Raw genomic sequence first — 71,617 nt, forward strand, 5'->3', positions numbered from 1 at the left:
ATTTATATTATTTTTTTTTTCCCCTTACAATTAGAAAATGTATTTCCATATTTAATTCTGCAAAGCTGCTTTGTGACAACAACCATTAGCGATATAGAAATTTAATTTAATTTAACTAAATTTAATAATGTGGCCATACATTTTGTGCATCAGGAGAGAATGGACAAACTGGACCTTGAAGGAATATGCCAGTCTTTTTTTTAAAGACCTTTGGATTCTTTGCTGAAAAAATAATTCAGTGCCCTCCAAAACTGCCTCCAAGACTATGTCCAAGCACTTGGTGAATGTTTAAGTAGCCAGCTGCTCCTGCATCACCACTGCATCCACCCTTGTTCATTGTCACTGCCATCCTAACTTTTTTAGCTTTATTTTGGCTTTACTTTAGTTTTGTATGCATACTACTTAAGTAGAAGGCTAGCTGTCATGAACTTGAGGGAATGGTTAAATAATATTACACCCAAGCATCCTGTCTGTGGAATAGTTAATATTTTCCTATTAACTTACTAATAAAAAAAAATTAGAATTGTTACAATTGTAACAAGATTATGATTGTTAATAGTACAAGTGTTACTTACTGAAACAGCTGAAGCACAGAATTCTTGATGGTCACAGATAGTCTGTTTGTACAAATATCCCCTAATTATGCATATTTTTATGACTTAATATAATTTTAATTGATGAGTTAAATAAATATTCACCCCTGTCCGTTTGGGAAATGTAGCTTTGGAGACCAAAACTTTTTTTTTTTTTTTTATACCAGGCTGTTAACCAGGCTGAGTGTTCATTGCTCATATAAAGTTAAGCTTTTTAGTGCTCTATGGGGACTGATTCACTTTTGGAGCCCAGTGGACATTCAAGGAACTGCATGTCCTGGCACTTCCTCATTGGCTTAATTTTTCATAAATGAAACCAGCTCCTTGGTCATGACAAGCACCTTAGCACATACGTTTTGTGTGTAAATCCTTAAACGTCAACCTTCAAAAGTCAGAGTTTGTGCTAAAACTGCAGGGAGTGGAAAAGTTCATAGCAGTTATTTAATTTTTCAAGAGAAGTCAAAGTTTGAGGTTGCTTCTTGATGAGAATATTTGTCCACAACATAGCTGTGCATGACTTTTTTGTCATTAATAAGTTTATGTTGTCCTACTGTTATTCTTAGCTTTACATGAGCCACTTCAACAGCTTGGTCTTTGTCCTCTGATCTTCTTATAAATAAGTGTGTGTTTATTGATACTTTTGCAAAAGGACCAGTATCATACAGAAAATATTTGAAGCAGAGAGAGAGATGCTTTTTATTTTTTCTGTCATTACAATTTATAAACACTCCATTTCACACCTTTCTATAATATACACTTTGTACATAAAAAAATATGTCTTTACCTTATCCTGGCATGTGCATCTATATTCAGCTTGTGCCTATTCTACTGTATCTTGCTCTTGTCTTGTAGACATTATTCTTCTACATCCAACAACTTCTACACTTACTGAAATGGCAAATTAATTCTAATATATTGGACTAATACAACCAGGCACTGGGTTTAAAGGGGTCATACAGGCCTACATGCACTTTTTTAAGCTGTTTGGACTGAACTGAACGTCCCCGCCGATTTACCTAAATGCGTTCATGTTTGCGATAATCATTTTTCACCAGACTGCTTTATAAATGCGGGTCAATATAAAGCAGGTTTTACTAGGAAGCTGCTCCTAAAAAATGGATCTGTACTAACGCTTCGTGTTCCTGCTTCATCTTCACCAGGCTCAGTGAGTAATTTTTTTTTCTATGACTCTTTGCAGATAGCCTTTTCTAATAATCACGATGAATGCAGAGCGTAAGTTAACTTATACTCTCATAGAACATGGTTATGGCTTCTTCTCTGTGTACATCCGTCTCTATATAATCCCTTGTGGGCGTTGTGGGCAATGCTTTGTGGGTAATGCAGTCCAAAGCATTGCCCGCACTGGACTACACTCCCGTGGCTATACCCCACGTGTTTTGTGAAGACACGCCCACAGAACCGGGGGGGGCGGGCTCATCAGAGATCATACTGAAATAGGTTGCTGAGAACAGAGCTAGTTTTTACCAGTTAAAAGTAGTGTTTTTTTTACACAACCATTAAGAATTTTTAATTAAATATATTACAAACTTTTCATTAGGACCCTAAAGATCATATTAACATTTACTGAAACATGTTTCTGGATGTTCCCTTTAAAAGCACCATAGGGTATCAGCCTTATCGCTTAAAGAAGCACAACACTTCACAGTTTAATATTATGTTTAAAATGGAATTTCAAGATGATTTTATTTGAACCAGAATGCAAATAAATCTTCTTCTTTGTCTTTCGAATGTTCTCCTTCAGGGGTCGCCAGAGCGAATCATTTGCTTCCAGCTAACCCTATCCTCTGTCCTCACTCACTGCATCCATAAATCTCCTCCTTGGTCTTCCTCTAGACCTCCTGCCTGGCAGTTCCAACCTCAGCATCCTTTTACTGATATACTGTATTCTGAACATGTCCAAACCACCTCAATTTGGCCTCTCTGACTTGTTAAACAAACTAGTCAGAAACCCTACTGCCACCTCTCCTAAGCACTTCCACACCACCACAGGTACTGTATGTCATCAGGACCAACAGCCTTCCCACTCTTCATCCTCTTCAACACCCTTCTCACCCTTACTTTTACTAATATTTGCTACTTCCTGCTTCATAACAGTCACCTCTTCTACTCTTTGTTCTCTTTCGTTTTTTCTCATTCATCAACTCTTTAAAGTATTCCTTCCATCTTCCCATCACCCTCCTGGCATCTGTCATTTCCATCTCTATATTTAATTACTCTAACATGCTGCACACCTTCCCATCTCTATCTCTCTGCCTCGTCAACCTGTACGTATCCACCTTTCCCTCCTTACTGTCCAGCCTAACATACAAGTCCTTATATGCTCTTTGTTTGGCCTTTGATACCTCTACCTTCACCTTATGCTGCATCTCCCTGTACTCCGGTCTACTCTCTTTAGTCCCCTCAGTGTCCCACTTCTTCTTAGCTAGCCTCTTTCCCTGTATACACTCCTTGACTTCCTCGTTTCACCACCAAGTCTCCTTGTCCACTTTTCCCCTTACCTGATGCTACACCAAGTATCCTCCTACCTGTCTCCCTGATCACATTGGCACTAGTCCAGTCAACTGAAAGCACCTCCTGACCACCCAGAGCCTGTCTCAACTCCTTCCTGAAAACTGCACAACATTCTTCCTTTTTCAACTTCCACCACTTTATCCTCTGCTCTGCTTTTGTCCTCTTCACCTTCCTCACCACCAGGGTCATTTTACACATTACTATCCTGTGTTGTCTGGCTACACCGTCCCCTACCAACACTGCAGTCACTGATCTCTTTCAGATTACAACGTCAACACAAGATGCAGTCCACTGGAGCTTCTGCCTCCACTCTTATATGTCACCCTATGTTCCTGCCTCTTCTAGAAGAAAGTATTTACACTGCCATTTCCATCCTCTTTGCAAAGTCCACCACTATCTGTCCTTTTACATTCCTGTCCTGAAGAGCCAAGCCTGCCCATCACATTTTTATCACCCCTGTTCCCTTCCCCAACATGTCCATTGAAGTCTGCACCAATCACCACTCTCTCACCTCTGGGGATGCTCTGCATCATTTCATCTAACTTACTTTAAAATTTCCCCTTCTCTTCTAACTCACATCCTATGCCTGTGGGGCATAACTACTAACAGCATTAAACATCACCCCTTCAACTTCCAGCTTCAGACTCATCACCCTATCTGATACTCTCTTCACCTCTAGAACATTCCTTACAAACTCCTCTTTCAGAATAACTACTACTCCATTTCTTTTCCTATCCACACCATGGTAAAAAAAATTTAACCCTGCTCCTAAGTTTAGCTACCCTTACACCTGGTCTCCTGGCTGTACAGTGTATTCCCCTTTCTTCTCTGCATCATATCAACCAACTCTCTTGTCTTCTCTGTCATAGTCTCAACATTTAAAGTTGCTACTATCACTCCTAAACTCTTGCCTTTCCTTTTCTCTCTCTGCTTTCAAACACATCTTCCTCCTCTCCTTTTTCGACCAACAGTAGCCCAATTTCCACTGGCACCCTGTAGGTCAACAGCACCGGTGGCGGTCCTTGTTAAACCGAGCCGCGACCGATCCGGTATGAAAGTGATATTTGTGATTCGCGTCATTGATTTGGCAAATGTTTTACTTCTGATGCCCTTCCTGACACAACCCTCTGCATTTATCCAGACTTGGGACTGGCACAAGAAGACACTGGTTCAGTCAGAAAGAGTTGATTGTTTTTTTAAAACTACAGCTCTGTGTGCCTAAGGAATATCTGGACCTCAAGGAGGTATTTAACAAGGCCTGGGGCACATTTCTTCCACCTCACTAGATTGAGTTTTATTGCGCAATTAGCCAGCTGCCTGGAACCATACCTCCAAATGGACTCCCTTTTTTTGTCTGGTGAAGGACACTATGTATTTCTGTACAGCCACCTTCTCTGGCCTAGAAAATGAGACTATGAAGAAATACATCAGGGAGGCCTTGGCTGCAAGCATCATTCAACATTCCTCGTTTCTGTCTGCTTACTTTTTTAAGGAAAAAAGAGAAAAAATACCACCCTTCACTCCTGCATTGATTACCTGGGTGGACCATGTATACATTTCTCTTTCCATGCTGCACGGAGTCAAGAAAATATCAAAAAACTGTTGGCTCTATGGAAACCCACCTGAGGTGATTTCAGACTGGCGAACTCAGTTCACAAGTTTTGGGCTGAGATCTGTAGACTTCTGGGTATAACCTTTATCCTCTCCTCTTGTTTTCACTCAAAAACAAATGGGCAGACAGAGATACTGGATCAAGAATTGGATGTCGCTGCCTCTGCTCCCAAAATCCCTTCTCTTTGGTTAAAGAATCTGGTATTGATATAATATGTTCACAGCAATTTACCTTATTGTGCCACTGGCCTGGAATGCTATGGAATGCACAGTCTCTTCCCAACCACAGTCTTCTTGTACCGCTTACACCACCATGGATTTTGTCAAATAAATGCTCATATTCTTAGTCACTTTAACAAGCCTTTTGCCTTCATATTGCTATTGCTTTCCCCTGTTTTTTTCCTCTTATTTTTGATGTTGCTGTTTGCCCAACCTGTGCTACTTTGTCTCTTTTTATGCCTGTTGTGATCACATGCTTTCTTACTTTTTGTGGATTATTACTTTAAGTAGATCAGCCTCTTTTCTGGCATGCATACTGTTTGTTTGTTTGTTTGTTTGTTTGTTTGTTTGTTTGTTTGTTTGTTTTGGATAGATGTCACACATTAACAATCTGTAATCTAGATTAATCAATCATGGTCTTTTAGACATAATTTGTACTCTAATTGCTTTTTATTTGATTCATTTGGATTTACTTTCAGTTTCCATTTCCTTAAAAGGCTATGTAATCTTTGGCAAACTTTCAGTAGGTGTGGCTGCAGTTGTTTTCTGTGTTAGAAGAGTGGATAAAAGAGTGGTGCAGTAGGAGGAGACTTGGAAAGCTCATCCTATAAAAATGGGATAACTGGAAGAGGTACTGATGCTGAAGGTGCACAGCAACAAATTGTAAGTACATCTATTTTATAGATTAATTATATCAGTTTTTGCATGCATGCTTTATAAATATTTTGTTATCTTATTTCATTTAGTGTTTCTATTCCTATAGCAGTTTACCACATTCTTGGGTAAATTAAGATACTTCATTAAAAAATAGCTGAGCCATCTATTATGTGGGGAAGAGTAAAAAAAGTACAAAATGTTCTTTCACAATAGAACAAATATTTCTCTCATATGTAAGATATTTACTAGTTGCAAGTTTAAACACTAAAAATTTTTTACAAGGTAAAGGACGGATTTTGTTCTGTGACATACATTTTTATCACACTTGTGCTGTGCTTTTCTTTACCAAATATCCTACCCTCACTGCAAGATCAGCATGCCAATGTCCCCTGTATCTCCTCTTTATATATATTTTAAACATTCAGATCATTTAAAAAATGTTTCCGCGGGAGAAAATGAAAGTGTACCCATATGAATAATGTGTGTTGTGACATATTGTATGTAGGCTGATAATGCTAATGATATAGGCATGATGATTGATTATGTACAGCACATCTCATTTTAATGAACGCAAGACACACAGTCACCAACAAACATTGCCACTTAAAACTGCTATTCTCTGGCAATATCTAATTCTCCACAGTTCTAATCACACACACACACACACACCTCTTCCCAATCACAGTCTTTTTGAACCACTCACACCATGGTTTTTGCTAAATAAATACTTATATTCTTAACCACTTTGACAAGCCGTTTGTCTTCATATTGCTTTTGTTTTCCACTGGTTTTGTTGTCATTTTGGATTTTGCCCAGCCTGTGCTATTTTGTCTTTTTTGTATGACTGTTTTGATCACATTCTTGCTTACTTTTTGTGGATTATTACCTTTAATTTGGATTTACTTTCAGTTTCCATTTCCTCAAAACGCTACGTAATCCCTTGGTAAACTTCCAGTAGGTGGGGCTGCAGTTGTTTACTGTGTTAGAAGAGTTAGAGAGAGAGAGTGCTGCAGGAGGAGGAGACTTGGAAAGCTCATCCTATAAAAATGTAATAACTGAAAGAGGCGCTGAGGCTGAAGGTGCATAGCCACAAATTGTGAGTACATTCAGTTTATATGTTAATTATAGCAGTTTTTGCATGCATCCTTTATAAATATTTTGTCATCTGATTTCATTTTGCTGTATCTATTTCTATAGAAGTTTACTTACTTTCTTGAATAAATTAAGATACTTTATTGAAAAATAGCTGATCCATTCTATTATGTGGGGGAGATGTCACAAGAGTTTAAAAAAGACACAGACACTGTTCTTTCACAATAGAACTGTCACGACCCGCCAAGCTCCAGCCCCGACATGATCTCCTGTGCACTCCGCATCCATGATCCACCCCACTCCTTTCCTCCGTTCTTCATTCTGGACACCTCACCAGTAATCACTTCTCTTCCCAATTTAAGCCATGCACTAACAACCTTTCAAAGCCCAATTTTCTCGCAAGGCTTGCATTCTGTGCTTCTGCATTCCTGCCAGGCTCACGCTGTATACAGAGGTCCCGTGCCGGCTCCTTGCATTCCAGCACAGATCTCTTCACACTCACTCCTTCTCGACACAGAGCAGCAAGCGTCCAAGCACCAAGCGCATTAACAAGAACACCACCGCTGCCAAACCCATTTTAAGCTTCACTTCAACCAATATACAGTGCATCCGGAAAGTATTCACAGTGCATACGTGGGGTGTGCACCGATGTGACACATCAATAGGAGTCCTGGGGAAAACCTGAGCCACCTGTCAATAAAATAGGTCTTACATATTTATGAAAAGCCAGGGATTATTTAGTGAACCAGAAGCTCTGCTGAAAGAAAGTTAGGCACATCAGTCACTTTACCCCAAATAAAAGGTCTTTCTGAGTGTTATAATTTAGTTGTTTTGCTATGGACACACAAGACTTTCATCAGCTTAGTTCTGTGTTTAAAACAACCTGTGAGGTTTATTTATTCTCCATTTTCACAGTTTTTCTGCTCGAGTTTGAAAATTGTATTTTCATGTGTACTTTGACATAAGTTGCACATGAATTTAACATATTTACATCAGCCACATTATGAAAGCCCATGTAAATAAGTGATATTTGATAAAGATTCAAAATTTACACAAATTTAAGAAGAGGTCTGAAGCACCGCAGTTCTATGGAAAGGCCTAAAACCTCAGAGGGTTAACACTAATCCTCGTCCCAAGACAAAATCCATAGATTTTCATCCTGAAATATGTGTCCTTTGTCCTTCAGGTTAAGGTATACCACTGATTCCGGACCTGAGCTGTTGCTCCTTCTGTGTTGATACATCCTTGTATAAAGGGGTTGTTTTGTCTCCCTAATGTGGAGTTTTGAACACTCTTCACTGCATTAAACTGCATACAGTATATGATATTAATTTATTTATATTTTGGAGTGCATTTTATTTATATACTCTGGGGTGGATAAGTCTCTTTTGTAAGACATTATTTTTGATTTATTCTAATTTTCTATTAGAATATTTTGATTTATTCTATTTTTCTATATTTAAAGTTTGATGTCTTTAAATGTTACAATTTTTTAAATAATAACAATAAACAAACACAAACAGAGATAGGCTAAACAACAGTTCATTTACAAATAAAATTGTCAGCTAGTACACTTAATTGTCTGTCTAAACAACATTTAACCAATGTTTTTCATTTTTTTTTTACTCATTATTCTTGTACAGTTAATGTCAATAGCTCTGGGACTGGTTTTTCATGTTTGTTGTATAAGGTACATTACCATCAGTGTAGTAATTATTTTGATACAACATATTATGACTTTTTACGACTTAAGCTCTACCTAATTGCCGCCACCCGGCGGTCATTTCACGAATGACTTCGGAATGCTACTGATTTGTTTTGGCCGCTGTTGTTTTGCCAAGGCGGTATAAGGCATTCTGGTTGACTATCTACTGTATGAAATAACCAAATAGTCCATAAGTACATTTTATTTTATGTATGCTATTGATATTTAATTTAATTATTGGAAATTCATTGCTATGCCAAGTTAACCATGGGTGCTTGCAGAAAATATTTTAAAAATTCTATCTATAAAGAGACATGAGATTACCACTGAGCTCATTATGCTTGTACATATTAATTAATTATGCTTGTGACTTTAATTAATTATGTTTATGCAGTAAATGCTTAATATTTTGTTTTGGCTTACTTTTTAAATGTAATATTCTGAACTGATAAAACAAATATATTTGCTAATACTGAATACTATATTCTTATAATATAAGATGTGATAACCTGGTCACTACATCTAGGTATCTAGGTTTGCCTTAGAGCTCCAACATGCCTTACCTATTTTTGTGTTATTTGTGTAGCAAAGAATCCGTTAGTGCTGTTATGTAATCTCACATTTTACTGTTATATTTAATGGGTAAAGTACATATACTGTGGCACAACAACCACAAGTAATCTTTCTGTTTGTCCCACCTGCAATGGAAGTATTTGTTAGGCAAATAACACAGATAAACATTAGCATATAACTTTTTTTTCACTGTGCAATTATTCCTTTAACAAAAAGTGCTCCTTTTATTCATTAAAAAAAAAAACATGCTGCTTTCACAGGATTTAAGACGGTAAGTTGCCGCCAGGTAGTGCTAATCATCAATTTTTGCTGGTCTGGAAAAAAACTCATTACCTCACAGAACTGAAATGATGTATTAAAGAGGAATGTGCCAAACCTCCTTAAAAATTATATGAGAGAATAATAAAGTCATACAGGAAATGATAAATTATTGCTGCTAAAGACAGATCTATAACCTATTGAACTGTAGGAGTAAATTTAAATTCAAATCAAATTTAATTTAATTTGTCACATACACAGTCATACATAGTACGATTTGCAGTGAAATGCTTAGACAACTGCTTGTAACCTTAAAATAAAAGACTATGAATAGGAAATAAAAAAGGTAATAAAAACAAAAGGTAACTTTAACTAAGAAAGAATAAAATTGAATATTAAATTAAAATAAAATAACTGTACAGTACAAAAAACACAATATAAGAAAATATATGAAAAAATATAGAACAATAAGAAAAACAGCTGTACAAAGTAGAAATTTTGGATTTTTTTTTTGGGGGGGGGGGGGGGGGGCGGGGGATTTTTGTGTGGAAGTTGTATATAAAAGGAAATAAAAATGGAAATGTCCAGGGGCTGTACAATCCACATATTTAAAGTGTCTTGTGCATCAGGGTAACAGAACATCCAGGGGGTGGCCAAATATACTCGAGAGTAATTATTTAAAGTGACTTGATTTAACTAATAACCACAATAGTGCAGTTGTGCAGTGGCCACTAGTGTAAATGAATGTCCAGAATGTTCAGAATGAGTGCAAAAACCACATGTGTGGATGTGCAAAATGGATCAGTACTGTGTGTTGTACTGATAAAGAGACGGGAAGAAGCTCCTCCTCTGTCTCTCTGTGTTAGTCTTCAGAGAGCGGAATTGCTTTCTTGACCTCAACAGAGAGAACAGTCTATTGCTCAACAGAGAGAACAGTACATTGCTGGGGTGGCTGAGGTCCTTCACAATCTTCCTGGCCTTGGTCCAGCACCGCTTGCTGTAGATCGAGTGCAGGTCAGGGAACTTGATGCGGATGGTGCGCTCAGCTGATCGCACCACCCTCTGTAGAGCTCGTCTGTCCTGCATGGTCCTGTTTCCCAAACCAGGTTGAGATGTTTCCCAACAGGTTGCTCTCTATGGTACAGGGGTAAAAGTTCCTGAGCACCTTAGAGGGCAGTCTGAAGTCTCTCAAGCATCTGAGGTGGTAGAGACTTTGTTGGGCCTTTTTCACCACGGTGTTAATGTGACAGGACCATGACAGGTCCTGCGTGAACACCAAGGTATTTGAAGCTGTCCACTCTCTCCACTGCGCTCTCGTTGATGACCGGGGTCTGGTAGTTCCTCTTCTGCTTAGTGCTGAAGTCCACTATCAACTCCTTTGTCTTACGATGTTTAGAAGGAGGTTGTTCCTCTGGCACCAGTTCTCCAGATTTTTTATCTCCTTCAGGTAGCTTCAAACAGCTGAACAACTTCACTTTTCCATTTATTTTGCTGTATTTTGTTTGTTTATATTTAGAATTTTCATAACAGTACAAGAAGATAACAGTTTGGTCTGTGCAGTTAGTGCCCTTGTAGAGAATAAATAAATGAGTAACACCTTCCAACCCCCTCTCAAGAGAGTCCATTGTTAGTTTTAATGATTTGGCTAAAACTAATTCTATACCTGTAACAGAAAATGTATATATATATATATATATACACACAAACTTTTCAAATAGCTATTACTTGACCCTGAAGTTTAGTTTATCACACAAAAAACAGAAAAGTCCTTTCTGGTAAATCAACTGCATATGTAGTTTCTTTTCAGTAATTGATTAAAAAAAAGGAATATACATTGTACAGTACAAGGTAAACACGAGAAAGATTACAAAATGAAAAAAAAACAGTGTCTACTTTATAAACAGGTCAGTATACTGTGCGTCGAGGTGCTGAAATCCCTTGCATGTTGCCCCTTCGCCTCGCATTTTTTGTGCTTCCATTTCAAGTGGAGAGATATTTGACCGACAGCCTAGAACAAAAGCCTAGGTGTGATCAAAACCCCCTCCTAAGAACCGTGCCATGAATCATCTGGTCTGACCACCTCAGAAGAGGTTGTAAAACACAGCCATGGGCCTGCGCCGGGTGCCTCCCTTTACTAAATACAGCCGCGTCATTCGATCCATAACATCAATGCCAACTTTAGTGCTGTTGTAGTAGGAAATTGTTTCAGGCAGTTTCTTTACGCCATTATCAGTTGAAACTGCCTGATGCATTGTGTTCAGAACACATACATTTTTCTTTAGTTTTGCCTGGTAAATCGTGAGCGTTATATATCTTTCTTTCCCCAGGAAAGGCTCCACAATACGCATTACAACAGTGTCTGATAACTGCTGACCAGCAGCCCTACTGTTGTCTTTCCGTAGATAGAAAATTGCGTTCAACATGTATTTTGTTTCAACATCAGCGGCCACCCAAAATTTGATACCAACCTTGGTATCATGTCACTTCATTGATCATTAGCCATCATTCATGACTGGATGGACTTTTCTTTTGACATGTTTTATTTTATGAGGAAATTTGATTTAGTTAAATAAGAAAATAAACTTGGGAGTTTCAAACCCTGCATCCATTTATTTTTCTGCGTGGTTGTAATGCTTAGTACACCTATCTCATCTATGCAGTTTGACTCGCTGTGAGATGCGGTTTTATACCCCTATCTCACCTACACGGTTTCACGCGGTGGCCGTAAGTAGGGTTCATCATTATTTACCACGGGTTTTTGCGCTGTGATTACATTTCCATCTTTCCGTAAGAAAAAATAAAAATTTTAATTAAACATGACAAAAACTCGTGCTGAATCATGATGAATCATACTTACGGCCCCTGCGCGAAACTGCGTAGATGAGATAGGGGTATTAAACCTCTACTCTGGCATCTCATCGTATTCATTCCACAAGTGCGCTATACAACCCCAACCACTGGCATGCTTCATATTGTTTCTGAAGCTGGCGAAGAGTGTTGTTAGCTGTTTGTCAATCAACTATAATTGTATACCTGGTTCGTTTTACCGCCACCACAGGTTACATGAAAATATTAGAGATAGTTGGTGATTTCATTTATTGCAATGTTTAATTCGCATAGAAAGTGCCGTCTTTCTTAACGCTGTTATGCAAAAGGAGTCAAAAATCGATTCCTGAGCAACCAATGTTAGCTAATTCAGGTTACTGTAGACAGCACCTGCTTTCACCAGGTCCTTCACTGTAGACAGCACCTTGTAACGTCGGACGTAAGAGGCGATGACTTAAGAAGACTCCTAAGAGACAGTTCGAGGAATATATCTTACGTAAATTATCACTTTACGTAAGATATATCTTAAGAGTCTTTGTAGCGCGCAAAGAGTGTGCGTTATCAAGAAACTGGCCCCAAACTGTTATCTTCTTGTACTGTTATAAAAATTCAAAATATAAACAGACAAACAAAATACAGCTTTTTTCCTCAGAGGTAAATAGAAAAGTAAAGTTGTTCAGCTGTTTAGTGTCACTATACAGATGTTACACCCAGTGTAGTTATCGAAATCTTTGGTTTAGTTTTTATTGAGTGGCCACACATTACTTCCACATTTCCCTCGCTTTTCTTACATGATTCTTATGTGCGCATAAACAGTGAAACATTCCGCAGGTTTATAATACACTGCGGCCAGTGCACCACGCTCCCACCAATTAGGCGCGTGGTCCGTTGCCTAGCAACGCTGTACTAAACAAGGCATAATCGTTGTGTTTGCTTCGGTTATGACTTAGCATAGTTTATTATCTGCTGTGGTAGATCAAATTAATTAAAACCCAATTATAAAGCTTTATATCCTCAGGAGGGGTCATTACATTGTTTTAGCGATTGTAAAGCGAGTTCAGAACTACTGCTCCTGCTCCATCTAAAGCACTGTCACACTAAAAAAACATCCGAAAAGTTCAGAAGCTTCAAATAGAATGAACGAACTAATGAATTTTCTCAAAACGTTATAAAATTAAGTAGAGCTTTCGTTTTTTGTTATAGTACGAAGCCCCTAGATGGACAAAGGAGGAGAAAAAAACGTCAGAAACGAGTCATGTTTTGCGTTATAACCCCAAACTTTTGTGTTATAACCCAAAAAGCAAAAGTTTTGGGTTATTGCGCAAAAGATTTGGGTTATATCACAAAAGTTTGGGGTTATAACACAAAAGATTTGGGTTATATCACAAAAGATTTGAGTTATAATGCAAAACATGATGTTCTCTTTTTTCTCTCTTCCTTTGTCCCCTTAGAGACTCTGTAGTAGGTTTTCTCAATTGAATATGAAAAAAAAATATTGCTGATTATCAACGTGGGAATGAATGGCGCATTGCCCAAGTGCAAGTTGATCTTGTAGCTAAACTATTTGCTTTGGGTAAAAGCGCCATCAAGCGATCGTTGTGTGTCAGCGACAGCTTCCCATTCAAAACAATAGGCAGTCATATGACCAGTGAATTGCTTTAAAAGGAGGTGACACTGGCGTGGCGCTTCTAGTGATAAATTATCTATTTCTTTTATACTGTATGGTGCCACAGTGGCTGTTGCCTTGCACCTCCTGTGTTCGATTGCCAAATTGGATCTGTGTGCATGCAGTTTGCATGTTCTCCCTGTGCTTGGTGGGTTTCCTCTGAGTTCTTTAGTTTTTTCCCACAGTCCAAAAACATACAGATTAGCCTAATTGGTCTTTCCAAATTGTTCGTAGTTTGTGAATATGCATGTGAGGGTTGACTGAAGGGCCTACCACGAAAATACAATGGTTACCATTGGCCTTCAGTGGTCACCATTGGCCACATGATCCCTTGTTGGACTACAGAGGTTTCTCGGTGGATGGATGCATTATATTGTATATAATGTTACAACTTACTGTAGCAGACCAAACAGATGCTAGGGTAAACTTGTCAAATTTTTTCGCTTGTTTGTATGGTCAATATGCATATATCTAATAAATTTACTTGAAAATAAAAAAGGAAATCTTTTTTATTGAATGTTATTATGTGACTAAAATCTGTTATTACCATGACAATGGTATGCCCCTGGGAGGGAAGCAGGTCTGTGATAATGTCTATGCATAAGTGTGACCATGGTCTCTGGGGTATGGGTAGAGGTAAAAGTCTGCCTGCTCGATGGAATGAGGTATCTTGGCACCATAAAGCACAGACACGAGACGAGGTCTTACAGGAAAAAGGGTAATTTATTAAGAAATAACTGGGGAAGGAAAGGGTTAAAGGAGGAAGAATGCCAGCGAAAGAAAGGGAAGGAATGATTGTGCACATGCAGGTCTGGTGAGCAGTGCTCTGCTGACATGCGGTGGGCAGCGACAGAGTGGCAGCATGGGCCCACGTGGACAGCAGCTCCTGCCTCAGTCCACTTGCGCAGACTCTCCTCTCGGGGGATGGCCGGATCTGCCCCTCCCAGCTCTCTCTGTGGGCGCCGTCTTAGACAGGAGTCTGACGTCCGGCAGCTGGGCGGCTTTCCCCAGCTGAAAACAGCGGCTGTAATGTGTACCTCCTTGCAGCCTTTTCTTCCTTGGTGGTAGGATCACGATAATCCGGCTTCTTGTGAAAGTTAAAAAGCTCTGGGAGCTCCGGCACTGAGCTCACAGCTGACCTCATCACGGAAATCAAAGGCGTACTCACCTCTTTGAAGTCACTATGGCTTGTTCCATTGTCCCGCTTGCTTGCTGGGATCATTAACGGAAATAGATCACCAGCTGTGCCTAAAAGGGGAGGGCCATCTAGCTAGTGGGCTTCGGCATGAACAAGGAGCAATATTAGATTTGGGCGCACACCCATCACAGGCGCACACTGTGACACTGCCCCTCCCTTAGCTACGAGCTCACGGTCAATGCTGGCACTGCCCCATAGCCGCATTCTTCACCAGTGTAACTGGTACAACCCTTTATGCATGGGTGGCACCACAGACACACGAGGCGAGGTCTTACGGGAAAAAGGGTAAATTTTATTTGGAAAAATGGGGTAGAAAAAAAGGGGAAGGAAAAGACTGGCTGTCGAAATCTGGCAAAAATCTAGAATTTTTGGAACGAAGGCGGGCTCTACTCGGAAGTGAAGGTGCTGTGGGAGCTCGAGCAATTTGTTTACACGCTGTCCTCTCCTGTAGATCAAAGGGTGGCATTCCGGTCTTCATTTAAAAGTCTCTGGAACACTTAACATAGCCTCGCTCGCGTTGGGAGCCCACGGAGTGAGCAAGGAGCGATAACAGATTAACAATTTCAGGCATGTCCAGTGGCCTATGATGAATGAGGCTAGGTAATCAGTTTGTTACGCATATGGGGGAACAAACTTTATTCCTGCAGGACATTGTTTCTGGATAGCTGAAAAGTTTTCTGTCTACTTCCCCAAGTATTTCTCCCATGATTTGGTGTCTGGGTATGATGTAGTCCATCTTGTTCTCCTAGGGTGGAGTTTCATGTACATGAGATTAAGCAATGGCTTTAGTGTTTTGGGATTCTGGGTGATATAACAGAATTAAATTAAATCTTGTAAATAATAGTGCCCATCTTACTTGTCTGCTGTTTTTTTCGTTTGGTTGATTTAATGTACTTGAGGTTCTTGTGATCAATGTAGTGTTCCACCCCCTCCAGTGACACCATTCCTCAAGTGCTGTAGTTTCATGGTTTAAGCTTTTTGCATGTATCTTTCTGATAATAGAAACCCCACCCCTGCCTCAGAGACCATGTGATAGGGTTAGGATGCTTCAGGATGAAAGCAAATATAAAGGCTTCCTCCACCCTGGAATATGCTTCATGAATGGCCTTGATAAAATCTCATCTCTTATTTTCTTTAGTTAGGTTGGTAAGTAGTGCTCTGTGTGTGTGTGTGTGTACAGTGGAACCTTGGGTTACGAGCATAATTAGTTTTGGAAACGGACTTGTATTCTAAAACACTCCCATATTTTCCCATAAGAAATAATGGAAACTTAAATTATTCATTCCACAGCCCAAAAGAATAAATGCATAAAAATAATTAACACAAAATATTAAATAAAAAATAAAAAAAATTAACCTGCACTTTACCTTTAAAAAAAAAAAATAATAATAAATCCAGACAAATAAGTGTTTTCGTTTGTGCGGGCAGTAGCTGTGTATGTGTGTGTGTGTGTGTGAATCGAAAGTAAGCCCCCCTCTTCCCCTTCTCGTCCTCCACAGTTACTCTTCCTCCACTTTTCTCACACACGCGCACACACACTGGAAACACTGTTTTATCGAAAAAATAAACAAGAAATCTCTCTAATGACACTCGAGTGAGCGACACACTAATGGAATCACTTCTGTAAAGTAAAAATAAAACAAATTAACCTGCACTTTACCTTTGAAAAGAATCGCGACGAAGCAGTGTTTCTGTGTAGAGCAGAGAGAGAGAGAGAACGTGTGTGTGTAAGGGCAAAAGTAGGAGGTGTGTGTGTGTGTGTGTGTCTATATATACAGTATAACATACAGTATGCTAAGAAGATTGATTGAATGTATTATGTAAAAAAAGACTCGCACGTGCATTGAGATCGAACTTGGGAGACGATTACCCACATATCCACAGCGTGAGATAGAGAAGAATGAAGGGCTCAGTTGTGATTATGTGACGCTCAGTGTCATAACAAGAAGCGCATGCGTGCCAAATTATTCTACATGATGCTCGTCTTGCGGGACACTCGCAAATCGGGTTACTCGCAATCTGAGGTTACACTGAATATTTTCCAATCTGTTAAGGTATAAAAAGTATAAATTATAATGAAAGGTTATTTTAGTTGTTGATCAATTATGAAACAGATACAGTTCTTACTGTAAGACAGTGGATCGTACTGTTGTACTCAGTTACTTATGTTTTTTTCTAAAATTTATCTTAAAACCTTGTTCTGCCCCTAGGGTATGGGAGATAAACAAGATATTTAAGGAGGTATAATCACTACCTGAAAAGTCTTAACAGGACATATGGGAAAATTCATTTAGCTGTTACTTACTTTTGCGTTTTAAACTTATTGCACCAATGTGGGTGTTTTTATGGAAGGTCTCCATCCCCATCCAATTTAGTGAGTGGGTGTGCATGTGTGTCTAATGTCACTTAAATCACTTTCAGTTTATTCACATCTGGGTGCGTGTGTCTGCATATATAGAGAACCACTCGGATCACTTTCAGTTTATTTCCATCCTTTGGGTAATCAGGTTGCTGTACACACTTGGGTAAGTAAAATACCTTTATTTTTATGAAATGTTAAATAAAATGTACTTTAAAAAACGCTAAAGGAAAGATACAATAGTTATACATATATATATATAACTTTTCTTTTCCCCAAGATGATGGACAGTGAGCAAAGCAGTTATGAAGACATTCCTAATGCTGGTGAAAGCAGGTCAGTAAAATTTGATTAAGCAGCCTTGAACTTGTGTGATTTATTTTTAAATGGTAAACTTGATGTGTTTTATTTATTCACAGTAAGCGAACGGAAGGGGTGTTTCACAGTCATTTGGATGAGAAGGTTCGTCCCTTTATTGATCTAATCGACTCTTTGAGGCTGATTGGTATTGAAGAAGATTTAGCTTTGCCAACTATAGTTGTAATTGGAGATCAGAGCTCTGGAAAAAGCTCTGTGTTGGAAGCACTATCTGGAGTAGCATTGCCCCGAGGAAGTGGTGGGTTGTTTTGCTATTTCTCTTAAATAAATTACATTACATATATTATCATTTGTTAAGTTTGATTCATTTGCTTTTCATAGCATTTATCAGTTCTGTGCCCCAGTGTTCTTACTTCTTTGTCTGACTGACTTTAGAAGAAGAAGGAAAACCTGAGGTATAACATACTTTTTTAACTCTAGGTATTGTTACGAGGTGTCCACTGGAGCTAAAGCTGAGGAAGATTAAATGTGGTGTTAAATGGCAAGCTGTAATATCGTACAGAAAAGAGTTTATTGAGTTTGATGACCCATCACTGGTTGAGCGTTACGTGGAGACAGGTTGGTAAAATTCCTGAAAATACCACAATAACCAGATAAAGACAAACACATTAAATCCTTTCTTATGCTTCTAAACGGAGAATATTGGTGCTAGGTTCTAATTTAGAATATTTTTCCAGTGCTAATGTGTATTACCAAAGACTTGTCCATTAGCCAAACATTTTTACCCTAGCAAGTTCTGTGAAGCTCATTATTATAAATAATTTGTGTTTATAAATCATCAACGAGACTATATGTACATTTTTTATATGTTAATCTTTCTAACAGCCCAGAATAAGCTGGCTGGAGAAGGTGTTGGAATTTGTGATGAACTCATCACTTTGGAGATCATGGCTCATGATGTGTGTGACCTTACACTGATCGATCTTCCTGGGATTGCCCGAGTTCCTGTAAAAGGTCAACCAGATGACATTGGATATCAGGTTAGTGTAAATTGTAAATAGTCTCTTTTTTAAACACTTCATCTTTTTTATTGAATTTAATTGCAATATTGCTTGTCTTATTGTTGTCTAGATCAAAAATCTTATACGTAAATATATAGAGAAGGATCAAACTATAAATTTAGTTGTGGTGCCGTGTAATGTTGACATAGCAACAACAGAAGCTCTGAAAATGGCACAGGAAGTGGATCCTGAAGGGAAAAGGACATTGGGTAAAACTAGCTAATTAACAAAAAAAAGCAGCATCATTATTCTTAAACTTTTTTTTTGGTTTAAATTTTTAATATTAATGTATTTTGTTTGTTGGATTGTTTGTTCTAACAGCTATTCTTACAAAGCCAGACCTTATCGACAGGGGAACCGAGAAAAACATCTTGGAAATAGTACGAAATCAAGTGATCCCTTTAAGTAAAGGATACGTCATCGTGAAGTGCCGAGGACAAAAGCAAATTGATGACAAGGTCTCTCTGGCTGAGGCCACTCGAGTAGAGAGGGAATTCTTCAGACGTCATGAATTCTTCAGGTATGAACAACAAATTAATTTGACTTAGTTGTGGTGACTGGAAACTTACTATAATTTTTTGTACTGCCAGTTGCCTGTTAAATGAAGAGAGAGCAACTATTCAGTGCCTTGCCACCAAACTGACTCAAGAACTGGTAGATCACATCAAAGTATGTTTCTACGCTTTTTACACTAAATCATATGATTAGGTTTCAGTATAAGTGAGAACAGTTCAACATTGTGTAAAAAAAATATCAGAAAAACAGTAACGAATCTTTCCTGGAAATGTTGAGTATTTCAGAAGTTTGCTAGATTAATTATATGCATTGAATTTTTCTGTGTGTGTGTTTGTTTTAGAAATCGTTACCTTTGATCTCAGAAGAGATCAAAAAGCAGCTGTGGAGCTTGAGAAAAGAGCTGAGTCAGTGTGAAGCCGGCCCACCACTGGACCCGCAGAAGAAAAAGATATTTTTTATAGATGTGTGTGATATTTCTTAAAATAAACTCTAGAACCGTATACTACTCTCCCTATATCTTGTTCATGATTGCTTGTTCTTTCAGATCTTGACAAAGTTTAATGATAAGATTAACCGCTTGGCATCTGGGGAGGTGGTCAACAACAACAACTTGTTTGTACTGCTTCGTTCTGAGTTCAAAAAATGGAATGATCATCTTGACAGTACAAAGGCATCATGTGAGTACACAGTACATATTCAGAAGCTAAAGCCCCAAAATCTATTATTGAATAAACAAGAGGAACAAGTACAGTGGAACCTTGTATCGCAAGTAACCCTGTTTACAAGTGTTCCTTAAGATAAGCAAAAAATATTTTGACTTGAAAAAAGTGCAAGTCTTGATATATGAGTACCAAGTATCATGTAGCACGCATGCTCCTCCCCTAGTTTTGACGCCAAGCGTCACATGATCACAACTGAGCAAATAGTTATTCTCTCTCTGGCGCGCTGCGGAATTGTGGGTAATTGTCTCCCATGCTACCATGTCTCAGTGTGCATGCCTCACTCGTATAGTCAACATCCGTGTGCACGCGCCACTCGTATAGTCACCATCCATGTGCGCATGTACTGTTTACTATAAAACTGTGACAATGTGTGTGCATGTATAGCACCTTTTATTTTGTGTTTGTACAGTATGTGTGTATGATGACTTCAAACTTGTGTGTGTCTGTATGTGTAAAAGTTTTCCAACATAGCAGCAGCCTTTCCCAACCCCCTTTGTCTGCAAACTAGTGTGTGTGTAAGCGCTTGGTTGGTTGGTGACTCTCTATTGGTAAACTGGTGTGTGTGCACACGGGTGTGTGAGAAAGTTGTGTACTCAGCAGCCTCTTTCCACCCATCCTCCTCTCCTCTCTCTGGTCTCAATCACTACAGCAACAATTCATTTCAAAGGTAAATTTTTAAAAAATTTTTACTTTATATTTTGTATTAATTATTTTATATGAATATTTTTGGGTTGTGGAAGAAATTGTTGGAGCGTCCATTATTTCTTTTGGGGGAAATTCACTTTGATACATGAGTGTTTTAATATACAAGCCCGCTTATGGAACAAATTATGCTCGCAAGTCAAGGTTTCACTGTACTTCTAATGAACTTAACCTGGGCTTGGCCTCAAGCTGTTTGAATAAGCCTTTGGAAACTCTGCAACGGATGCGGAAGTTAAATTTGGTCAAATTTTCAACACAAAACAGTCCACAGCACGGTCCAGGAGGTGGTGAAAGAATATGATCTGAAGCACAGAGGACGAGAGCTCCCTGGTTTCAGTGACTACAAGGTGTTTGAGATGGTGGTGCAGAGGCTTGTAAACCTGCTAACAACACCAGCCACTGACACACTCAGAGTCATTAGAGGTAGGTTTTAACCTTTACAAATTTTATTCATTTTCTAATAGGTTTAGTAGACCTATAGTAAAAACAACTTAATTTATCAGCATTTATCTGAAAGGTACAGGAAACATTGAGAATATCACCAACAAAAAAATTGACTGGCAATTAATTGCCCAAAACAGTCATCATTCTTGGTTTTATTATACAGTATACTGAACTTTGCAGCTTTTTGCAATTTTACAACATGCAAATTTTGCATGGCTTAGGGCACGAGGCAGAGTACACACTGGACAGGGTGCCAATCCATCGTCCACACACACAAACTACAGGCAATTTGTGAATGCCAATTAGCCTAACCTGCATATCATTGGACTGTGGGAGGAAACTCACCAAGCACGGGGAGGATATGCAAACCCCATGCACACAGAGACAGGAATCAAGCCTGGCCAGGGAATCGAGCTCGCACCCTGGCGATGCAAGGCGACAGTGCTAACCACTACACCACCATAATAATAATAAATCAAATAAATAACCAAGTTCATTACCAGAGACAGTCGCTTTTACCAAATGAAGGTTAAGCGTAGAAGGTGTTTGGCTCATCTGCCAGAGACACATCCACATTTGTCAATCCGGTTGTTGGTGTTTTATTATATGTTACGGTCCTCAGTCCCTGGCAGTAGCTGTGACCTTAATTTTCTCCCATATCGCTGCTCTAGTTCCATCACCGCTTTGTAAATGTTGTATGATGCAGCCTTGTACAAGTCCATGTTCCTTGAGACAAATCCTGTGTTATAGATCAGCCACAGAACAGACAAATCAGTCATAACATTAAAACCAGACAGGTGAAGTGAAAAACACTGATTATCTCATTACAATGGCACCCGCCATTGGGGTGGGATACATTAGGCACCAAGTGAATAGTCAATTCTCATGTCTTTGTGTTGGACGCATGAAAGATGGGCAAGAATAGGGATCTGAGTGACTTTGTCAGTGGCCAACTTTTGGGGTATTTCCAGAATGCAGTGGTTAGCTCCTACTTAAAGTGGTCCAAGGAAGAACATCAGTTAAACCAACAAGGGTGCACAATGCTCAATAATGCATGTGGGAAAACAAAGTCTAGGCTGTCAGGCCACCTAGAACATAAGAGCTGTTGCAGCACAAATAAAACAAACAAAAAAAATAATTAATATAAAAAAATTGTGGCTGCTGTAATAGAAACCGTCAGAATGTCCATGCTGACCCCTGGTGGCACAAGGGGGACCTTCACAATATTAGCCATGTGGCTTTAATGTGATGTCCTTCTGAACATTTGTGTGGCAAGATGACGTCAATGTGTGGCAAGATGACATCAGATCAATCAGATTTATTTATAGACATTTACCATAACTGTACAATTTATACAGGAAAAAATAACGAGGAAGTGTTATTGTTGGAAAATGGCAAACATTGTAAGATGTGGCCAAATGCAAACAAAGCTTCTCGTGCCACCACCAAAAATTAAAAGACTTCAATAACAGCATAAGCAAAAGTGTTTGGTTACTATATCACAGCAGTTTCTCTCACCAGCATCTCTTTGTTTTCTTCAATTAAAAATGCAGCATGGTGTGAAATGCCTTTTTAAAAATTATAGAAATACAAAGCATTGGTTAATGCAGTAATTCTGATATTGTACCTTATATTGTTTAAACTGGTGTGTTTTAGAAACCATTCAGAAACAGTTTCAGGATGTGTCCAAAACCTGTTTCCTCAACTACCCTTACCTCCTGTGTGTTGCTACGGTAAATATATTATCATTAAAAAAAATTAAGATTTAAAGCAATTGTATCCTAAAAGTGTAAACTTTTTCTGAAATAATTAAAGCTCAGTAATCACATTACTTAAAATCCACATTCCAGAACAAGATAGACAACATTCAGTCAAAGCAGGAGGCCAAGGTGGAGCAGAGGATCATGGAGCAGTTTGAGATGGAGCAACTGGTCTACACTCAAGATGGCATCTACTTCAAGACTTTGAATGAGACTAACTCTGCTGAGGGACTAAAAGCTTCAGAAGACAACTTTGCTGGGTTTGACAACAGAAACAAATATCCTGAAATGCTGCAGGCTTATTATGAGGTATATTTTAGTAGTTAAGTGGTTAATGAACTCATGAATAAATTTCAAATTCAAATTTTATTTGTCACATACACAGTCATACACAGTACGATAATGCAGTAAAATGCTTGTACGACCGCCAGTGACCTTAAAAAACAAAAGCTTATACATAAGTAATAAATAAAAGAAATACGAAAAAAAATAAATTTAACTAGTAAAATACAGTGGAACCTCGGATTACGAGTAACGCGGTTTACGAGTGTTCCGGGAGACGAGCAAAGATTTTTTAATAACTTTTGATTTAAAAAACGAGCATTGTCGTGGTTTACGAGCTCCGAGTATCATGTATAACGTGTGTGTAATGTGTGTTTTTCTGTCTCTTGAGAGAAAGCGCTGCAGAGTGTGTGCGCATAATTTGAGATCCTGTTCAAACACAAACACAAGCGCTCTCTTTCTCTCTCGCCTTTACTGTGTGTCAGTGTTTGAGTGTGTGTGTGTTTTTCTTTCTCTTGCGCTGCAAAGTGTGTGTGTTATGTGTGTGCGCGCGGGTAATTTGACACTGTGCCGGTTCACTCTCTCTCTCTCTCTCTCTCTCGTAATTTAATGTGTTTGTGTGTGTGTGTGTGTGTAAAACAGAGAGGGGGTGCTTCACTCACACACAACCGGCACGGTGTCAAATTACGCTCACACACACATAAAACACACTCAGCAGCGCAGGAGAGAGAAAAACACACACAGCGCCAGTGCGCATAAATAGAAACACTTATTGGTCTGGATCTATTTTTACTTTTTTTAAGATAACCATGTTAATTTGTTTTATTGCTTTCTATTTTGTGTTAATTATTTTTATGTATTTATTTTTTGGGGGCTGTGGAACAAATAAATAAAATTTTCATTATTTCATATGGGAAAATGTGCTTTGATTTACGAGTGTTTTGAAATACAAGCCCGCTTTCGGAACGAATCATGCTCATAATTAGAGGTTCCACTGTATACTGTAAATATGTAGTGCAAGTGTGTATGAATGTGTCCATAATTGTCCAGTCAATGTTAGATGTTTAAAAAGATGTTATTCGTCCTATGTGGTGGTGTGGTTGAGAGACCTTATCGCCTGCGGGAAGAAGCTCCTCCTCATTCTTATGGCGTTATATTCCTGCCACAATTCTGAGCGCAGGGTTTGACATTTTGAGAGCAGACAAAGCACTCTATGTGCGTGCAATGTCTCCACTGCGCGCTCAACAGCTCGATTCTGCGCATGCAGTTCCTCCCTTGCTCGCTCAACGTGTTCGCTGCGCACTTGCGACTTCTCGATTCTGTGCGTGCTCGACTCTGTCTGCATGCATGTGCAACATTTCTTTTCTGTGCGCTTGATCCTGGCTGTGCGCTCGCTCAACTTTGTCCAGCGTTACAAAACTGCCACAAAACTAGCCAATCACAGACATCCACACACTACTTCTGATTGGCTATTTCTCCTCCAATCAAGTGGCACTACTATTTACCGCTTAACGGAAGCATTGTAAATAAAGGTTTATAAGTAAAGTGACCGATTTCTCCAATTTGAATTTTAGTCGATGTAGTCTAACAATGAGCTATATGGATAATTAGATAAGTAAATAAAAACACAGAATGGACAAACGAAACTGGTATATACTAATACTTAATTAACTAAAAATAAATACTATAATATTTGTTTATAATATTTATAAATAAATGCAAATTTATTTACATTGCTTCCCTTATATAATTTCTTTTCATTTGTATATAATTATATATAATAATATAATTTTAATTTCTTATTATTTTCTTTTGACTTTGCTTTGAGACAATGACCCTTTTAAAAGCACATATTGCCAGCTGATAGAGAAGGAACAGCCAATCAGAAGTACTGTTTGGAAGTCTGTGATTGGCTAATTTTGTGGCAGTTTTGTAACGCTGGACAAAGTTGAGCGAGTGTACAGGCAGATTTGAGCGCGCACAGAAAATAAATGTTGCACGCGGAATCGACGGCAGAATCGAGCTGTTGAGCGTGCAGTGGAGACATTGCATGCGCATAGAGTGCTTTGTCTGCTCTCAAAATGTCAAACCACACGCTCAGAATAGTGGCAGGAATATAACGCCATACATTCTCTCTGTATTTCCCTTCAGGGAGCGGAATCGCTTCCCAGACTGCAACAGAGAGAACAGTCTATTGTTGGGATGGCTGAGGTCCTTCACAATCTTCCTGGCTTTGGTCCAGCACCGCTTCCTGTAGATTGAGTGCAGGTCAGGGAGCTCGGTGCGGATGATGCGCTCAGCTGATGGTACCACCCTTTGTAGCGCTCGTCTGTCCTGCATGGTGCTGTTTCCAAACCAGATTGTGATGTTTCCCGTCAGGATGCTCTCTATGGTGCAGGAGTAGAAATTCCTGAGCACCATAGAGGGCAGTCTGAAGTCTCTCAAGCGTCTGAGGTGGTAGAGACGCTGTCTGGCTTTTTTCACCACGAAGTTGATGTGACAGGACCATGACAGGTCCTGCGTGATGTGAATACCAAGGTATCGGAAGCTGTCCACTCTCTCCACTCTGGAGTTCCCTCTGACGTTCAGGAGGAGATTGTTTCTCTGACACCAGTTCTCCAGATTTCCAATCTCCTCTATGTAGGCCGTCTCATTGTTGTTGGTGATCAGGCCCACCACGACAGTGTCGTCAGCAAACTTGATGATGGCGGTGAAGTTGGTAGTGGCCATGCAGTCGTGGGTGTACAAAGAGTACAGCAGGGGGCTCAGAACACAACTCTGGGGAACTCCAGTGTTGAGAGTGAGGGAGGAGATGATGAACGCGTTTCCGGTGTTGGCAGTGTCTTCCTGTCTGCAGCCGTTAATGCTGCTAGCATTAGCATCGCTAGCGTCTTTAGCTGTAGCCATGAAGCGAGCATAGAAATTGTTCAGCTCGTCTGCCAAATTCACGTCCGCGTTCGTCATACTGGATGTTGGTGCTTTATAGTCCGTTATTGTCTTTAGTCCCTGCCACAGGCTCCTAGAGTCAATCTGCATCATTCATTACTCTGTGTCATTCATAATTATTATTATAGATACTGACTGACAAGAATTTGTCATTTTTATTGTTGTTATTTTTGAAAATTTGTCATTTGTAATGTCTAAACCATTTTGGAACTAGGTTTTAAAACGATTAAGATAAATATTTTTAATTATTAAAGCATCTCACAAATGCTTATTGTATTGCTACTTAGTACCAACTGTTATTAGATTTTTTTTAGACTACTGTACTTGCTTCTGCAATTTGAGGTTATGCCATATGGCAGGCAAAATGATTCATTTTTAACAAGATATAAACATAATTACGACATGCATTTAACATATTTACCTTAAAACCTGGAAATTGTTTATTAAAGATTCACTCCCCACTTCCTCTTTTGACAGATTGTGGTGCAGCGCTTGGCTGACCAGGTGCCTATGCTGATCCGATACTTCATGCTAAAGGAATCTGCTCAGCTGCTGTGCAGTGAGATGCTGTGTTTAATGGACGGTGCCAATGTGGCCGAGGCTTTGCGTGAAGAATCTGATGTCAGCAGACATCGTGTTGACATCCAGAACCGCACAAACCGACTTACACTTGCTCAAGAGAAACTCAGCAACTTTGTTTGAAACAAGGGGGACAGTGCATAGCAGGGTTTTATATCAGTAATTTATATTCAGCTATTTACTGTTGACTGAGGTGTGTGATCTCTGTAGATTTGTAGCCCTTCAGAACCAACACCATTGATCTACAATGATTTCTTTTTTTATATATTTTATGGAAAATGCCTCAATATTAAAATTACACATTAATTTAGATGTATTAAAAATAACTTGAAATACCAAAGTACTGATGTATTAACTTCTATTTCAGTTTCTGTCATAGCTGACATTTTTTTTTACATTTTAGATTTAGTAACAGATGCTGTTAGTAATTTATATAGACATTTCTTAAAAACAGTTTCATCAGAACTACAAACACAAGTATCAGACTTTAGTATGTTATTTAGTATGTAGGCAAAGAAGAATAAACCATTGAGGTGGTGGACAGTACTATAAATATTTTACTCTTTATATTTCCACTTATTCAACTTTAGCTCTGTTAACATGTAGGGTTCCAAACCAGAGTTAAAACTCAAATAACTTTAAATGGAAAGCTAGTGCAGCACTAGGGTGTACAATCCCTTGTCCCAGATGAGTAGGGCACTCAATTAGGAGGCTTGAGAAGGATTTGAGATTCAGCCTTATATTAGAACCTAGTTAGCTTTGCAGCTCAATTTGGCTGTAAAAACAGAATTTGGAACTTGGAAGCAATTAACCGAAGTGTTGCTTAAAAGGTCATTATACACATTTTCTTGTAATGAATGTACCTGTGACAGGGTTTGAAATGTTTTGGCATGCAACTGCTCTCACCTTCAGGTTCCTGAATATCCATTCAACATTAAAGTTATTCAAATATTTGTTGGATAGTTTCTTTCTTAACTACAAATTCCTAGGAGCAGTAATAGTTTATCACGATGTAGACTTAAACAGCAAAATTCTGCATTTACAATGTCACTTTTCCGCAGTGGATTCTCTTACATTCAGCGTGACCAAACAGCACGTGTCCTTATGTTTACAATCCATCAGTAGCATGTGAAGCAAGCAAAGAAGGAAACAGAAAGAGGCCAAAGATGTACTGTGATATTTTATTAGTACACAAAACACCAGGAAAAAATTAACGTTTGCCACCAACACGAGGAGCGCTGACTTTCATGGGTTTAGCGATCTTCTGTTTGGGTGCAGCCTTGGCAGGGGCCTATGAGAAAGGAACCAAGTGGTTGCCAGGTTAAATTCACATTTTCCCAAATACCTAAACATGTGACTGTCTATTGTATAGTATACAAACATTAACAGGAATTAAAGCAATTCTACATATTTAACATTTGTAGGGCTATAAAGACACTGAGAACCCATCGCCAGAGGCGGGTACTAGGCGTAAACATAGCCCTTTGTTCTATGCCACCTTATGACACAGAAACGACACAGAGCCGTACTGTAACGCCTCAAGGGGCAACAAAAAAATGCATACTTGTCTACTTCAAATCAGCAAACCATCTTTAATACAAAAGTGATACTTTTTGTTTGCATAAAACCTCCTGATCAAGATAAGAACTTTAGGAAGGTTTAATCCTATACAAAATAGGAAAGTTTCCGCCTCTTACCTTGGAACTCTGGGTGGTTGGTTTCTTGGTTGCCTGCTTTGCCTTCTTGGCCTCCTTGGCAGCCCTAAGGAATAAACAAAAGATTAATATAAGCAGATAAGAACACCTTCAGGCCTGGCTTGACAGTGAAGTTCAAAGAGCTTAACATGATAAACTCATCATTACAACCATCTAATTCCAGTTCATGCTGTCGAGAACACAGCCTAAGTAACCCCCAACTAATCAATAACTAGATGAAAATGTTAATTAACCAGGAAAATGTCAGACACACTGCCCTTTATCTGACCGTTTCCAAATAAGAAAAAAAACTAACCCATTAAGCTCTCAAAATGAATGAAGTATATGAACAAGTAACTAATAATGTCAGAATAATTACAGTAGAGCACGGTGACAAAGGTTTTAATTTTCATATACACCACACAGTCACATTTTAATGGACATGAACTGATGCCTGCAGTAGTAATAGAAAACTCAGGTCAGGTCTTTTTCTTGGATAATTTAACCCTTAGCCCTAAAATAAACTCCTGTACACCTTGTTTATTATTTTTTTTTTGTTTTTAGTGAACTGGGAGCTGTAACAATCCAATTTCCTTTGGGTAATGTTAAAGCACTCCCAACTGCTATCCATCTAGACCACAACTCTGACAGTCAATCTGTTTAGGATTGTTCATAGCTTATTAAAAATGAGTATTAAATGACCTTAATGTAAAAGACCTTGTTGCTTCCAACATAGAAATTGACCCATGTCTCAGTGAAAACGGATGTTATACGATGCCGTGTTTTCCCACAAATTAATTAAAAATTAAAAAAGTCCTGCTTATGTAAAATGTTTATCAAAAAAAAAATAAATAAAATAAAATAAAACTGTACGCATGAGTTGTCTCCACTTTGGCACCCAAAAGTTTACAGTAAAATCTTTTCTTGCACACATTTAATAAAACTATCATGTACTGACCTGATAGCCTGCTCTCTCTGGGCCTTGCGCACTTCAGGCTTCTGGTTCCTCTTGGCCAGGATCTCAGCGAGAGAGGCACCAGTGATGGCCCTCTGGAACTTTACAGCACGGCGAGTGCGTTTTTTTGTAACCTCTTCCTGTTAGAGCAAATCACAAGAAGACATCAGTAAGTTTGCCAATTACTCAAGACCACGTACAATAAGGCAGTTATAACACACCGGCCATGCACTTTTGCCATGGCAATGATGCATCGTCAGTGTAGTACCATTGGTGTAGTGTTCAAACTAAAGCAACTCCAATCTGAAACTTAAGACAAACTGTATGTCTTTATGAAAGCTAGTTTTAGACGGCACTTCAGATTATTACTTACTACACTGAGATAAGGTCAACAAAATCTTGGCAAAATTCCATAATGTTATTTACTAGGAAGCAAAACAGCCAGGTCAGCTTAGCAATGTCTCATGGAAGTCACCTTAAAATGTCTATAAGAGGGATCTTTAACTCCAGCACAGTATGTAATCTACCTGATAACACCTTTGCACACCCACAAAACCTGGCATTAACAGATTGGTTGAATCAGATGTGTTTAATCAAAAGAATCAAATTGTGACGAACACTGACCCGCCAGAATCGGGAGTCAAGAAAATCCCTGGTCTATAAGCACGATACAGAGTAAAAAAGTCAGGTAAAATGAGAAGAGTGAGCTCTATAGATGATGCAACTTACAGAACGCCAATTAGACAGGAAGCATGTTAAGAACTGTGTGAAAGTTTGTGGATAAAGTGTAAACGTTTGTGGATAAAGCAGACGAAGATCAAGACATAGAACAAGACAAAACCAAGAATGGCAGACTTTTTTTCCCTTTTAAGGAAGGCTAGACTGGGAAATTCAGCTTCAAGAGGTCTGGAATGAGACCTACAATTGGCAGTAATATAACCTACTGGATTCCAACCGCCATTAAACAAAGAAAAAAAAAAAAAAAAAAACTGGAAAAATCACATGCACCCGTTAAATGCGAGAATGAGGACAGGATTCAGACTTACAGATTGGCCCTTCTTGTGTTTGCGCCTGTACAGGACGGTCCAGTTGATCTGCCTGGGGTTCCTTTTGTTCAGGAACGCAGACTCACATTTGGCGTTCAGAAACTGGAACACCTGAAGAAGAAGCAAAAAATGAGCAGAGAAGCTACACTGCCAATGTTCATGACAGATAGGTTTCTTATGCAGAACACCACTGTGTAGCATACATTTACAAACATACAACTTTACAAAGCGAGTACATTAATCACAGAGATACTAATTATTGCATTCCGCAGTTAAGGCAACCCTATGATATAAAACCCAGGAACATACAGCCTTAACTGTTTGAGCCACCACTGCCCTCAAAACCCCACAACACTCCTTTGCTACCAAGTGTACACTCAGATGACTACTTAGCCGCTCAGGCACTTACATGGAGCCAAACATTCTCTACCGACTACACGCAAATAACTGAATTTCGGTAAATTGTTCACGCAGTAATGGAGTCTGGAGGCCTTTAATAACCAGCAGGCCGCTGCTATGCTAACTCTCACCTCAGGAATATAAAATAGTTTACAACGCACTCGGTTAAACACTACCGCATATTAGAACTTTAAATTATCTCTGGACATACTATTAATAAGTATTGTTTATATATATAAATCAATAAGCTGTACTGAAAAGACATTACAAACGTCAAACAGCATTTACCTTTCCGTCGATTCGGGCATATCGCCGGCCATGGCCGGGATAAATTTTATACCCACTGAAACTGCACAACTCAACCCTGCAAGTCAGAAATAACACTCTGTTACTAAAGAAACACAGTTCTAAATTATCCCAAGAGCCCAAATTTAATGGTTTTTAATAGATTTTACATTAGATGGGAATGGATAAGACCGAATACACGTACTTCATGGCGGCGAGTTAGACAGGAAAGAGAAAGTGGAATTGTGGGTATCCGGTTTATAAAGATAGGTGTTTACTGAAAACGCGTTGTTTTTGCTAATGAGAGCTATTTATGAAATCGCGAGTTCAATACAAATTTGGTATAATTGTTGAAAAATTATTTTATTTCGTATTTTATGTGGCCAATTAAATCAGTGGACGGTTGCCGTGGTGACTTAGGCGGGAAATATGGCGGCGACCGAGGACGCTTGCGCTCCTCATCCTGTCTCTGAAAGGGCAGATTTTAAGGGTAGGATTGTGGTATAACTTTCAGATAATTTCTGTCCTGGTTCTTGTATCTATTTATTAAATAGATACAACATGATTCCGTGTACAGTTTTGCGATAAATATCTGCATCAACCCGAATTAGCTATTACTGGCGCTACTTTTTTGATTGAAACAATACAAAATAGAATGCAAAGCACATTAAATACAGCCAGAAAACAAAAAACATTAAAACAAATCAAACACAAAGGACAAAGACTTATAAATATGGCAGTCCAAAGTAAAGGTAAAATACACAACAGAATAGATATGACGTATAAACCGTGCAAAAGATGTAGCAAGAGACACATTACTTCAATTAAAATCATAGTAATGTAGAAGTTTATTATTCTTATTATTAAGTTGAATTAGTTTAAGAGAAGTGAGGTCATTTCCGTTATGAAAAGGGGGAAATACAATTATTCCTTTTTTAAATTCTTTGTTTATGTATAAAGTATTTTGCATTTAAAACAAAATAAGGTTTATTTACTAAATGCTCATAATAAAAAAAAATGTTTTTAATACTAAAGGAGTGAGATACATTGAGATGGTCCAAGAGGTGGCCTTTAAGAGAATTAAGAATCTTTTTGTTTTCTCACACTCTAAGAACAAATGAATCACAAAGGGTTTTTTTTCTAATGTATCATAGAACATTTATTCTCTACCTCCAAATTTATTTATTTAGATAAAACAGAGTTTATAGGGTAAATCTTGTGGAGAATCTTAAAATGAACATCTTTTATTTTGTTAGAGATGCAATATTTATTAGGCATAAGCCAGGATTTATGCCAGTTAATATCTTGAATATGCTAAAAGATCTCCAATAAAATTTCCCTCTCAGAGTAATTCTTCTTTGAGTTAAAAAAAACCCAGAGAATTTGTTTATTATTGCATTTCATATCTGTTATATCAATACCATCTAAAAGTGATTTAGATTGTCTGATCTCTTATGAACAAAATTCTTAATTAGAACAATTAAATTGGGGCGAATAGCTCTTATTAAGTGATTACATTCTTTAGCAGTTACTGGAGGTCCATAAAGAGTCAGAAACTGCTTGTGTGTCAACATATTGCCAGATCTGTAACAGAATTGTAACAGAATTGTAGACAATAAAGTAAGAATGTTACATATGTTATTGTCAAACTATCTGGGAAATTACTAGCGCTACTTGTTTGTTATTGTAAGCATCTGTTATGTCATTAGGGATTACTGTGAGATCTGTTCAATTATTACAAATTATTATATTCACTGGATAAAATCAAGTTTAATTTCGACGTCAAGGTAAGAATTTGAGTTCAGACCTGGTCTGATTAAATGAATATAGGTACTACTTTTTATAGTATCAAAAAGTTTTAAGACTGGATTTGTAACATGGCAACAAGTGGCAGCACAAGGCTGCATGCATAGTCACAGGGAGCACCGACCTTCATAAGTCAGAGTGCCAAAAGACATTGTCTTGTGTACATCAGGAGCTGAGCAACTGGTGCTTTTCTGACCATGTTCTTTACCACGTCCGCTATTTCATCATGGACAAAAGCAAAACGTAGAATTCTGAGTGAACGTGGAATTCTGCATGAAACTGGGTAAATCTGCCACAGAGACGTTTGAGGAGATTCAGCAAGTTTATGGCACAATAATAGAAAATGGCTGTCCTGTAAAGCTGTTCCCATGGTGAATAACCCTAATTTTGGAAAATCCTCAATAACAGCTCTGAGGAAAAAAAGGCGTCTGTTCAAGCGCTTAGTAAACACAATGTAGCATTGTCCTCCCCAGACATCTTCCCAGGTTTTAAAATAAAGTCAGCTAACCCTGCTGCATCACCAAGATTCTTCTTGCGATTTGGAGGCGCAGTCTCGCAAGAGTATAATGGGAACCCAAAACACCAAACATGTGTTTGTTTATTTTATGGTTTATCATTTCATTGTTTATGTGTGTCAAAGGTGTATAAGACTCTTTTGTAAAAAGACTTAGACTTACAAACGAATCTGGCTTACAAACGTGCTCCCGGAACTGAAAATAAAGTACCTAAATTACCTTGTTCATGGTTATTACAAGGCAGCACTGTTGCCTCACACCTCCAGGGTTGGGGATTTAAATCTCTTCCCTCCTGCATGGCTCTGCAGTCTGAGTTTAGGAGAAAAAAGAAAATGTGGAAAAATGTAGAACGGGAAAGCTACTTGGTGCCTATAAAGGCCATTTGACCAAATATTACCTCAACATTTTTTTCTGATCGATTTTTTTGTTTGTCTGTGTGTTTTAGAAATTGTTACTTTTGATCTCAGAAGAGATTGAGAACCATCTGTGAATCTTGAGAAAAGAGCTGAGTCAATGTGAAGCTAGCCCACCACTGGGTCAACGGAAATGGAAGATTTTTTTCATAGATGTGTGTGGCATTCCTAATAAATAAAATCTAGAACCTTATACTACTATGCCTATATGTTTACATCTTAATGATTGCCAGCCACTGACACACTCACCAGAGGTAGGGTTTAACCGTCATAAATTTTATTCATATATATTAAAGTTTCGTAGACCGATATGACACAAAAAAAAAATGTGCTTATTTGCCCAGATTTATCAGAAAGGTACAGGAAACATACAGTATATCAACCACAAAAAAAACTGACAATTAATTGCAAAGTACAGTCATCTTTCCAGGCCATGGTTTATTATACATTGGACTAAGCATTTCAACCTTTTAATGTTACAACCTTCAAATTTTGCACTGTTAAACTTATTACCAAGGACAGTCGCTTTTACCACATTTAGGATTTATCTTACATTGGCTTGCACGCTACATCCTGCAAGTAGAATTAAATGGGAAATGTACTTTTTCTCAATCCAGATTTGTTTGAGATTTTATGGAGTTTCTTTTTCCATTTTGCCTTATATATATATATATATATATATATATATACTGTATAATTTTTTTTATCTATAGGCATGTAAAATGCATTAACTGTTTAAAATTTGGCACACAACATGACCAAAGCTTACAATCAAATCTTTTGTGCACACGATTTATAGAAATTTCCAAGTACTGACCTGATGGCTTGTTTTTTTCTGGGCCTTTCACACTTCACTGTTTTGGTTCACCTTGGCAGAATTAAGCGATTCTTCTTCTCATGAGTCTTCTGGTCCAAATCGTACCGTTCTTTTGTCACGTGACTCCCATAAACACTATGCAGCCTATCTTTTTTTAACAATAAGCACTTTTTTCCCTGCTTCCCCTGCAATCGACCTGGGGTGATGTCCACTAGCTCCCTTCTTCCCCACCTTATACTCCTATGTAAGAGACCTTCTGCTATGTTAACTGTCTCTTCAGAAATATTACACAGTGTGTGTTAAAAAAAAAAAAAAAAATTTCGACACTATAGCAAATTAACAGATTACATTACCTTTGGACATACTATTGCCAAGTGAAGAAAAAATATTAATAGGCCGCACAGAAAAGACTTTAAGAATATCAAACAGCCTTTATCTTTCTGTCAATTTGGGCACATCCGGGATACATTTTATACCCACAGAAACAGCACAACTCAACCCTGCAAGTCAGAAATAACACTCTGTTACTAAAAAAACACACTTCTAATTTATCACACAAGCATTGAACATTTTTATAGATTTTCTTTCTCTTCATTTGGCATTTTATGGCAATTGGCAGACAACATATATGTGCATGAACGGCATGGGTCAAACTATGGCGTATCTTAAATCGACTGCTGGACAGCATTTAATGAAACTTTTGCAGTACAGTGGAACCTTGGATTACGAACATAATTCGTTCCGGAAGCGGGCTCGTATTCCAAAACACTTAGCGTTAGGGTTACAAATAAATACAACAGGCGCTGTGTGTGTGCGTGTGTGTGTGTGTGTGTGTTTTTCTCTCTCTTGCGCTGCGGAGAATTTTTTTGTTCTTTTATCACGTGACTCTCATGGACGATATGCAGTGCATTACACAGGAAACTGAATTGAGCGGTTCTTTTTCTCATGAATCTTCTGGTCCAAATCGTTCCGTTCTTTTGTCACATAACTCTCGTAGACACTAATAGCACAAAGGAACAAACGATTCGGGACAGAAGATATAAGAGGTGAGCTGCTCATTCGTTTTATCTTAATAAAACTTTAGCTGCATTGTCATATTTTCATTACTGAAATTATAGGAAAAATTTGTAGTTGGGGTTCTGTTAGTTGAAAATGTAACATCTTATTTTGTTCTGATCAAAAGAACAAAATGAACTTAATGACCCAAAAAATGAAGCCTCGCTTCGAGGCCCGTGTCGGTTCCCTGAGAGTCACATGACTAATGCCAAACGAAACGTTTTCCGGAATCACGTGACTGACTTACTCGGCGAAAAGGCACGTGCACTCTTGTATTAATTTTCCAAGATTCAGATATGCTGATTATGTGCATAAGCATTTCTTTGAACTGGCGGCTGCATATTAATTGTGCTGCTTGTGATGTAACGATCTAGTTGCTACGCAAGATTTTTCCACTAGATGGCAGTACAATGTGCCTTGACACATAAATCAAGGCTTTCACGGACAATCCTGCGATCCGGAAGTGGAATTGGGGATTTCTGGTTTAGAAAAATACACACGTTTAATGAATACGTAAAATTTTTGCTAAAGAGAAACGTTCCCGGAATCGCGCGTTCAATTTAAATTAGGTAAAATTGTCGAAAAAATATTTTATGTTTTAGTTTATGTAGCCAATCAGATCAGTGGACGGTTGCCTTGGCGGTGACTAAAGCGGGAAAAATGGCGGCGACCGAGGACGTTAGCGGTCCTCATCCTGTCACTGAAATGGCAGAATCTAACGGTAGGCTTGTGGTATTACTTTTAGCCTTTCAGAGGATATTTCATGTGCTGTTTCTTGTAACAATGTGTTTTTTAAAAAAACGTCTTAGTTTTGCAGTTTTGTAGTTTTAAGACGAATATCTACATCACCCCGAGTTAGCCATTACTAACTAGCCTGTGTTACTGTAAACATCTGTTACGTAATTAAGTATGGCTGTGAGATTTTGATGAATTATTGGGACATTTGACGGATTAATATGTCAGGAAAGCGCTGGTCAGAGCAGCTGGGCTATTTCCATTTAAAACATACTGATATCTTTCTCATTGCACTCATTGTACATAACTCTTCCTCTGTATACTGTTTACATGCAAATTCTTTATCATAGTATAAAATATCATCCTATTGAACCCGCTTATTATTCATTTGCTCATTCGCACTCATTATATTTCCTCCCTCACTGTATGATGTTTACAAATGCAAATTATTTATCATGGTATACCACCGATAATCATTTGCTCATTTGCACCCATTGTAATTTATCTACCTCACTATATACTATGCAAATTATTCAATACAGTTCTGGTTGGATGCTAACTATTTTTCATCGTCTTGTACCTACATGTGCAGTGACCATAAAGTTGAATCTAATTAAATTAGGCTTTTTAGCTAAGGTTTGAGTCATCTCGTCAAGTGATCATGTCTAGTCGTTCTATCTTTCGAACAGCCTTTCTGACTCTTATTATTAATATCATCATTAAAGGTCTTGATTTAGTTGACATTTCAAATCAAGGTCTCCACAAGCTGGATCCGAATATCTGTTCACCAAACACACAGACACTCATCTTAGACCAGAACCAGATCATCAAGCTGGAACATCTGGAGAAAAATGCAGCTCTCCAGCAGGTACGTAAGCTCTGTACTCTGAGCATTCTGAACCTGAACCTATTTGACTGGACTGTAGACCTGTAGTTCAGGTATTTGCTTTTGGTGGGATAGAATCAAGTTTCAGTTTTTGAGTTCAGGTCTGATCCGACAAATGGCACAGTGTTGAGGAGCACGTAGTGTAGGTGTTGGCTGTAGAGGTCTGCTTAGGGTGAGATTTGGGTCATCAGACAATATAAAGCTTTGATGTGTATGTGCCAATTTATCAGTTTATCACAAATTTTCTGATACACAGTCTCTAAATAATTGCCTGCTAGTTTGACACACGTGAGCTTACATTTGTGCCTGCATTAAACAAATAAAAAGAGGTATTTTTTGCCAGGTGCATTTGATTTGACAATTTCTAAAACTGGAATTCATAATGCAAAGAAAAGCAGTTCCAGTGTGAAAACTGGATCCAAACGTCCATATGGTTTTTTTTTTTATAGAATCTGATGGGGAAAAAAAACCTTTTTTAAATAAAATACCTTTACAATTGCAATCTCATGTAGTCAAAATTTTTATCAGGATATGATTTACATACAAGACGTTTGAATACAGTTTTTACACCGGAACTGTTTTTCTTCGCATTATGAATTCCAGTTTTAGTAATTGTTTCTTGATGGGGTGTCTTGTATGTAAATAATATCCTGATAAAAATTTTGACTACATACGATTGCAATTGTAGTCTAAACGACTAAAATCTAATTGCTGCATTGTGCATTATATGTAAATCAGCTCACAAAACTAGATGTCTTCGTTTCTGGCCTTGTTTTCTATTTAAAAAAAAAAAGATGCTTATACCGCAGTGTGTGAAAACATAGTAAAATTACCAAATGCGCTAAATAAGGTCAATGTAAGATCTGTAATATCCAGAATACATGTGTACATGGGACTCCTTTAATCATTAAAGGTTTGATCTACCATCAACTAAGTTTGTAATATTAATAGTATAAAGAAGCATAAAACGAACTGTTGTTCATCTCTGGTGATACAGATCTTATGATCTCCCTGGACAACACTCACATTACTCCCTCAGTCACTGCCCGCAACCCTGGGGTCACTGTGAACAATCAACTCCTATTTTCTGCCTCTGTGCATTATTCGTCCTGATTCAGAATGCAGCTGCATGACTGGTATTTAACCTTCCTAAATTGTATCACACTACCGGACTACCCCGCTCCTTCCAATGGTGTTCTGTAGCAAATTCAAAACACTGATGCTCGTCTATAAAGCTAAAAATGGCTCAGCATCCACTTACCTCTAAGCTCTAATCACACCTCGCATTGCACCATGTTCCTTCCAACACTTCACTGCTTGACTGGTCCCACCATCTCTTAGATATTGAAAAAGACCTGCATCAAGTTTTCTGTCCTGGCTTGTAGATGGTGGAATGAACTTCCTCTAGACATACTACAGTCACTGGCAATCTTTAAATGACGACTACAGACCTATCTGTTTCTAAGATATTTGGGTTATCTAAAAATACTCCTTACCAGTGTTTGATGGCACTTCTAGTTACTAACCAGTTAGTAGTTAGTAACACGGGTGTTGATTATATAAGACTTTTCCAAGTCAAAATGTATTAAAAATCTTTGCTTGTCTTGCGGAACGCTCACAAACTGTGTTACTCGCAATCTAAGGTTTCACTGTACTCTTAATATTAAAGAGTTAAAACTCTTTAAATGTTTCAGAAACAATTCAAACCTGAACTCCCCTATGTACGCCTTCTGGTCAGCACAAATACAGATCATATTTCTTTCCCTTTTTATTTTTTTTATAGTACATAATTTTCTTTTATTCTTCCTTTCATTACTAACAGCTGTGTTTTTACTTTCTCCAGCTGTCTGTTGCCTGTAACCGGCTAGTTCGCATGATGGGTGTGTCAAGACTTACCCAACTAAAGGTGTTAAACCTCCCCAACAATAGCATTGGTTACATCGAGGGACTGAAAGACCTGGTCCATCTTGAGTGGCTAAACTTAGCAGGAAACAACATCAAGGTACAGTTTCTAACAGCAATATGAGGCAGTCTGATGTATTTGCTGTTCTTAGCTTTAGATCTTCAGGTTTCTGTCCTCTCTCAGGTCATAGAGCAGTTGAACAACTGTTTAGCACTGCAACATCTGGATCTGTCCGATAACAACATTTCTCACACTGGTGACCTTTCAAAGCTCTCCGCCTTAAAGGTGAGTGTCAGAATCTTACCAGTATGGTTATGTGCCATATTATGTAACATTCACAACTTGGTGTGTTAATAGAGTGCTTAATTTTTTTCCCCAGACACTTCTTCTCCATGGTAACATCATTACAAGTCTGCGTACTTCTCCTGCACATTTTCCTCTGAACCTTGCTGTTCTTTCTTTGGCTGAAAATGAAATCCGGGACCTCAGTGAGGTTGTCATGATTCATTTTTATTAACTCAAACAATTTAAACGATTAAAGTCTATTAAAATCTTTGCATTTACTCGTGGTCACTTTGAAAATATGTGCATTTACATGGACACTAATACTCCATTGAATTGGATTGAGATATTAAAGTGGTTTAAAACTTGGGTAATTCGTTCAATACATAAATCCTTGTAAAAAACTTGATCCGATTGTTTCTTTCTTGTTAGAATAAATATATATATTTTTTCTTCGCACGTTTGCATGACTTAGGGGTAACATTAGGTCCAGTGTCAAGTTTGTTTTCGTTCCTGATTGGAATGTAAACTCTGTGAGAATAACTCTCGCTTCCATCAGTCTCTATATCAGACTTTTATCCACTGGGTTTTGGGTAAAGAAGGGCCACTGATTGGCTCAAATTTCACACATAGTAAAGCGTCTAACGTATGATAGATAAGGCTGAATGTTTTAGAAGGTAGGATGCCAAAACTAACCTCATCCATCCATCCATCCATCCATCTAGGAACCTCTGTAGTCCAACTAGGGACTGTGGAGGTCAATGGTGACCGATAAATTTATTCCCATTTTGTTTGTCCGTGGTAGGACCTCCAGTCCACATTCATGCAGTACGGGCAATTTGGGAACGCTGGTTAGCCTAATCTGCATGGCTTTGGACTGTGAAAAGAAACTGAAGGAAACCTACCAAGCACATGCAAACTTGGACCTGACGCGGGAATCAAACCCAGGACGTAGAGGTGCAAGGCGACAGTGCTAACCCTTAAGGCTAAAAAAAAAAACCCAGAGTTAGCAAAATCTTGTTTTTCCTCTTTTTGTGTTGTGTCAAAAACATTATATCCTGATTAAACTCTTCGAGCATGTAAATGCACATCTTTTAATAATATCAGCGTCTACGTAAAACTTTATCTCTAATCTAAACGATTTTAATAAGATCGAAGAATTATTGTCCATTTAACCATCCACGTAAATGTCTCATTCAGGTGTCCTACTTGGCACCTTTACACAACCTTGAGCAACTGTCCATCATGAACAACCCGTGTGTGATGCCCACACCCTCATTGCCTGGATTTGATTATCGTCCATATGTTGCGAGCTGGTGCCTCAATTTAAAGGTGCTCGATGGATATGTGGTGTCACAAAAAGAAGGGTGAGTCTGAGGGGAAGATAAAAGAGTGCTAAGAGGGGGGAAAAATCTCCCTGAATGACTTGTATATCAATATTCCAAATTAATACACAAACTTTAAGAGGATCCAGTATCTATAGTATAACTAATGAACTTCTTGGCTTAAACCACTTTCATTGGCATGATATATTTTACTTTGGCTTACTTATGATAATGATAATAATGATAATAATAATAATAATAATCGAAAGCTATGCACCAGAAACACTAGGCACATGACAAATCTTTCAATATGAACACATTTATTGTGTTTCTGCTTGGACTTTTCTTCTAATCAAAAGATTAGATTTACAGTAGTCCAAATATACTGTAAAAAAATTTTGGCTGTTTTTGTTGTTACATCTTTTGACTTCATAATTCCAGGCTAAAAGCAGAGTGGTTGTACAGCCAGGGCAAAGGCCGCACATTTCGCCCTGGACAACACGTACAGCTGGTCCAGTACCTGGCTTCCACATGCCCCTTGACCTCTTCGTCCTCGCTCCAGTCAGCTGAGGATGCCAAGCTGGAGAGGATCCTCAGCAAACAGAGGTACCACATCGCTTTTCTCGCTTTAATTCACTATATACAAATTTTAATGCAGTATACCCACTTATCCATGAGATAAGTTCTTAGTCTATGTAAATAATCTGGAAGATTCTGGGAATTACTGTAATGTCGTTATTTCGAGGCTTTTTATCATCTTTTTTTTTATCTTTTTTTTTTTTTATCAGAACACCTTTTGTTAGAACACCTTTGGTCGGGTGTGGGCGGGTAAAGAAATTGTTACTTTATTTGCGGGGCGGGTTGGGGCGGGTCATTAAAAACATAAAATCCATGTATGTTGCGTGCAATTCCCTATAGCCTATATTAAATATTTGGGAATATCTATTTTCATATTTTATTAAGTTCTTTGATAAGGTTACGTCACGTGACAAGTCACAAAACCGCCAAGCAGCTACAGCTGCCAGTCACAACAAAAACAAAGAAATAAAAGTGAAGATGGAAGACGAGGTGCGGGAGAAATTGTGGTTGGGAATTTACATCATTAAAAGAAAAAAAGGTCATCAGGCTGCTAAATTACAATGCCTAGTATGTCTATTTAATGGTCGCAGGTGCGGGGCGGGTTGTAAAAATAGATACAGTGGTGCGGGGCAGGCTGGGGTTGGGTCAAATAATTTCATAACAGCGGGACCCACGGGTTGGAAAAATACCCGACCCGCACATCACTACTGCACGCCAAGACTTCTCATCCAGTCCAGCGCTTCTGGAAGAATGCTCAAATATTCCCATAAACACACTACTAAACTTGTGGAAAGCTTTTCCAGAAGAGTTGAAGCTGCTATAGCTGCAAAGGGGGCGGGGCCAACATCATATTAAACCCTATGAATTAAGAATATGGATGTTAGTTAAGTTCATTAAATGTGAAGGCAGGGGAGTAATAAATTTTTGCAGTATAGTGTATAAGGCTGCAACAACGAATCACTAAAATCGATTACTAAAAACGTTGGCAACAAATTTCATAATCGAAATAATCATAGTCTGTGTGTGTCTGTTTGTTTCTACATAGAAAAACTGCTCTGTCGTGATACATTTTTAAAGGTAAAGTGCAGGTTAATTTGTTTTATTTTTACTTTACAGCAATAATTCCGTTGATGTGTTTTTAAAAATTAAATTTGGTTTATGAGTATTTTGTATCCAAGGTTCCACTGTATCTGTTTGGAAAAAAACATAGCATACATGTCTGTTTTTTGTTAGTCCATTTTTATTTAATTATAATTATGACAGCTTAAGAAGCAACATGTTTGTGCACTTTCTAAAGATTCCAGTTCTGTTTTTAAAAAAGGGTTGGAAATGAATGCTTTGCTTGTTTTTTTTTTTTTTTTTTTTGTCTTTTAGCCGCTTAATTGGGGAAAAATTTAATCGACAGATTAATTGATTATCAAAATAATCGTTAGTTGCAGCCCTAATAGTGTATATCCTCACGATCACTGCTATAACAACTGAAAAGAGAAACAAACTAACTCCACGGACAAATAAACTTTGTTCCACAAAATTCAATTGAACCCCAAGACAACAACCAAAGAACATGTAAAGGAGTTGGAGGCATCACATACTAAAGTATGGATAACCTTTACTGGTTGAAGCCTACATTGCCTGGACCAAAAAAAAAAAAAAAAAGGTTTCACACAGTAAGATTTCATTCACGCATTTAGCCATCGCACAATGTAGTGGCCAGGTCATGTGTGAAAAATAATTTCTCATGCTCCCAGAACCACTATTTCACAGCTGGTCCTGGAATATGCTCTGTGCCATCAGGGAAGAAAAACTCCATAGACGTGTTAACCTGGTCATTCAGCGCATTAATGGTGTCAGCTGACTTCATTTTTATTTCCACATAACGTTGCTGAGCCTAGACCTGACTAACTGAAGCAACGTCACACTGCCTCCAGAGACTTGAACAGTGGCCACTATGCTATATAAATAATGTAATACCTATTTTTTTTTTTTCAATCCTTTTAACCACTTATTAATTTTGGATTGTGCTCTTTAAGGTTTTTAATTTTCTAACTTTTAATCAGAACCTTTTCTCCTCGCTGAATTCATGCAGGCAACACCAGAAACAGCTCCTCCAGGAAAGTCAGTACGATTGCTCAAGTCCTGTTCACACGACTCAGCTGGATATGGATCAGCCCTGGACTGATCCAGCCCAAAAAGTAGTCACGACAAGCCAGGCTCTTAATGTCAACAGGCAGCCAGGTTAGTGGACCTTATCAGGTTAAATACATAACCAGGGGTGTTAAATGTACAGTATAACTTGAAGAGAAATGCATAGTAATAAATGCATTTATCTTGTTCAATATACCATAACATATAACTCATAAACTGGCTCATAATTAACCATCATAAACCAAACAGCAGTTAACAAGCATTGCATAACAAACATATACATTTACTCAAAACACAGAATGACATAAATTGACACAAAAATATGTTTTTCTAATGAACATGCATTCCTGTCGCAGAAAGTTTGGTCCAACCTTCATTTCTTAATAATTTGCTTCTAAAGAGCCAGACTTTGTATTTTTTTTAATGTGGTGTTAATGAATAGCATAATTGGACTTCTTTTGCACGTTTCAGGCTCTCGTTTTTAGTCCAGTCCAGTCCCTGTACCTGTCCAGTTTTAGAGGAATGATTTGTTTTTGTTTTTTTCCGTTAAGCCACACAGTAACCTATGCATCATTGAAGCATTAAAAAAAACATCTAACATAAGGCATGAGCCTGTGAGGAACCGGTGCAGAGGATGACAGATGATCAGGACGGTGATTAGTATACTGGTGGTGCTGAATGCTCGGTGGTTGCAACAGACAAGAGGGGAAATGAGGTCGCTGCTGAGGTTGCTACATAAACAGCCAATTTTAAAACTGCATTTTGCAGTCTGTCATATTAAGTCCTGTCAGTGTCAAAATGATTTTCTTGATGATATTGTTGGTACATCTGAAACCAATACAAGAAAATTATTGCCTGTGGTAACTATGCAGGTTGAAAGACATTTATTATTGTTACTAATGAAAAACTTTCTGTTCTAAAACTATGGGTAATTACAACAAAATGCTTATTTAGTTTTTCTTTAACCCAGGCTGTTCTATAGGAAATCAAAGCAAGACAAACCATACAATGTCTTTTTTATTTACATATGTCCTCTACACTTTCTCTCTCTCTCTCTCTCTCTCTTACAACAGAAGTTTCTCAACCAGTTCTCCAGGTGAATACTTGGATGGCTGATACATCCTCAGCATACATTCTAAGCCCTGTTCACGCCTCTTCTCGTGGTGAAGACGGTCTGGTTTTAGAAGACATGCAGACGGACGAAGAGAAGCTCCTCGGCAGCCTGCTGTCCTCAGAGTCCGCCTTCCTACCCGTGAGCTCCGCCGTGCGCTCGCCGTCGCCCCCTGAAAGTGAAGAGGAAGAACTCGATGACCCTGATTCACTGTCACCCCCATATCCATCCCGGTCTCAATCTCAGAAGATCGAGGCAGCAACAAGCTTGCGTTTTCCACTCAATCAAAATAACTTGCAGACAAACATTACTGACCACAGAGCAGTGGAACGAGAGCACGTACAAACTGATGAAATGGGACTTTTGCAAGTGAACAAGCTCATAAATGGCACAGAGGCAGCCACCGAGCTGAAACTGAGTGCTAAGCTGGCAGAGTGCCATGCAGACGCGGCAGCTGTAAAGATCCAGGCCTGGTGGAGGGGATACAGGACTCGACAGCGGCACCCACAGGCCAAAGAGGTGCGCAGTGAGATTCGGCTCCGCCGTCTACAGGATCATATCGTCTACCTAACAGCAGAGCTGGAGAGGTAGGGAACTAAAATTGTTTCATTTTACATATATAACAGAGCACTGCTGAATTCTCAGTTTTCACTGATCATGACCATCACACCTACGTATATGTGGTCCTTCCCCAAACTGTTGCAGCAAAGTTTTGTATAAAATGCTTTTGCATGCTGTAGCATTACAGTTTCCCTTCACTGGAGCTAAAGTTATGGAATGTGCACCAGGCACAGAATGTTGTGGTAAGATTTCCCAGAAGAATGGAAGCTTTTTTTACGACAAAAGAAGAAACAAATTTTATGTTCCATGTTTTTGTGTACAGTGCATATTCCTGCATTGTATTATTCAAAGTATTAATACAAGCAGACACTCCACATTAACAGGTTTCATAGAGTGTTTGGACAGTGCCTTTTCTGTAACATAACAGACAGCATTTTATTATAAACTTCAAGGATTATAAAAAAAAAATAGGATGTGAAATGGAACGCTATAAGCTGAGAATAAATGATTTATACAACAATTAGTTCTAACCGAGTAATCTGAGAGGCATTCCACAACTGGTAATAATAGATGGTAACAGGACTGGTACGTTTAATTACATGTAACACCGCGTATCCCAGGTGTTCTACAATCATTAATTACACTAATTGTCGGTCTCGGCATGGGTAAAAGTAGGCCAGTCTGCCATACTGGTAAAAGAGCAGCTAACTCCCAAAACCACATTCGAAACCTGCCACAGAAGCACTTTTAGCACTAAAACACCTGATAATGTGGTCACCCTAAAAATTATTAATAATCGCTCCAAATTGTGTCTTTCTTTTATGATGCCGAGGTACAAAGCTAATTACATTTTAACACAAATCCCTCCCTTACCCCTAATCAATGGCACTACTTGGTGTGTTAAACAAGTGTACAGTATAACCTAGCGCAGCTAACGTAGCTGATATTCGAAAGTGGAAATACAGTGGAACCTCGGTTCCTAAGTTCTGGTCGTTGACTGATTCAGTTTTTTCCATATAATTACATGTAAATAGAATTAATTCGTTCTCCGTCACTATGAACTATATTTAATTTCTGATGTATTTTGTATGTATCACAAAATATAACAAAGTATTTAAAAAAAAGCTTTAATTATACCAAAATAACACAGCACTAAATATAAACAGTACAGGAGAGAGCTCGCACTTCATTTTTACACGTACAGTTTGCATACCTTTTTTAGAGAGACTCTGATTTGAAGGAATGGAGGAGAGTAAGATGGGTGGGGAGGACGTTTAGTGTTTCTAAGGAAAGTCCCCTTTTATATTAAAACTTGATAATTCTCCTTTTTTATCTATCTTGAGAGATTTGTTTTTTCTTGCAAACTTGCGCAACTGCGCTGCCAAAAAAATTAAAAGAAATCACGTTATCGTTCATACGCTGCATAGCACCCTGTTCACCATCAGGAAAAACTGATTTTGGGCCACGCACTCGTGTCTTTCTTCAGCTAATAGCTGCAGCTTGAGATGGAGGTTTCTGGTCTTGAGCCAAGGAGGAGTTCATTAACAGAGGCAAATTTTAGGCAAGTTCTTTGGTCGTAAAGCGATTTGATGAGGTGTTTGTGAACCGAGGCGCCACTGTATTATACAGAAACATGCAAGATTTATAGGACTGTCTCTCACCTCCATATCTTATTCTCTTCACCTTTTGGCTACTCAACACCAGTAAGAATTTAAAACTAGTTTCATGCATTTGGGTCAGTAGTCACTGATAGTTCAGGGTTAGTTTAGCCAGTCACGGAAGGATGTGTGAAAAAAAATAAATAAATAAATAAAATAAGCAAACAGATGATAAACTGTTGATAATGAATGGTATTTGTAGAACTGTTGTGTAAAAGCTCTCTTACCTGTGACCAGAACACACCGGTGCTGATATCCAGCAGCGCTATACTAGCTGGTGTTATGCATTGTGCATGCTTAAAATATCAAGTGTGATTTGTTACTGGTTATATGAATAAAGGTGGACTACACTTTTGGGACGTGGTGTTAATGGGGGAAAATAGTCAACTTTGTGGTGATAATAGTAACTCTTCTTCAGGCCATATCAAATCACCATTTTTTATTATTTTTTTTGATATTCCCATAATTTTCTCCCTAATTTAGTCGCATCCAATTCCCACCCATCACTAGGGTGCTCCCACATTAGGTCCCACTACTACCAGTCAGTCAGGGAGGGCCAAAGACTATCACTATCGTAGCCCCCGTATGCGAAAGGCTACAGCGATCACCCAGGAATCTAACTAGCAATCTCCAGATGATGGAGCGAACACTTTACCACTATTTAAAAATGTATCTTAAAAACCTGTTCTGTATTTCTGTATGTTTGTCTCTCATCTACAGTGTGCAGAAACAGCAGCAGGAGGAGAAGTTGCAGAGGATGATCCAGGAAGAAGCTGTAAAGTTCCTCTGGAAGCAGGTTAGTCCTACATTTAACATTTGTTAATTTACAGCTAGTTTTTTAAAGAAAGGGATGGCCAATATAGTAAGTTGAGTCCACGATGCAGTAAATTAACTTTAAATGTACATTCATTTTAAAGATGACTTTTACTGTGGTATCACATGGTGCTTTTCAGAGTGTGATTACTAATGGTGTGAACCTCAATCTTCCACACAATACAAGGCCATGTTCACTATGGCAGCAATTCAGTATTTGAGGATACTATGGAATCTAAAACAAGACATTTATTAATCTTCAGCTGATGAACTAAATTCAGATTTTAGGTTTGATCTACCTAAATTTATAAATGATATGGGTAAGAACATATTTAATACAGTTCTGAGCAAATCACCTCGCTAACCTATTTACACATCAGCTTAATAATGTGAGCGCTGTGATTAGGCTGTAGGCATGATGTTGCATGTAATCATAGCTGTAGTAATATCGAGTATAACCGCATAATTGCTACTTTTATAAGACAGTGAAGAAGAAATCAGTCTACATAAATACCTCTCTATTTTAATAATATCTTTACGTTTCATACATCGGAGGACCCGAAACGTCCAGATTATATCATAGCATCATGCCAAATTGGCTGGACAGAATTTAGTGAAACTGTAACAGTTTTTGTTTTTTGTCTGACGTTAAATCTGCGGCATACATGAGATTAAAATGTTGAGTAAAGGTGAAGTAATGAGCAGTTATGTGCCAGATTATGAACCACAAGTTTTGACAGCGTACTGCACTGTGGGCGCGTCTTAAATCAACCACTGAACAGAATTTAATGTTTAAGTGAAATCAAAATGTTGTGCAAAAGTGATTTTATGAACAGTCATGTGCTGAATTTAATAATCTACTTTGAAATAAGCTACTAATAGGCTACTTGATCATTGTAAACACACCCCTGCACCAATATAAAAGCTTAACTGAATATTTTTACTGTGATTAGCTGATATTTTCACTGTTGAAATAACAGCGCTGAAGTTGTTTAAGTGAATTTTAACATACTCGAGTGCATTCTTTTTTTTTTTTTTTTTTTTTAAGTTAAAGCTTTTTAAGCCAAAACTTAACTTAATCTTAATTCAATCTGCTTTTTCTCATCTGTGATTCACTTTAAGATTACAGAACAGGGACTGTATTTGGCTGACAATGAAAGAAGTACAGTTTAGCGTAAACAAGATGCTCAACCTTACAGCATTTTATTTTTTTGTATTAATAAGTTAGTCAGAGAGTTCTGCCGTACAAAGAGACGACAGACAGACATGTACAGTATGTAGGCTTTAACTTGAAATAATAATGCTCAACCAATCAATTTATTGCAGTTGAACTAACATTAGCATTGCTTTTTTACAAAGAAGAAATTAATATAGAGCCGTGGTTCTCAAAGTGTGTGGCGCCCCACTAATGGGGAATACAGACATGACAGGTGGGGCGCAATGAACGGGAGGGAATTAGTGGAAAATAATAGGAAAGTACCTATTCTAATTCATGCTTTTCTTTATTGACAATAAAGATCGGACACTCGAAACTAAATAATCACACACAAAGAAATGGATTATTAATACAAGTAAATTAAAATAACATCAGAGAAAAAGTGGAACCATAGTGCAACAATAACGGTTTAACGTCGGCATGTTAATTGCAGAGGAACGATATATAAGGAAACATTCGGTATTATATATGTAATTTCATTTATTCCCATGTGTATGCTGATGTTTCTGTATTTTTGTTAAACATTAATATTTTATTAGGCAGTACTAGTCTGGCATTTCTAGTTTTCAGTGTGACAACAAAGTTGCTTTTTGATCCTTCAGGCGCTGAACAGAAGGGAAGATCAATATTGTTCTACGCTTTTTGTTGGTGTGCGACATTTTGCGATGATCCCTAAATCATTCATTGCGCCACAGAGAATAATGGTGTTTATGCTTTTAAACATGTATAATTTAAGACGGATGTAGCTTAAAGACAGTGAAAAAAAGAAAAAAATATGTGTGGGTATCTTATTTGCGGGTTTATTGAATTTGGATATGCGAACATCAAACTAACTTTACCGCAGACACAAACCGGGTCAGCAGAAAAGACAACATGATTAAGCCTATGTTGCGCTTGGATTCATGGTGGGGATGGTGGGGCAGAGGAGAGACCCCTGTGTGTTTTATGTGTCTTAAACCGCTGGCAGCAGACAGCATGAGACCGACAAAGTAGGAAGACACTTGGAGACAACACACCTTAGTCACATTAATAAGCCACTCGACTTCTTTGAAAGAAAGCTCGAGATAAGTGACGAAGTAAGCCTGTTATATCAATTGCACATGTATTTTCTCTGTTTTAAACTTGGTGTTATTTGATCTTCTCGGTTTAGAAATTGATATTTAAATAAATAGTAAACTTGGCCGATTTTGTTATCATTTTGTTGATAAGTGGGGCTTGAACATTCACCAATCCCCTTAAGTGGGGAATGACAGAAAATGTTTAAGAACCACTGATATAGAGGAAGTGACACTTCTGATGCTATGTGGCGAGATGTGTTGTATATTTGCTTTGACAAAGAAAAGTAGTTTTAAAGAAGCCACAGGAAAGAACCTTACATCATCCATATAGCATACAAGACTAACAGCCTATATTAGTTGTAGTAATATTTTAATGAAATATTAATTAGAAGTCCTATTTAAATATTGCTAGAATTGGAATTAAATGTAGCGAACACAAACAATCTGAGTAATACACACTGTGTAAAGTAACAGTGCTGTTATACTAAATATCACCACTCTTGAAACATAATTTGTTCAGTTAAATTTGTAGACGAGGAATAACTGTCATAATTTCTTCTTTTAAATCGATGCATCAATTTAAATCATCTCTTTATTTACACCCATAGTGATTTACCAATTTGGCTCTCAATAAAAACCTTTTTGGTATCTTGATCACCTTTTAACTGCAATGTTGTCTTAATGATAAAGAAAAAAACGAGGGGGAAAAAAGAACACAAATAATATTTCTTTCTTTCTTCATTATAGCTTCAGGCCATGATGGAGTGGCAGTGTTCAGTGAAGGAACAGCTCAGCTCTTTATCTCCCTCGCACAGCATCGCCACCGGTCCCATTCCTACCAGCCCTAACATCACATCTCACCCTAAGCCAAGTGAGGTCTCGATTCCCGAATCAGGCTTTCATTCTCCCGGTGAACAGCAGGAGGCGCTGGAAGACAGTACGAGCAGCGCAGGTGCTACTGGTGGCTCCCCTGCAACAGTGCGGACTTTGCAACACACAAGTTCACCGGGAACAGGGGCGGATGGGGACAGTCAGGATAGCAGCTTGCTAGAGCAGTACCTCTCTTCTGTGCAGCGCCAAGAAGAGGAGGAGGAGGAGGAAGGAGAAGGGTGCACTTCACTACTCACTCCAGTTCATGATTCTGAGGTTTCTGTATGTTCTGATGAAACAGACAAAACTCTGTTAAAGGCAGAGTTGTGAAAAAAAAAAAAAAATACTTTTGGAGCATTCCTAAAACGCTTTGATTAGCTTTTAATTCCTTATTAGCGTTAATTTGAAGGTGCTATAAGTAGGCATTGTGTTCTGGCAATACCTCTGGGAAACCATCGGAATCGAAGTTCACAAAGGATTTGAGGATATGAGCAGTTCTATTGAGAGAAAATTAGTTACAATTTACTTAAGTATCTAAAGTTATTTTACACTGACCAACACTATTTTGGATTGGATATTAAAAAGTATTTTTCTACAGAATATTTAAATTTAATTTTACCCTTTCCTGTGTTAAAACTTTTTAATTTTTACAGATGTTTAAAATAAAAATGTGTAAAAGATTTTTTTTTTCCTTATGCTGACGCTTGCAAAATCAAATGTTGTTGTACATACTGTGTGTCATGAAAATGTCTTCCTTTCCCATATACTTTCCCAAGCCGACCAACAATCAGATTTACTCACTTAAAAACAGATCCTGGATATTTTACCCTCATTTGATTAACATTTTAAATAAGGTTTTGAGTCCTGGCCTGGGAACAGCCTGCTCTAACACGCATGAATTAACTGATCATGACATGTGCTTAGACCAGAGAAATCACCTATATGTGATCTATGGGATCCCCAGGTCTGGTTTTGAAAACCACCACCTCTAGACATTTCCATTGAAATATTTTCAGATTTCTGGAATAAGAAATGGCTTTCTCTTTATTGCTGATATTAACACGAAGTTCAGTCCATGAGAAGGTCACAGATGTGTGGTTTTTTTTTTAAAAGTCAGTTAATGCATACATTATTACTTCTCTTTTCCCTAAATATATATACACGTGTGTGTGTGTGTGTATACATTTACACACATACACATAGCAGAACAGCTTTAAAACAATGGTTGAAAGATTCCTGTCAGGCTTCTGTGGTTAATTTGGGGAAATGACTATTTCTGGACGTATCTGTCTTCTACAAAAGCGCTACGTGTTATCCTACATGTTACATGACTAACATTTACATTATTCAGCATGTTTGCAGACTGAACACACTGGCAGGTGAAATGCCTTTGTGTAAATTAGGTTTATTACAGTACGTCATCTATCGGTTGTTGTTTTAGGAGTGCCGTTGATGTTGTTTGACTTACTCTTGATTTGACTCTATTTATTTTTCTAACCGTCTTTTATGAATGCACTTTTAATAATAAACTATGTTGAAAAGTTTCACTTTTCACTATGTTTGAACCCTTTTTTTTTTTTTTTTTTTTTTTTGGTCATAAGGTGTATAGAGTTGGGGGTTTTTAGTGTCATGTTGAGGGTGCAACGAAAAATGGCTTTTTATGAAATTATACAATATACTGCTGTATTTTATTTTTTATTTTTTTGTCAAATTATGCATGCATATAGGAACAGATTATTTAAAAACGTCATGGTTGGTAGAACCCTAAACTGGGTGCAGAATAACAATACAGTTCTAAGAGTAAAAAAAAAAAACTCCCTTTATTTCCCTATATAATCCCCTGCTACACTAATACACTTATCTCAGAGTTTCACTAGTGCTTGGTCACCATTAAAGCAGAAAGACTGCCTGCTTCACATCTAAAACACTGGCCTCCCAGGAACTCTTTTAATGGCCCAACCATGTGGAAATGGCTTAGAGCGAGGTTCGGTAATAACCCCAGCTGAGTTCCTGTAACGTGCAAGTGGTGTTCATGAATGATTGCGTGTACAGTCCCCAAAGACAGATGCACCACTTCTGCAAGTTAATGATAAAATCTGTCGCCAGGATCATCATTCGCGGATGTACGGCCTTGTTTAAATTGTTTATTTTTGCACCATTTAAAAGTTTTACTGTGGCTAAGTTGAGTTGTTCTGTATTAAGTTTACTGTACATTATAATTTTTTTATTTATTATTTATATTATTATTTTATACTTTATTTTCATTACATAGTCATCATGTTCTGATTGGCACTGTTTTAGAACTTTAAAACTAGGTGCTTTTATTAACCTGTATACATAATTTTCCCAGAAATAAAAGCATGTTAATGTTTAACATAAGCTATGGTTACCCAGCTGACATCCATAAAAAAAAAAAAATTATGATTAGATAATAAACTTTGGCACTCTTTTTCTAAAAACACAAAATAATAGCTTTCTAATGGATTACATTTGCAATCCTCTTTCATAATCTCTTTCATGAACCATTAGGAGTTCCCCTAGATACACAAAGAAAAGATCTTACATACTTTTATTTTCAATTCAATTTTATTTTTATAATGCTTTAAATAATAGGCAGTGCCACAAAGCAGCTTTAACAAAATTTAAGTTGATGGTGGAAGGGAAAAGGTTCCTGCAATGCCATAACATTTTTTCGTACAGAGATGTAGTGGAGTAAAGGCAAACACCGGTGTGGCTGAAAGCATACGAATGAAAGGAGAATGTTTGAGTACAGTAGCAGCATTAACTCTATGGTACAAGTCTTTCAGGATTATAAACTGAAAGCAAGAATGAGACAAGAATGTAGGCGTTATGTTTCTAAGAATGTGTAAGGTCAGTGAAATATTTAGCTCTGCTTCTTCCTCATAGATTAAGTTTCAATCAAGTATGTCCTTTTCACAGCAGTAAGCAGATATTGCAAAGAAAAAAGTAAGGTTTGGGAACAAAAATTTATTTAAAAATATATAGGCATGTTTTTTTTGGGGGGGGGGCGTTTTCAATACATTTTCTTATAATAAAATTATTTTGCAACATGAAATTGCTGTTGACTTATAAAGCATTGAATGCTTTCATGCCACAGCACTTGAGGGAACTGTTGTGATCTGCCATGCCTACTTCAGTCAAAAGGTGTAGGCTACTTTTTGGTGCCTTGTAAAATTAGGACCACAGCTGGGGGCAGTTCTTCTTCTTACAAAGCCCCACAATTATGGGGTAGCCTTCAAATGAATGTTTGGGACTTGGATAAATGCTCAGTATTTGAGTCTAGGCTGAAAATGTATTTTGTGTAGTCGCATTTTCTGTGTATAAGTTTTTCCTTGGGTAAGGGTGTAGATCTGGATGACTCATAGATGTAGAGTATTAGGTCTTCCCCACTCTCATGAGCTCACTTTGGTTTGTTGACAGGGAAGTGACTGGTTGCTTTCCCTTCCAGGGAGCCCTCATGTCTGTGTTTTCTTTTTGCACTACTTTTATTTATGCTGTCCTTAATTATTCCTGCTGGAGTCCCTGATTACACTCCACACAAAATTACATTACAGAGGGTATATCTGTTTTCACTCTCCCTCTCCTTCTGTCTCTCTTTCGTTCAAGCTACACATGGCGCTCATGAGTTTCAAGTGATCCCTACCCCTCCTGCCCTCTGACCCAGTCTGGGGCATCCTTATTCCCTACTTCAGCTCATGGCCCCATGTGGTCTGCTTATGCATTTATGTGTACACAGTTTCACTCAATAACCACAAAGGTAGCTTCTATAGCATTAATAAAAGCAGTTTCAGTATGATTCTTATGACAAATAGTTTGTGACTAAGTTTGCCATTATAAGTTTCATACCCAAGTTTCAACTACTGAACAGTTTGTAACCTCAATAAAGTGAACTTTATATCAACTAAAACACAGGACCCGATATACAATTGTACTTTCGACCTCAGAACACACGGTTATAAAAGGGATTTATTTATAGGATTGGTTCCTTTTTAAATCTGGGTCCTGTCAAGGTTTCTGTCTCATCTTAACTTAGGGATTTTTTCTTTGCCACAATCGCCTTCGACTTGTTCATCAGGGATAACCATTTTTAAAATTATATCCATAATTTTTTATTCTTGTAAAGCTGCTTTGTAGCAACGTCAGTTGTTAAAAGTGCTATACAAATAAAAATCTAATTGAATCGAATTTTATTTTATTTAAAAAGTTTTACTTATTTTTTTGTTTTTACCAGAACCCAAGAAAGTCCCTTCTGAAAAGCAGATGTGCTTCAGGTCAAGTATTATGTCATTTCTGCTCAGTTCAGTCACATACGTTTCAGTCAAAATGAGCATCCTTATAGAGAGACGAAACCGGGACATACACTTTTCTTTCTCCTTTTCACTTGTTTTTTTCACTTGTCATATTTTAGTGAGAAACGAAATAAAAACATACAACGCAAGTGACCATTGATGTTAGTTTCTTAATTATTCAGTCGCCTATTTAATACAATAACACATACATGATCTAATTATAAAATATTATATTTATAAATGGTTAAGTACTCTAAGGTGGCACGGTGGAGTACTGGTTAGCACTGTGGCAGAGGTCAAGGGTCGAGGGTCCGATTCCTGCCTCGGGTCTGTGTGCAATAAGTTAGCAATGGAGGGTTTCCACCGGGTTCTCCGGTTTCGTCCAACAGTCCAAAGACATGCAAATTAAGCTAATTGCCATTCCCAAATAGCCAGTTTGTGTGCGTGTGTTCCCTGCCATAATAGATTGGCACCCTGCCTTATGCCCCGGGGTAGGCTCGGGTACCACAGGGATAAGCAGTACAGAAGGTGAATTAATGAATAAGTACGCTGGATATAGATTACTCTAATCAAAAATAATATACTAAGAATTAATACCTGCATATACTGTATGTAGCATCAATTCATAATATTATTATATATAATATATAATATTTTGGGAATAAAGTGGCAAACAAATTCCAAATTGAAATGTGAATTTTATGGTAATATTGAGCTTCAAGTGATATTTTGGGTTTTTACTTGGATTATTCATTCAGCTGCGCTTTTTTTTATTTGTTTTTTTTGTTTGTTTTTTGCCAAACCCAAGATCTCTCAACTTCCTGTTAGTGATCATGACTGACTACAGCTGGATGCTTCTCTGTGCCCACATAAAAAGGGTTTGTTAAACAGCACTCACTTCTCTGACATTTAAAATGATCATATATACCATTGAAATTCTGACAAAAAAAAAGTATTTAAATAGTGAAAAAAAATTATGGATAAAGCAATCTAATTTTAAGCTTTTGAAAGCCTCAACTCTATTAAAAATTTGTGGGCCCTGTTTTAACAGTCAGGTTTTTTTTCATGGAAACTAATACATTCAATTGAACGCTACCAATTCTGCCAAAAAGAGTGTTCAAATGTCCAATCAGGATTTTGTAATATATGTAAAAATAAGGGTTATTCCACCAAATATTAAACAAATACTATAGAAGTTTGATCCAAATCAGATTTACACTATAAATTTACAAAAAACTAAGTACCTTACAAAAGACAACAAAAGTTAACATAAACTAACTTCACACATTTCCAGACGCTAACTAGCTAACTAAGACACCTATTTACTGACTAGCTGAGACAAAACAGATTACCACTATAAATGTATACCTTACCAAAAGAAAACAAGACAACATTAAGTTTATTATTAGAATTTTGATTTAGAAATCCTAATACCCCTATCTCACCTACGCGGTTTGACTCATGGTGACATGCAGAGTACCGCTGGCGTTCCGCAAAGTTCTGTAAGGACCGCAAGCTTCCGCGAGGACCGGCAAAAAAATTAAACATGTTTCATTTTTTTTTTTTTATTAAACATGTTAAATATTTTTTTTTTATTAAACATGTTTCATTTTTCGCACGGAAAGATGGAAATGTACTCACAGCGCCAAAAACTTGCGGTGAATCATGATAAACTGTACTTATGGCCACCGCACAAAACCGCGTAGGTGAGATAGGGGTATAAGAGACACCTATAAGACTGTGTGTGGACTACAGGCAGCCCTCCTGCCCTCCGACCCAGTCTGGGACATCCTTGTTTCCTACTGCTGCTCATGGCCCCATGTGGTGTGCTTATACATTTATGTGTACACAGGTTCACTCAATAACCACAAAGATAGCTTCTATTGCACTGATAGAAGCAGTTTCAGTATGATCCTTATGACAAATAGTTTGTGACTAAGTTTGCCATTATCAGTTTCATACCTAAGTTTCCACTATTGAACAGTTTGTAACCTCAAAAAAGTGAACTTTACATCAACTAAAACACAGATCTTGACATACAATTGTACTTTTGACCTCAGAACACACAGTTATAAAAGGGATTTATTTATAGGATAGATTATACAGTAGAAGACAGGAGCCTATCCCAGGAGACTTTGGACACCAGACAGGGTACACCCTGGAACTGTAGATTGCAGGGCACACAAAAAATTCACACATGGCAATTTGTTTTTGGACTTTGGAAGGAAATTGTTCAAACACTCTCTCACTCATTCTCTATACTGCCTATCCTGTACAGGGGATAGGGGATCTTGGAGTCTCTACTAGGTGTGCCAATTTATAGCAAAGCACAAGAATGTACCCACAGACTACAGAGAGCTCTCCTGCCCTCTGACCCAGTCTGGGGCATCCTTGTTCCCTACTGCTGCTCATGGCCCCATGTGGTCTGCTTATAAATTTATGTGTACACAGTTTCACTCAATAACCACAAAGATAGCTTCCATTGCACTGATACAAGCAGTTTCAGTATGATCCTTATGACAAGAATGCACTCACAGATTACAGGCAGTTTGGGAACACCAATTAACATAATTTGCGTGTATTTGGACTGGAGTAACTGTCAAACTCCATTCACACAGACCTGATGTGGGAAACGAATCCATGACCGTGGAGGTACAATGGTGTGTATAGATTAGTGCTGTCAATCGATTAAAAGATTTCATAGACTGTGATTATTTACGATTTACTTACATAAATTGGACATAAACGTGCAATATTGAAATAAAGAAATGCATGACAAACTGGATCAAGGAAACAGATTATGTGGTTTTATGATATTTTAAGCATTAACATTTAACAAATCTTAAATATCTCAACTGCAATTGTCTAGCACATGCTTTCGCAGAATGTCTTTCTTCTGTTTGTAACACACCCAGAGTGAAAGAGTGCAGTTGCCATTTGTCATTGATTAGATGTTCTGTTACACTGAGGTTGGTGTTGTTGCTTAATGATGTCCAGTGGTCTCCAGTAAGTGCAATAAAAGTAGTTTTTGCCAACTGCATCACTTTTAAAGCCTTTTTAGTGTCTTACCTTTGATATATTCTTGTAAAAATAGTTCCCCATGAAGGTAGCTCGGGCACACAACTTTTTTGGTTTTATCCGAACGTCATTACTTTCAATACTTTTAATACTTTAGTAAGAAACTCACTGTTCAGCACACCTGTCAATAAGTCGCCCTATTATCCATGTTAAATGTTCCATTATTACCGCGCAGAGATTTATGGGAATCCATTAGGGCGAAACTTGTTCATATTATTAATTTGCGTTAAAAATACTAAGTGGCTAAAATTTCTAGATTAATCATGTGCTTTAACGCATTAATAATGACAGCCCTAATTTAAACATAATTTTATCACAGAAAACTGGCTGGACAGAGTTGAAAGAATTTTTTTTGCTGTACTTACTGTAGTTATCTGCCTTACAGCGCAAGTTTAACCTGCACTAGGTGAAAAATCACTAAGTAAAATCCAAATGTTGTGTAAAAGTGATATTGTAAACAGTTATGTGTTTTAATAATCTACTTTTAAATAAGCTACTAATACGCTACTTGCTTCATGTAAACAAGTGAAATGAAACAACAGCCGAAGTGTTACAAGTACAAGTGAATTTTAACATGCTGGAGTGGTTTTAAGACAAAGCTTAATCTTTATACGATCTTCTTTTTCGATTTCTCATCTATGATTCACTCTCTGATTACCGAACAGGGAGTGTATTTGGCTGATGATGAAAGAAGTACAACTTAGTGTCAACAGGGCATAAAATGCTGTAAGGGATTTTTAAGAAGTTAATTCTACTCTCTTCCTCTTTAACTTAGAATATTTTATTTAGTTGTTTGAGACTTCTGCCGTACAGAAAGAGAGGCAGACGTGTATGCGGTCTTCAACCTGAAATATCACTAATTACATTAAAGCTAATCAGTTTATTTCATTGTGTGTGAAACCATGTATATGCTGAGTAACAACAGGAATTCTCTTGAACAGAGAGAGGCTTAATGGAATCGCTCCTTGGGACTGTCCCAAATGCTCGCTTTGACACTTCAGCCCTCGCGCAGGCCTCACGCACCAAAGTGCGATTCTAGAGGAGGACCGCGGTCATTAAGATTCGATTTGGGACAGGGCCGTTCGTCTTAGTTCAGCCCTTTTTGGGTTGCAGTTCAAACGGGGCGGGGCTTAGCTTGAACAAAAACACCGCGGTCCGACCGTATCGCACTATTTGTACAGAGGAATCGTTAGTGTTGTAACTGACTAACCAGACAAAAAGAAAGAGAGAATACTGATCGCCATGATCATTGACCGAATTTGCGAGGGGTATTCAGGGTTGTTGGACACTGACACGGATGTCATGACGAGTCCGGTCAACCTGTGGTCGTTTTACGGATGCTCGTCCCCCGGACAGGAACCCGGACACGTGTCTCCATGGAAACCGAGCGGAGAGGTCGAAGAAAGCGGAAGTACAGCCGGGAGTCCTCAGCGCCCTGACAGCAGCTTCACCGCCTGCCACGGTAGGGGAGGTCACGGCCCTGTCCCAATCCGAGCTCTCGCCTGTATCTAGCTAATACAGCTACTGTTAACTAATAACACTATAGGTAGTGCACTAAACTGAACCAGTGCTAAATTATAAATTGGTTGTTTATTATTATTATTATTATTCTTTTGTTGTTTTTGTGATTTTTTTTTTTACTTATTGTGACAATAATAATAATAATTATTGTTATTAATATTAATAATAGTTGTATTAACAACTACTGTATACATAGTGTATATTATTGTAAATATTTGTGTGTCTATATATAATTAATTTCATAATTTTTTAAAAATTATTATCGTTGTTGTGATGTGTTTTTATACACACACACACACACTCAAAATGATATTTCAGCTACTTATGATTTTATATTTCTTTGTTTTAAAGTTGACGCTCAAGAGATTTCCTGGCTGCCGAGTCCACGATACCAGGGAGTGCGTGTGAGAAACACGGTAAAAGAGCTCATTATGCAGAGACGTAACAGTGAAGTACAGGCAAGAGCTTAATTTTAGGTTATAAAAGTCTTGTAGTCTTGTTTGTTCCTATTTGTTTCCTAAAGGATTTTAGAAATTAATTATTTCGCCTCTTTGCAGGTGCAGCCAAATAAGAATGACATTGAATTCCCAGGTAATTATTACTTTTAGTATGAAAAAAATAAATAAATAAAAATAAACTTTTTAAAGAGCTAAAAAAAAAAAAATGCTAACGACCCACTGTGACTGTGACTAATTGTATTTATTTGGTTTGTGCCTACATTTTAGCCTTAACTGTTTTGCTTCAGAATGGAAAAAGAGCCTCTGAGAATGCCTCACCTCACTGCGCCACTAAAAGACCTGCCACAGAACACAACAATGTTCTGGTAATTATTTCTACCTGATACCTTTAAACACTCATCATTTAAAAAAAAAAAAAAAAAAAAGCTCTTTGCCTTTTGAATTTTGTGACTTCTGAGATCAGTATCTCTGTTGATCTCCAATTCATTATTTTTCCTTTTCCCCCCAGTCTCCATATCTCCCAACTGAGAACATCCTGAAGGAGCAAAACATCTATGAGGAACTTGATGACATCTTAAGGAACACAGGGGTATCTATCGACTCTGTGAAGGTGCAGGGCAGTCCAATATCAATCTGCCACCCACCTCAAGGCACTACACAAGAAGCACTACCTTCCTTCTACTCTACCACTACCGCATCCAGTCCGCTTTATAACAGCTGCCAGCCTTGTCAGGTTACAGAGAGCCCATACTCGTCTCCATTCCAGAGCCTGAGCCCACAGCATGGATTTGGGCCCAGTGTGAATACAGCTCCTCCGGTGTCCTTTTTCCAGTGGCAGATCGAGCAAGAGGAGAAGAAACTGGCCGGATTGAGCCCTCTGGATCTCGTCTCCAGGGACGAGGATGGAGATACGTAAGTGTGGAGCTTTTCTTAAAGCATGGGAACAGAACCGAAATCAAAATCAAACCAAAAAACAAACCATGAATCGGCCGCCAAGATTGTTTATTTCATAAATTATGTGTGTGTTTATATATATATATATATATATATTTTTTTTTTTCATATGAGGATATTTTTATTTGACTGTTCTGTTTGTTTGGCAGGTTCCTTCACATTGCTGTGGCTCAAGGGAGACGAGCCCTGGCTTACGTGCTTGCCAGAAAAATGTATGATATCGGCATGCTTGACGTCAAAGAGCATAACAACCAGGTTGGACATTTACTTTCACATAAATCACTCCTAGTATTTATTGACCTTTATATCCTGTATGTAAGTATCCGGTATGACAGTAAAGCCTTTCAATTAAATTATTTCCACACTGACGTTAGAGGAGGTTAAACAGGATTTTTTTTTTTTTTTTCAGAGTGCGTTCCAAGTAAGCGTGGCAGCCAACCAACACCTCATTGCACAAGATCTTCTTTCAATTGGAGCCATGGTAAACACTGCGGACTGTTGGGGCCACTCCCCGCTTCACGTGTGCGCTGAAAAAGGACACACTCTGATTCTACAGGTGAGCTCTGCTCCACCCTTAATGCCATTTATGATAATTGAAGCAAAGGAAAATTACACACACAGGTCACCCACAGAAACCTGTCACACACGCGTACGTTCTCTCATTGGTTAAAGCAAACAAAAAGTTAATGATCCCAAAGGTTAATTTGCAGATAAGAATCGTAGCAAGCCGTGAACACACTCGCCTCGTCAAACATTGACTGTTAAGCAAACACGACAGAACAAACACGCGGACTGTCTCAAGTATACAACAACATGGTCAACACCTTTGTGTAAAATCATACACACCGTTCACGGAAATGCCACATAGCCTTCGTCTGGTAATAAACCGTTCTGTTATGTAATGGAGAAAAGTGGAGATGGTGAAATTCTTCACTCACCAAAAAAAACTTGTACAGTGTCATGACAAGTTTCATTTTGTTCAATTAATGTCAAGATAGAAAAAAAACAGAAGCTGGCAAGGGAACGACTTTACAACCTACAGCTACTAAGTTTTAACAGGAAGTCTTTAGTTTCACAGATGTTCAACAGTAAATAAATAAATAAAATAAAAAAATAAGAAAATAATAAATGACAGTGATTTAATGTGATTCATTATTTATTTTTACATATGTAAAAATGATTATAGGATTTATCCCACCATGGTTGTACAAATGGGAATAAATACAAAAGTCACCATTGGCCCCCGTGGTCCCTATTTGGATTACAGAGGTTCCTAGATGGATGGATGGATGGAATATAGGGTTTAATTAGTGTGTAGGTCTTTAAACCATAATGCACTGAAGGATTAAATGACATTCGAACACACAAAAAATAAGTATGATTGTTAATTTTAAAGATATTATTCACATAGGTCTGTAACATTAACACATAAAAAAAAATGTTATGGATTCTTATTAAAGCTTACATGGTTCTACTCAAAAAATTTGAATGAACATAAAGATTTTTTCTGACTTATTATTAGCTGATTTAAACATCTTTAGCCATCAAACCTGTTTTTGATCTCCCATTTTTTGACGCTCTTTGACTTGATTTACTTCTTCTTTTTTTTTTTAGTTTGTGGTTGTGAGTGCTAAACAACTTCCTTCTACTAACTTAAATTCATTTCCTTAAACGAGCAGCAGAAAATGCAGTCTAAAATTCCCCTGATCCTGCAAAACAGGTTCCAGAGCACAACTCCTTTTTTCATAAAGCTGATTTACAGACAAACATCTCAACAGTGCTGCCAACTATTAACTGAGCTTGGCACGCAAGCATGGTAAACCCTAATCCTTAATGCTTCATTTGTTGCCCACAAAGAAACAAATAACACAGCAAGGTACAGGGTACAGTATATACTAAGCATGCCCTATGGATCTGCGTAGCTTTTACAGCTGGTGTAACATATCAGAACTGGTATTGCAAAAACATATTTAAAATAAAATCTTTTGTGACTGTGTGTCTGTGCAGGCCATCCAAAAAGCTATGCAGAATAGTGGCCTGAAGGTGAACGTTGAGGCCGTCAACTATGATGGTGAGGATCACTTTTTCCATTTCACTTTGACATACAATCATCATGTTATTGGTTGCATCTATCAATTGAATGCAGTTGCTAACGTAAAGCTGGAAAATATGACTAGCTAAAATAAACTATGAAATCTAAATTGCATAGCAATCTGTAACAATTATCTATTTAATTATAATACTGATGCAATACTTTCCATTTAGCCTACATTTATAATTAGATTTTTCTATAATTAAGCCTTTAGAATACAAGACAGCATATTCTATAATGATGATAACGTCATAATTATAATTATAATAATATGCTTAATGGCAGTGTCATCATTTTCCATTGAAACAATCATATTATTTATAGATACATTAATTCCAACATTAAATTCTGAATCGTTTTTACACGTAACCATAAGTTTTACTTGTTTTTTTTTCCTGTGACTTAGGCCTTACAGCTCTACACGTGGCCGTCCTGACCCACAATGCAGTGGTGCAGGAGTTGAGCCGTATATCGGCACCTCAGTCTCCCCAAACCGCGGCTCTGATGCAGAAGAGGAAGCTGCTTGGGGAATGCATCAGCACTCTCCTGGTTATGGGTGCCTCTTATGGTACAAAGGTGAGCTACCATTATTATGCAGATTCATTATAGTTATAATATCTATTTAAATCCTGTGCTCTACTGGATTTTCACCCTTAAAAAACATTTTTTCTTTGCAGGATCGCAAAAGCGGGCGCACCGCCCTGCACATGGCTGCTGATGAGGCCAACGTTGAGCTTTTGCGTCTTTTCCTGGACCAGCCAGACTCTCTTTCCTTCATCAATAACAAGGTGAGACAGGGCTATCATAATGTCTTTAGGGTCTTTATTATATAGTATAAAGTCTATACCATAGTATGCAGATAAATGTTTTCGCTGATGTGTTGCACCTGATTCTGATGAATAACATTATAATTATTTACTTATTCATTAATTATTCATGAGTAACATTCAGTCATGGGACACCAGTCACCACATTGCACAAACACACACACACAAACATACTCTACGCTCATTCTCCTAGGGGCAATTTAGAGCAGCTAATCCAACTATTGGCATGTTTTGGGAAAAGACCAGAAAAGCCCCAGGAAACCCACACACACACATTTAAAACTCCACATAAACAATATTCAGACCAAGAACCCTGTAGCTCTTATCTGAGAACTAGGTCAAGCATTAGCTGTAAGAAGATACGTCTTTAGCAATATTGTGTCTTTTGTTGTGGAAAGGATATAACGTAAAATCAAATCCACTCTTCTCAGGCATATAATGGCAACACTGCACTGCACATGGCTGCCGCGCAAAATGGCCGCCAGGCGCAGGCACATGCCGTCCAGCTGCTGATGAGGAGAGGAGCCGATCCAAGTGCCAAGAACCTGGAGAACGAGCAGCCCATTCAGCTAGTGCCAGAGGGTCCTGTCGGGGATCAGGTGAGCATCTGGGGTTAACAAAACGCTGCACAATTCAGCGTTAGCTTGTAGTGAATATGCGTAATCAGTATTTATTCGAAGATTAATCTTTTTTTTTTACTTTTTCTTTAGGTGAGAAGAATTCTGAAAGGCCGTGGCCCGCAGGTTCGCTCCTGCTTGCTGTAGCAATACCAATCTCGCCCGATCTCCATTCTTCAGAAACGCTGTCAGTCAGGCAGTCCGGTCTGTGTATAGTCTCATTTGCCAGTATAAGGCAGATGTCAGTTGTTTCTATGAAACAAGTTTAACATTGTTCACTACTGTGTAGTAAAAGAGAAAAGCAAGTTGAGCCCAGAGTTTGTAGTTCTGGAATTAAACAGGAATGAATAGATGCACTAAAAATAAAAATAAAAAAAACAAACTCCGTGACATCTCTGGGCTCTGGTGGGTAAAGGTTTGATTTTTATTATATTGTTAATTCTGATCATTATGTTGTCAGCATGTGTACTGCTGTTATTTTGATTTATTTAATCAAATTTCCAAGAGAATGTTGGTGGAAAGCTGTACAGGGAAGTATAAAGTTCACTGCTATCAGCGTGATTAAGCATTGCTTAGTCATCAGACTTCAACTCTTCGCCAGCTTCCTCATTTCTGTAATGTACTCTTTATCCTAAAGCATAAGCGCCAGCGTAAGCGAAATGACATTTCAGCACGTTGACCTTGATGTTATATATTCAGATATTTTCAGATTTGCAGGTACCTGTTTCAACACGACTATTTCATGTGTGTGTGTAAAATGTTCAAAGCATAATTCTAAGAGCTTTCATGTATTCAAGTCTTATGTATGCCATAGAATGTTGGCATGCAAACATGTTAAATATCTCATGAGGGTTAACAATTAAGTTTTTCTTACTTTTATGTGCATATATCTGTGTGTAAGTAAGTAAGTATTTTTTAACAAGTTATCTTAGCATCTTGATTGGTGATGGGGTTACAAAGTATGTCTAATAGACAGAGTTTTACTTGACATGTATAAGTGATGGTGAAGGGGAATCTTAAATAAAGCACATATTAAACAAACCTTACGTGTCCTTTGTCGTGATGTGTATTGTATATCGGTTTAGTGTATTAAAACAGAATCATTAAGGGAGCTAGAACTAGGCCAGGTCAGATAAAAACTCATGGGAAAAGGAAGCAGCAAAGGTTTTTTGTAAAGTAATAGCTTTCTAAGGAAAAAACATAACATGGGTTTTCCGTATTGTCTGCAGGCAGGGATCACTTTCATTGTGAAATTAATGCAGATTATTTCCTGAATGTTCACATAGCAACTATTTATGTAGTAGTTTCATTATTTAAACGAGCACAAGATTCTTTTGAACGCTTATTACCGAGGGGGTAACATTGCTTCGGGGAGATTCAGATATAAAAAAAAAAATGCACATAAAAACGAGTTAATTTTTGGAAGGTAATGCCAAACGGCTAGTAGCTTCACAGGAAATCAGTAGCCTAGTTAACCTACAATTCTGCTAACAGATAAAAACTGGGATAAGACTTTCATGAAATTACAGTGCCTTGCAAAAGTATTCTTTGCCATGTGTTGTTACGTTACAACCACGAACGTGAATAAATTTTGTTGGGGTTTGAATTTTTATCTTTTTTTAAATTATTAAAAAAAAATTTTACACATAAAAATTTGAAAAGTGTGGCGCACATTTGTATTCAGTCCCCCACCGTTCGCTGCAGGTCTTTTGGCGTATGTCTCTACAAGCTTTGCACAATTAGAGAGTAACATTTTTGCCCATTCCCCTATTGCAAAATATCTCAAGCTCAGTCAGATGGGACGGAGAGCATCTACGAACAGCAATTTCCAAGTCTCGCCGCAGATTTTCAATTGGATTTAGGTCTGGACTTTGACTGGGTCATTCTAACATAAATATGCTTCGATTCGCTAAACTATTCCATTTTAAACCTAGCTGTATGTTTAGGGCTGTTGTCCTGTCCCCAGGTTTTCTTTTAAGATTGCCCTGTATTTGGCTCCATCCATTTTCCCATCAACTCTGACCAGCTTCCCTGTCCCTGCTGAAGAAAAGCATCCCTGATGCTTCCACCACCGTGCACAGTTTTAGTTTTTCGCCATGTTGCATTTAGGCCGAAAAGTTACATTTTGGTGTCATGTAACCAGAGCACATGTTAGCAGTGTCCCTCACGTGGCTTGTCACAAACTGCACTTCTTATGGCTTTCTTTCAACAATATATATATATATATATATATATATATATATATATATATATATTTATTTATTTATTTATTATTATTATTATTTTTTTTTGTGACCATAAGTGGCCAGAATTGTACACAACTATAGTTGTCCTGTGCTTCTCTAATTAATATGTTGTCCTTGCTCGGCTGGTCAGTTTAGGTTAGGTTTGCAGTTGTGCCATACTATTTCCATTTTTTTTTTATGATGGATTGAACAGTGCTCCATGAGATATCTAAAGCTTGGGATGGTTTTTATAACCTAATCCTCCTACTATAAACTTCTTTACTTTATCCCTGACCTTTGTGGTGTGTTGCTTGGACTACAGTACATGCTGTATTTTAGTTAGGGGGTTCAGAGTAAACAGGGCTGAATACAAATGCATACCACACTTTTAAGATTTTAATTTGTAAAAAAATATATATATATTTTAAACTTTTTTTCCCCTCTACTCCACAATTATGTGCCACTTTGTGTGTTGGTCTGTCACATAAAATCCCAATGAAATACATTTAGGTTTGTAGTTGTAACATGATCAAATGCAGAAACGTTAAAGGCACTGTATTTCACTCATGAGTGTTAGGGACATGAGCAGTAACATTTGCATACTTCCTGTAGGGAAGAGGTTTATATAGATTCTGTTTTTACTCTTCCTCTTTTTATTGTGTGTGCCTTCACTACTGCTCAGGAATACAGTTACTTCTGCACGCTTGAGAAGACATGGAGGGTGGTTTGGTTGCAACTGACTCTCTCACAGGGGTGGTGGGGCAATAAATCATGAAAGCCAACCACTTTATCATGATTTATAAAATGTAATAATGGTAGTTAAACATTACTGAGGCGGTTCTCCCCCATAAATTATGCCTATGCTTATTAGGGCCATAGAACATTTACTGACAGAACATAATACACTCAGACTTGACTTAATTTATAGGATGACTTTTTTTTTTGTTGTTGTTGCAGTTTGTAGTTTGTAAGGATCTATCCAATGATGTAAACTTCAAAGCACTTTTGTACTTCTGCCAAATGACTTAATGTGCATGCAAATAAGGTTAGGTGAAGACTAATACCTAATACCTCAAGCAAGTTTTATTTATTTATTATTATTATTATTATTATTATTATTATTATTATTATTATTATTAATAATAATATAATGGTTTGATTGGTGATTTCCTGCATCATATTTAATATAAAGACCCTAGATAGCCCTTTGGCTATACTTTTCCCATTCATTGTGGATCCCTGGACCTGACACTGAGACCCACTGATCTAATCATTACACCAAATGAGCAACAATAAGAAGTGTTAGTTTTAATAGATCACCTTTTAGAGAGAATGGGAAAATAATCTGAGCATAAAAAACAAGTTAGAAAAACAAGGTCGGGTTTATCAGTGTGATCACACCTAACCTTTGCACGGTAGCACTGTGGCATTCATCTAACATTAGCTGGGTGCCAACTTCCTCCTGTTAGTATTAAAATGTTTTTGTGATCCTAAAAATACCTTTAAGCACTTCTACAAATATGCAATATATAAGCTACAGTACTATGCAAAATGGTTTTCATTTATGAAAAACAAAACTGTAAAAATAGAGATAAATAAGGTCTCTACAAATATAAGTATATATAAATGTAAGCAAAAAAAAAATATTTTTTTGTTTTTGGCTACTTTTTTTTTATCTTAGAATTTGTCTTCATCACATAATGAAAGTTAAAAACCTGAAAAAACTCAGACCTAGTAGTTTTTATAAAAAGGTTTTTCTGATCGCATCTGCAGGTCCGAGACATGATGTCTCATGACTTTATAATATCAGCGCCCTGTGTAGATCATACCCTCATACCGTTTGCTAAATATAGTTCTCTAAAAGTGGTTCTTTATTTACAGATGTAAATAAAGAAAACAGCAATGTTATCTTAGAAAGTACTGTGTTTTGGACAGGTGCCAAACCCTTATCCTGGATCCCTGTCCTTCATATTTGGAATATTTTATTTACTTGGTGATTTTTGCCTCATCTGACAATGAATGATGTTTTGTATGTGTTTTGCAACTAATATTGTAGCTGATGATGCTATTTTCGGGGAAAGACAATCTGTAAATTTGCATTAATACAAAATATGGCGTGCAGAGCAAGAACGTTCATAATGACCTCTTATACTGCATAAAGTAGGCTACTATTGTGCATATACTGCATTTATATGCACCTCGATTTAGATTTTTATGTTATCATATAATACAGAAAATGTGTGTGCCAAAGAAGCTACTTCTGAAAATCTTCCTTTCCTTAAAATTTTAAGCTGATAACCTAAGCTGTTTTAGAGAGATGATATGTTCCCCAAAAATGGCCATTTGTCAACGTTATACTGTCTCACTTCAAACAATAATCATTTAAAATGCAGATTATTCATATTACTTTATAAGACTTCATACTAAAATTTGTGTAAGCTTCTAGGAGCATATGACCTGTAATAATTTATTTCTTAAATTGGTTTTTGATAAAAGCCTAAAAAGCAAAAAAAATTGTAGTGTCTTCTTAACAATCTAAACAATTTTGCTTTTTGGGATAATACATTTTTTCAGGTGTATGTCTTTTCATGTGAAATCTAAATTGGCCAAGTTTCATCTGAATGGCAAATAAGATCATTAAGAGATTCGAATTTTAAAAAGTTACGGATAAAAAGGCATGAAATTGTGTTTAGCAGATGTGTTTATTTTTATCTAAAAATAAATAAATGTGTATGCATATTTACAAAAAAAAACAAAGAATGGGTCAGAGGATGAGAAACATTACGTGTTAAAAAAAATTATGCTATATGATTCACATTTTCACCGATTTTGGCCGACTACATTGCATCTGTAATGTAAGGATTTGTTGGTGCACAATTCCTGGATATTGTTCAAAACTAATGTTCACTTATTGTATAACAATTATAACTAGAGAGGTACATTTCCTGAAGAAAATGTGAGTGGTGCTTGCCGTGGCGAAACTCTGGCCGTCCATATCTCCACGACAATGGGATCTTGATAGCAACATGCTAATATAGCTAGCATCAAGCTAGCACCATGCTAATCAGCTAAACATCATGCTAATTACACTAGCATGATGCTAGGAACATTCTATACATGTTATTAGCGAAAAGTTAGCATAATGCTAGCGACATGCTAATAGCGTTAGCATCATGCTAGCAATGTGCTGATGAAATTAGCATAACGCTAGCAAGATGCTAATTTTGTTAGCATCATGCTAGCAAAATGCTAATCGCGTTAGCATCATGCTAACAGCATGCTAATGAGGGTGCTAGGGGGCGTGGCTTATGAGCATGATGATACATGCAAAAGAGTGTCTCTACGACAGTCGGTTCCACAGTTAAATCAATGTTAAGTCTGTGGGTGGTTAATTGCCCCCTGCGGGGGCAATTAACCACCCACCCCTTAAAAAGGTCACAGCACCCTGTTCCCGAAGATGGGCCGCACGGTTTGACACCTCACTCATGGGACTCCGTCAAAGTTGGTCTTAATGTTAAGTCTGTGGGTGGTTAATTGCCCCCTGCGGGGGCAATTAACCACCCACCCCTTCAAACAGTCAAAGCAGCCTACTCCCGAATAAGCCGCACGGTTTGACACCTCATTCATGGGTCTACGACGAACGGTGCAAGACTCAGTCAAAGTTGTTCTCAGTGTTAAGTCTGTGAGTGGTTAATTGCCCCCTGCGGGGGCAATTAACCGCCCACCCCTCAGAAAAGTCACAGCACCCTGTTTCCGAAAATGGGCCGCACAGTTTGACACCTCACTCATGGTACTCGGTCAAAGTTGGTCTCAATGTTAAGTCTGTGTGTGGTTAATTGCCCCCTGCGGGGGCAATTAACCACCCACCCCTTCGAACAGTCAGAGCACCCTACTCCCGAATAAGCCGCATGGTTTGACACCTCATTCATGGGCCTACGATGAACGGTGTGGGACTAGTGATTCACCAAAATCCCCATTATAAGTCAATGGGGCAAATTTAGGGACCCCTCCTGCCCCGGGGGTAAAACTTATACCCTTGTGCAGGGTATCTTCTGACACAGGCTGCAAACCTCTTCAAATGTTGTAAATTTCACGTTTCTACAAAATCCCCTCTCTGCGCTACAAGCCGTCAAAGTTGGCCTCAATGTTATGTCTATGGGACTTTTCGGGGCGGTTAATTGCCCCCTGCGGGGGCAATTAACCACCCACCCCTTAGAAAAGTCATAGCACCCCATTCCCGATTAGGCCGCACGATTTGACACCTCATTCATGGGTCTACGACAAACGGTGCGGGACTAGTTACGCGCCGAACTTTTGTCCGGAAGAATAATAATAATAACTAGAGAGGTACATTTCCTGAAGAAAATGTGAGTGGTGCTTGCCGTGGCGAAACTCTGACCCTCCATATCTCTACGACAATGGGATCTTGATAGCAACATGCTAATATAGCTAGCATCAAGCTAGCACCATGCTAATCAGCTAAACATCATGCTAATTACACTAGCACGATGCTAGGACCATTCTATACATGTGATTAGCGAAAATTTAGCATAATGCTAGCGACATGCTAATAGCGTTAGCATCATGCTAGCGATGTGCAGATGAAATTAGCATAAAGCTAGAAACATGCTAATTTTGTTAGCATCATGCTAGCAAAATGCTAATCGCGTTAGCATCATGCTAACAGCATGCTAATGAGGGTGCTAGGGGGCGTGGCTCATGAGCATGATGATACATGCAAAAGAGTGTCTCTACGACAGTCAGATCCACAGTTAAATCAATGTTAAG

The 71,617-nt window shown here is 37.9% G+C and overlaps 4 protein-coding genes and 1 non-coding gene across 9 annotated transcripts; 3 read left to right on the forward strand and 2 right to left on the reverse strand.

Moving 5' to 3' along the window:
• The first annotated feature begins 5,541 nt into the window (after positions 1-5,541).
• LOC128506556 (interferon-induced GTP-binding protein Mx3-like) lies at positions 5,542-26,852 on the forward strand. Of its 3 annotated transcripts, XM_053477066.1 has the most exons (15): positions 5,542-5,618; positions 6,522-6,708; positions 17,389-17,625; positions 17,709-17,905; positions 18,088-18,225; positions 18,493-18,647; positions 18,739-18,877; positions 18,990-19,188; positions 19,259-19,337; positions 19,525-19,647; positions 19,729-19,861; positions 20,873-21,031; positions 22,709-22,785; positions 22,903-23,121; positions 26,518-26,852. In XM_053477066.1, exons 3-15 carry the CDS (start codon positions 17,570-17,572, stop codon positions 26,740-26,742), a joined length of 1,899 nt encoding a protein of 632 aa, XP_053333041.1. In that variant the 5' UTR covers positions 5,542-5,618; positions 6,522-6,708; positions 17,389-17,569; the 3' UTR covers positions 26,743-26,852. The 3 variants fall into 3 exon arrangements, with proteins under 3 accessions (XP_053333041.1, XP_053333042.1, XP_053333040.1); XM_053477067.1 differs by lacking the exon at positions 5,542-5,618 and having other exon boundaries at positions 5,715-6,708; XM_053477065.1 differs by lacking the exons at positions 5,542-5,618; positions 6,522-6,708 and having other exon boundaries at positions 16,927-17,455; positions 17,570-17,625.
• A 934-nt stretch (positions 26,853-27,786) lies between these two features.
• On the reverse strand, positions 27,787-31,269 carry rpl24 (ribosomal protein L24). Its single transcript, XM_053476543.1, has 6 exons — positions 31,204-31,269; positions 31,002-31,077; positions 30,315-30,425; positions 29,272-29,408; positions 28,317-28,380; positions 27,787-27,910 (listed from the first exon to the last, which is right to left on the reverse strand). Exons 1-6 carry the CDS (start codon positions 31,206-31,208, stop codon positions 27,830-27,832), a joined length of 474 nt encoding a protein of 157 aa, XP_053332518.1. The 5' UTR covers positions 31,209-31,269; the 3' UTR covers positions 27,787-27,829.
• Positions 28,037-28,169, reverse strand: LOC128507101 (small nucleolar RNA SNORA17). The gene has a single exon (XR_008355779.1). It is a non-coding gene; the product is annotated as a small nucleolar RNA SNORA17 (small nucleolar RNA).
• A 4,992-nt stretch (positions 31,270-36,261) lies between the features above and the next one.
• On the forward strand, positions 36,262-52,279 carry cep97 (centrosomal protein 97). 2 transcript variants are annotated; one of them, XM_053476507.1, is made up of 11 exons: positions 36,262-36,326; positions 37,066-37,208; positions 39,070-39,228; positions 39,313-39,414; positions 39,509-39,622; positions 40,612-40,778; positions 41,178-41,342; positions 43,402-43,550; positions 44,534-45,158; positions 47,511-47,586; positions 50,625-52,279. In XM_053476507.1, exons 1-11 carry the CDS (start codon positions 36,266-36,268, stop codon positions 51,075-51,077), a joined length of 2,214 nt encoding a protein of 737 aa, XP_053332482.1. In that variant the 5' UTR covers positions 36,262-36,265; the 3' UTR covers positions 51,078-52,279. The 2 variants fall into 2 exon arrangements, with proteins under 2 accessions (XP_053332482.1, XP_053332483.1); XM_053476508.1 differs by having other exon boundaries at positions 36,264-36,326; positions 37,096-37,208.
• A 7,040-nt stretch (positions 52,280-59,319) lies between these two features.
• Positions 59,320-65,512, forward strand: nfkbiz (nuclear factor of kappa light polypeptide gene enhancer in B-cells inhibitor, zeta). Of its 2 annotated transcripts, none has more exons than XM_053477551.1 (12): positions 59,320-59,597; positions 60,008-60,114; positions 60,214-60,247; positions 60,382-60,479; positions 60,623-61,026; positions 61,218-61,323; positions 61,478-61,624; positions 63,076-63,139; positions 63,567-63,736; positions 63,838-63,948; positions 64,419-64,586; positions 64,698-65,512. In XM_053477551.1, exons 1-12 carry the CDS (start codon positions 59,378-59,380, stop codon positions 64,749-64,751), a joined length of 1,683 nt encoding a protein of 560 aa, XP_053333526.1. In that variant the 5' UTR covers positions 59,320-59,377; the 3' UTR covers positions 64,752-65,512. The 2 variants fall into 2 exon arrangements, with proteins under 2 accessions (XP_053333526.1, XP_053333527.1); XM_053477552.1 differs by having other exon boundaries at positions 60,008-60,072.
• Positions 65,513-71,617: the final 6,105 nt, after the last annotated feature.

Source organism: Clarias gariepinus, chromosome 18 (assembly GCF_024256425.1).
Source record: "Clarias gariepinus isolate MV-2021 ecotype Netherlands chromosome 18, CGAR_prim_01v2, whole genome shotgun sequence".
Taxonomy (NCBI): domain Eukaryota; kingdom Metazoa; phylum Chordata; class Actinopteri; order Siluriformes; family Clariidae; genus Clarias; species Clarias gariepinus.

Coding starts and splice junctions, on each gene's coding strand:
- LOC128506556 (XM_053477065.1), top strand. CDS start 17,330: ATGTCACTTAAATCACTTTCAGTTTATTCACATCTGGGTGCGTGTGTC. Junction 17,456..17,569: donor AGGTTGCTGTACACACTTGG/GTAAGTAAAATA, acceptor CTTTTCCCCAAG/ATGATGGACAGTGAGCAAAG. Junction 18,878..18,989: donor TGAAGGGAAAAGGACATTGG/GTAAAACTAGCT, acceptor TTGTTCTAACAG/CTATTCTTACAAAGCCAGAC.
- rpl24 (XM_053476543.1), bottom strand. Junction 30,426..31,001: donor ATGCCCGAATCGACGGAAAG/GTAAATGCTGTT, acceptor CTTCTTCTTCAG/GTGTTCCAGTTTCTGAACGC. Junction 29,409..30,314: donor AACACAAGAAGGGCCAATCT/GTAAGTCTGAAT, acceptor TTGCTCTAACAG/GAAGAGGTTACAAAAAAACG.
- cep97 (XM_053476507.1), top strand. CDS start 36,266: ATGGCGGCGACCGAGGACGTTAGCGGTCCTCATCCTGTCACTGAAATG. Junction 37,209..39,069: donor AAAATGCAGCTCTCCAGCAG/GTACGTAAGCTC, acceptor TACTTTCTCCAG/CTGTCTGTTGCCTGTAACCG. Junction 45,159..47,510: donor CTAACAGCAGAGCTGGAGAG/GTAGGGAACTAA, acceptor TCTCATCTACAG/TGTGCAGAAACAGCAGCAGG.
- nfkbiz (XM_053477551.1), top strand. CDS start 59,378: ATGATCATTGACCGAATTTGCGAGGGGTATTCAGGGTTGTTGGACACT. Junction 60,115..60,213: donor GACGTAACAGTGAAGTACAG/GCAAGAGCTTAA, acceptor GCCTCTTTGCAG/GTGCAGCCAAATAAGAATGA. Junction 63,949..64,418: donor TTTCCTTCATCAATAACAAG/GTGAGACAGGGC, acceptor CACTCTTCTCAG/GCATATAATGGCAACACTGC.